At 37.9% G+C, this 71,650-nt stretch overlaps 5 protein-coding genes across 8 annotated transcripts; 4 read left to right on the forward strand and 1 right to left on the reverse strand.

The window, feature by feature from the left end:
* The first annotated feature begins 318 nt into the window (after positions 1 to 318).
* LOC120104709 (heparan-alpha-glucosaminide N-acetyltransferase-like) lies at positions 319 to 8,843 on the forward strand. The gene is made up of 13 exons (XM_039116313.1): positions 319 to 617; positions 700 to 837; positions 1,735 to 1,816; positions 2,040 to 2,116; positions 3,365 to 3,471; positions 4,724 to 4,856; positions 6,310 to 6,426; positions 6,550 to 6,641; positions 6,932 to 6,998; positions 7,188 to 7,266; positions 7,361 to 7,452; positions 8,023 to 8,166; positions 8,457 to 8,843. The coding sequence occupies exons 1-13, from the start codon at positions 405 to 407 to the stop codon at positions 8,595 to 8,597; spliced, it is 1,482 nt and encodes a 493-aa protein (XP_038972241.1). The 5' UTR covers positions 319 to 404; the 3' UTR covers positions 8,598 to 8,843.
* A 307-nt stretch (positions 8,844 to 9,150) lies between these two features.
* LOC120104710 (probable prefoldin subunit 2) lies at positions 9,151 to 18,087 on the forward strand. Of its 3 annotated transcripts, XM_039116316.1 has the most exons (3): positions 12,874 to 13,047; positions 13,167 to 13,238; positions 17,432 to 18,087. In XM_039116316.1, exon 3 carries the CDS (start codon positions 17,436 to 17,438, stop codon positions 17,874 to 17,876), a length of 441 nt encoding a protein of 146 aa, XP_038972244.1. In that variant the 5' UTR covers positions 12,874 to 13,047; positions 13,167 to 13,238; positions 17,432 to 17,435; the 3' UTR covers positions 17,877 to 18,087. The 3 variants fall into 3 exon arrangements, with proteins under 3 accessions (XP_038972243.1, XP_038972242.1, XP_038972244.1); XM_039116315.1 differs by lacking the exons at positions 12,874 to 13,047; positions 13,167 to 13,238 and adding an exon at positions 9,151 to 9,284 and having other exon boundaries at positions 17,432 to 18,085; XM_039116314.1 differs by lacking the exon at positions 13,167 to 13,238 and having other exon boundaries at positions 12,835 to 13,047.
* LOC120104711 lies at positions 9,292 to 12,023 on the forward strand. The gene has a single exon (XM_039116317.1). The coding sequence runs from the start codon at positions 10,245 to 10,247 to the stop codon at positions 10,602 to 10,604; it is 360 nt and encodes a 119-aa protein (XP_038972245.1). The 5' UTR covers positions 9,292 to 10,244; the 3' UTR covers positions 10,605 to 12,023.
* A 3,313-nt stretch (positions 18,088 to 21,400) lies between the features above and the next one.
* Positions 21,401 to 22,692, forward strand: LOC103712633. The gene has a single exon (XM_008799205.3). The coding sequence runs from the start codon at positions 21,906 to 21,908 to the stop codon at positions 22,470 to 22,472; it is 567 nt and encodes a 188-aa protein (XP_008797427.2). The 5' UTR covers positions 21,401 to 21,905; the 3' UTR covers positions 22,473 to 22,692.
* Positions 22,693 to 23,507: 815 nt separating this feature from the next.
* On the reverse strand, positions 23,508 to 36,634 carry LOC103712634 (CTP synthase). Of its 2 annotated transcripts, XM_008799207.4 has the most exons (23): positions 36,399 to 36,632; positions 34,841 to 34,920; positions 31,826 to 31,912; positions 31,697 to 31,747; positions 31,464 to 31,581; positions 31,304 to 31,360; positions 30,103 to 30,167; positions 29,777 to 29,860; positions 28,691 to 28,741; positions 28,547 to 28,609; positions 28,339 to 28,385; positions 28,163 to 28,232; positions 28,013 to 28,075; positions 26,735 to 26,824; positions 26,608 to 26,646; positions 26,320 to 26,469; positions 26,160 to 26,237; positions 25,992 to 26,077; positions 25,701 to 25,749; positions 24,744 to 24,824; positions 24,567 to 24,660; positions 23,910 to 24,012; positions 23,508 to 23,817 (listed from the first exon to the last, which is right to left on the reverse strand). In XM_008799207.4, the coding sequence occupies exons 1-22, from the start codon at positions 36,541 to 36,543 to the stop codon at positions 23,933 to 23,935; spliced, it is 1,728 nt and encodes a 575-aa protein (XP_008797429.1). In that variant the 5' UTR covers positions 36,544 to 36,632; the 3' UTR covers positions 23,508 to 23,817; positions 23,910 to 23,932. The 2 variants fall into 2 exon arrangements, with proteins under 2 accessions (XP_008797429.1, XP_026662548.1); XM_026806747.2 differs by having other exon boundaries at positions 28,013 to 28,232; positions 36,399 to 36,634.
* Positions 36,635 to 71,650: the final 35,016 nt, after the last annotated feature.

Consider the following 71,650-nt stretch of genomic DNA (forward strand, 5'->3'; position numbering starts at 1 on the left):
CTATTTACAAGTCTACCCATTAAGGATATTTTAATCATTTTAATTTGAAACCGTTAATTTTTTAACACCGTTAGATAGTATGGATACACATAAAAAACAAAAATAAAAAAAGGGTAGGATGACAAAACAAGTATTTTAAGAGGGCATACATATAAATATCAATTTTGGATGGGTATTCATGCAAAATTCGATATTTAGGAGAATATTCATGCAAAAAAAATCTAAAAAAAAAAAAAAAGATTAACGTACAGTGTGCATACGATGGCCGATGATCCAGCGGAAACACTGATCTCCACGAAAAGAGCCCAAACGCTCTGACCAGTCAACAGCTTGTAAACCGGAGTCAGCTCAGCCGAGGCGCAGACACCGGAGCGCTCCCCTCCCGTGGGTCATCCGAGACCTCAATGGACTCCGTTGTCACCGTCGCCGACGAGCGGGCTCCGCTCCTCCCCTCCTCCTCCGCCGCCGACGATGACGAGATCCGCCCCTGGCGGTCCGACCACCATTCGCCGCTGGCGGAGGCGGCGGCCGACGGCGCTCCACCGAAGCCCCTCAAAATCGCCGAACCGAGCCAACGCCTGGCGTCCCTCGACGTGTTCCGCGGCCTCACCGTCGCGGTAACCTATTCTTCTTGTGATTCCAAACCTCGAAATCCTAGAATTATCTTGGAAGTCTCTTCTGATTTGGCGCTAATTTTAGCTGATGATTCTCGTGGATGATGCTGGAGGGGCGTTCCCGTCGATAAATCACGCGCCTTGGTTTGGGGTTACCCTCGCGGACTTCGTGATGCCCTTCTTCCTCTTCATCGTTGGAGTATCGGTGGCGCTGGTCTTTAAGGTATTCTCCATGGATTCTTTGCCCTTTTATCACTTCGAAGTTGTAGTCAGCATGTTTTATTCTCTATTTGTTAGAAAAATCTTGATGCACTTTATTACTTTTTGGGTGTCCATTTAAGGTAAAATTCAGTTATTATTAAGGATTCTGCTCTTATCGACTTCAGTACTTCTAATATCTTATAGTTATTACTACCATAATAGTTCCACTACTTTAATAGTAATGAAGTAGAACTCATTTTCTTTCTACCTACTAATGAAGGTTCCATTTCTATTGATACCACCACTAATGTCTCATAATCATTGCTATGACAGTGCTGCTATATAGTGCCGTTGCTTGAGATCTGTTTGGTCCATTTTCGCAATGCATACATGTTTTAGGATAGCTCCTAGAGGTATAAACAAAGACTATAGAAGTCCATTTTAGTCAATTTCCTTGAGAAAAAATCTTTTTTTTGGTGGATTGGAGATGTATGGCTCTTCTCTATTTGTTTAAGGTCCCATGAGTTGGATTGTCTCATCTGTATAGATCACTTTCTCAGCTTAATCCGTTCTCAATCGTATGAAATTGAAATCTATATTGTAATAAACATATGCTCTCGTTTTTGCATCATGCAACTTCAGCAATTTGGAAAGTGCAATTTGACCAGGGCCCTGCTCAGGAACAAAGTGAGGGTTCTTGTCCAGGAGGAGAGGAGGTGCGAGGCCTAAAATTATTGTATTAGTATGGTTTCATAAAACATATAAAGAAAAGATAAACCATCTACTTTTTTTTCTCTGTTATTGCATCACCTTCTATTGATGTATATTTTCAGGATATATTTTTGTCTGTTATCGACCTGGTGTTTGGATGGTAATTGACTAGTTCAATCTGCTTAATGTGTTTTAAAATGCTATGCAGAAAACTTCAAACAAGGTGACAACTACAAAAAAGGCTATCATGAGGACATTGAAGCTCTTTCTTTTGGGGTTGCTGCTGCAAGGTTCACTGTGGCATCCTATCTGATTAATGCGGCACTAATCTCTACCTTTTGTTTTAATGCATTCAACAAGAATGGTCCAACACCACAAATGAAGAAGCATCTTCATAACTGCCCTGTTATTATTGTTCTGGATAACTAATTCTCTTTTGCCTGCATATACTTTGACTGTTAGCTTCTTGCCTGGGACTTCAACTGCTTGTTGACACTTATACGATGCTTTTAGGTGGATACTTTCATGGTCGTGATCATTTGACTTATGGGGTTGACATAGATCATATACGATGGCTAGGAATACTACAGGTATTGGTAAGATTAGCATTTAATTAGCTGTTGTTATTTATTGCTGTCATGTTTTTATTTTGCTGATTGAATTTTTTTAATCCATGCATTGGTTACATGCTGATTAGTGTGTTCTAATTTTAATTCAGTTCCTCGAGGTTGTTTGTCCAGACATTGGTCTTAATAAAAGCCTAGGAAATGAATTAGTTTTCTTGCTTGTTGTGCCATTGAGAATCCTCTGGGACAAATAAGTGGCCTTAATCCGTTTTCAGAATCGCTTTCTGCTGTTTACTGATTGGTTTGCAGACTATAAAATGACACACTAATCCCATTGCGTGCAAAGGTAGATAGAATAGCTTGCAAATGCATCCTGAGCTTGAAGGTGTGGAGAATATGTAGCATGTGCTTCTTTATGAACTTTGTGGAGTTTAATGCTTTTGTCACTTGAGTTGATTTCATCAGTCTTCTAGAAAAGTATTAAATAGTTAGCTTAGAAATTTCTGCATTCTTGTTGAAAATGGGAATGAAGGACATTCCTTTGACATAAACAAACAAAGCACTATCATGATTGCTTGCAGAAAACTGGCATCATGTGGAGTAAGTCTTTAAAGGCTCCTGTCATCATACTTAAGTATATGTCATACAGAAAAAATGATTTTAGTGACAGAGTTTATGGTGCCTTTTTAAGAACTCAATTGGATTTCATAAACTATTTCCTTCATGTAGCAGATTGTTTGGGAGACATCTCAGATCCGTGGAGATCAATCAATCATATCATCATTCTTTGCACTGAAATGATGCTAATAAATTTTCATGGACTTCATGATAGCCTTTGCTTTAGTTTCCTTTCTGATGCCTGATTCGTTTGTCATGTTGATTGTGTTCTCTAATGTAAATGCTGATATAGATAACCAGAGTTACTATGTTATCTTATAATGAACTAAAACATGGTCAAATAACTGATGGGATACCATAATTGGGGTTTATTTAGCAACAATAAGGGAAACCTTGTGGGTTTAATGAAATACTTATGATATGTCGTTTTTAGTCATTATAAATAAGTAGAGCTGCTTCAAATTCAAAGCTAGGTTTATCTTTAGTAATAGATTGCAGATACCTTTTAATGTTATTTGTAATGCTTTATGGAACAAGGTGACTTGATTTATAACTATAGTAACTAGCATTGCAAACTGACAAAAAATGATTTTTGTTTCTATTTCTGTTACTGGTATATTTCGTGTTATCTGATTGTGCTTTTACATATCTTAGAGGATATCCATTGGATATTTTTTAGCAGCAATGTCAGAGATCTGGCTCATCCGCAATATGTTGGTGGATTCTCTAGTGTCGTATGCGAAGAAATACTATTTGGAATGGTCAGTCAAATTTTTGGTAGCTTACTTCAATTTTTCATATTCCTATTGCATTTTAAAGTCCTAGTAACTCGCATATAAACTGATTGCGTGACTTAAATTTAAAATAAGCATTTGTGCTTTCTCTTTTTTCTCAATTCTACATCTTTTGCTGATTATTACTCCATGCAAGTGAATACCAGAAAGCAACCCTTTTATCGGCATGCGGAAATTGATTTTTTTTTTTTTATGTCTGTTTTATTATGTCATACTATATTTGTTCAACTGATATATTTGTTAATGGGCTTTAATTGTTTATGTCTTTTCTTTTTCTGAAAATTATTTATGTCTTGACATATTATCATGACTGTTGCCTGAACTAGTGTGGTTCTATGAGAGAATATGCTGTATCAAGCCTCTTATGCTTTTGTTTTCCTAAGGCATTGGAGTGGCTGTCTGGATTTATGTAGCACCTAGACGAGACCTCAAAGTAGCCCTAGCCTCCTAGGTGTAAGGCTTGGTTTTTTAAAGCAAATTTGTCAAAAATAGTTTAAAAAATGAGCACTAATGAAAGCACCTAAAGAAAATTTGATTTATATATAACAGAAGCACAAATACGGGCATATATGACAACACCGAAACATCTAAAGCATGTCTTTAGATGTTATGCATTAGGTTGATAGAATTGGTGCCAAAAGTTAGCAGGAAATGTCAAATACAGAGGAATTGTACGTTCAAAGTTATAGAAGTTAATGAAAAACTTTTAGTTTAAGGATATAGAAGATAAGTAAATAATAGGAACAAATGCAAACTATTGAGTGATGATCATTTGAAGCCAATGCGAAGTTCGAGTAATGAGATATTACAGACAAATTTAGCTAATAAATAGGACATACAACACATATGTGATGGCCTATCATTTTGTCTCATATTGTCAAATAGTATATTAAACCGTATGTTTGAATGTAATTTATACATGGCTTCACACAGGTATAATGATGAAGGAGCTTGGGATTTTTATGTGTTTTACATAATGCTCTGCAGTTTTTGTTTATATCCTGAAGGATGAGGATGCCTTGGTTACATGGATTTTTTTTTTTCATAAAATGAAAAGTGCTATATTCTATAGAAAAAAATAATTAATTCAAGGCACCTGTGCTTCTTTGAAACGTCAGAACTACTGATGTAATTGTTACAACTTCACTTTCATGGATGAATTTTTCTATTTTTTTGAGTTTCAGCTGAATAGAGGCTAATTTTTGTCCATTGTGTAAAGGATTGCTGCCGTCATACTTACTTCGGTCTATGTTGGTTTACTTTTCGGTCTCTATGTGCCCAACTGGGAGTTTGCAGCTCCAAGCAGTAATTCCACTTTACTAAGTCCAACTTATGGAGTTGAAATTGAAAGTGTAAGTTCAGAATATTCCGTTTGCAATTTATTTTTGATTCTGTATATGTCACTATTATTATAAATAATATTTGTCAAATGACAGGATTTTATGCTAATAAATTTATTGATTATAATATCTAGATATTCCATTAAATAAGAAATGCGTCTTAAGATCTGTATGGAGGAAAAGAAGAATTGACAAGTCAGCCAACATAAGCACAAGGATGCTTGCTTAGTCCAGGATTATATATAGTTCTTTGTCCAAGGCGAGACTTGCATCCCAGATCATTGTTGTTCAATACAGCCTTGTGATTTGTATTGACTAGCTCTAGTCTTAATAATCTCTCATTGATTGCATACTTCTACTCTCTCTCTCTCTTTCTGGTGTGAATGTTTTGGTAAATTATTCCCTGAAATAGTTGAATTATTTACAAACTATTCAATGATTTGAATATTTCATCAATTACTTATGAACTAGTAATTTTTTATACTTAAATGTAATCATAAATTACTTAAAATCTTTTACAATTGCTCATTTTTTTGCCCATTGGAGGGTTCAAGGTCTTATTTTGCTTGCATTTTAAGTGTTGATTTTAATGCAGATTTTCCTTGCCCATCTTGTTTGGAGAATCATTTAAATTTGCCGCCTTTTTTGTTTTTTAATTTTATACCTTCAGATGTCCATTTTCAGCCTTGTTATCCATCATTGTGATTTTCTGGTTATTGGACCATATTTTGCACTCCATAGTTGTTGTGCTGCTATCAAATATATATAGCTTACTAATCGTTTCCTAGTGTCAACTGAATCCTCTTGTTTGAAAACAATGAGCTTTCAATTTTGAGCAATTCTTCTTATCCTTAATCTCAGCCATCTTTATTGTTATTCCTCTTCAGAGGTTGTGTGCCTCCTCGAGCATCCTTGACCATTATTTGCATTGAACAACTTGGCTGCCTCATATCCAACCATTTGTGTACATCCTGCAGTGTTCCCTTTCTTGTATGTGGATTTATTGTATATTATGTATGGAAATAGACTCAGAGAACAATCTTTAATTTTTGGTGCATGTCATTTAGTACTACTGTCATGGCTTCTTGGTTGTTGTTTCTGTAGTCATGGTGTCATTTGGTACCACTGTCATGGCTTCTTGGTTGTTGGTTTTCTGGTCATGGTGGTTGCACATTTGTGACCTGCTTCTATATATTTTCCTACAAAGTGCTTTGTCATTATAGTGTTGGGCTTTGACTGTGCTGCTATGTTTGTCAAATTTTATCTTCCACATCTGTGGTTCCTGTGCTTCGAGTTCTTGGTTTTTCCTGTAAGCTGTCTCCTAGTCATACTGTGAATCAGAGGGGTATCATTTGTCCCATTATTTGAAACGTGGTACATTGCATTTTATTGTATATGGATAGTGTGTTTCCTTGATTGTTGACCCTCCCACCATCTTAATAGACATGTTTTTGGTAACTGGCAGGTGCAATGCGGAGTGAGGGGTAGTCTTGGTCCTCCTTGCAATGCTGTGGGCTCGATAGATCGACTTCTTCTTGGTGAAAAACACCTATATCAGAATCCAGTCTATAAAAGGACAAAGGTTCTTTAGTTGATTTTTCTTCAAGTAACAGAGATTGTTCAGAAGTCCTTATATCTTAGCATTATTCATCAGCAGTTATGTTTAAGTCCTTGTTGGAACTTTTCTATCATTTCATGTTGATAGGAGTGCAGTGCTAATTCTCCTGATTATGGGCCCCTTCCACCAAATTCACCTGGATGGTGCCTTGCTCCATTCGACCCTGAGGGTTTATTAAGGTCAGTAATTATGCATACATATTTCCATTTAATTTAGACAATATCAATGATATCATTTCAAGAAAGTATTTTCTGCATAGGTATTGTCGCATCAATCACATCTAGATTGAGTGTAGTTGTAGAAAATGTGAGAATTAGCTGATTTGATTTGTGGATGCCTTGCCTTTTTGATTTTTTTTATGATCTTCTTTTGAACATCTATAAATCTCTTGTTCTACCTTAACAGGAAAGTTGCATACTAATCATCCTTTTTTTTCTCAAATTTTGTTCTTTGGTTGAATCATGCTCAGTTCACTGATGGCTGCTGTAACATGTTTTGCTGGATTACATTTTGGGCACATAATCGTGCATTCTAAGGTACAATGTGCTAAGAGTGACAGATTTTCCTGAAGTTTTAAAGTGTCTTTTTATTATTTTGATATCTAGACACTATTTGATGTTGTTGGCATGAAAATTGTAGCAGCAGCAATGGAATTAGCAGCAACAGCAGTGCTAGTGATACTTTCACTGAACTCAGTTGCTCATTTTTGGGCTTTTCTGCTGCAGGGTCATGCTCAGAGAATCTTGTTCTGGTCCATGACTTCTTTGGTCCTTCTACTCTGTGGATTTATTGTGGAGTTAGTAGGTATTACAAAGAAATGCATAAATATCTAACATATATATCTTAGATTTTGTGAAGCAGCAGTTAAACCTAAGCGCCATGTCTTTGCTTCCTGCAGGTATGCCTTTTAGCAAGCCATTATACACATTGAGCTACATGTTTCTTACGACAGGACTGTCTGGCTTTCTACTAACTCTGATATACTACATAGTGAGTTCTATGTCGGTCAGATGATAAATTACCTAAACAATCTTATGTTTTGAATTCGTTAATAACAGATCATGTGTCCTGTTGTGTTACATTTTTAGCCCTTTTGGTTTTGGTTTGAAAATTGGTAGCTTTGTATACCGAGAAGTTGACTAGGATCCTCAATGTCTAATGGTAGTGAAATCAAGTTCTTTATTTTTCCCAAAAAAAAGGATACATATATGACTGAATGTATCTCAATGAGTTTCTTGCGCCCTTGCATTCTTTTTGCTTGTCTGCTGCTAAAAATATATTGTCAAGTAGGTCAATTAAGATGCTTATCTAATATGTCTGATGATAGTAAAGTCAAAGTTGTTAAGTTTTTGTAAGTGTATACATATTGGACTAAATGTGTCTGAAAGAGTTTCTTGTGACCATTTTGTATGCTTTTTGCTTGTTCTTCTGCTATATAAGAATATAATCTTATCATCTTTGTAATTTCTCAGTTTAATTGCATATGTGCAATTGATATTGTAATAAACACTTTATTAAACCTGGTTTACTTTCCAACACTAACAACCATGTTTCATGCAGATTGATGTCAAGCAGTTTAGAAGGCCATTTATGTTACTTCAGTGGATGGGCATGAATGCCCTAATTGTTTATGTTTTGGCTGCTTCTGAGCTGTTTCCGGCAGCTGTACAAGGATTCTATTGGCGATCACCTGAAAACAACCTGGTATATATCTCTTCATTTTATTTGGGTATTATCTGTGAAATGTGGATCTATAGTTCACCATAGGATACTTCACTGTTGAACAGAACAAAGGCTAGATCATGGTTGACCCTTGGCTTTTTATTATCACTATCACCATGGCAAAATGAATTCGGTCCCCAACTTCTTCAAAGAACACTTATATCCTTTTCAATTTGATTTGTCCTAATCTGTATATTCATTTTTTCCAACTAAATCACTTATGTTCAAAATATCTCAGATCATTCACTGCAATAAAAAAAATTCTCTTGCAGGTGGATTTGACCGAATCATTGCTTCAAGCCATATGTCATTCCAAAAGGTGGGGCACTCTGGCCTTTGTGCTTCTGGAGATTCTATTCTGGTGTCTCGTTGCTGGCTTCTTACATATGAAAGGCATTTATATAAAAATGTAGCTCACGAGGATCGTGTATATATTGCCCAAGCACATTTGTGATTAACATTCAGCCCCAACTGTTCCTCTACTGAAACATTGCTGTGAGATTGGAACCCTCCAACTGACCTCCTTTCGTTTTGGCATATCCTGGTCAATTGAAATAGATCATGAAAGTTGCCATGTGATTTTTTTCACAAAGTTCTGCACTCTGCATTCTTGTAGGCATCCATGGTATCTTAATGTATCCATGCATCTTAACAACTAATTGGGCAGATTTCACTGCATCACTGAATATCTTTGTGTTTGTCTATTCTTCTTATGCTTGATCTGTAGGAACTGAATACTTCTCTGTTCTCCTTGTTTTATACTCTCTCCACCGTTGGCTTCTATTATTGGAAAACCCAACCCTAATGACCGACTCCACATCATCAGGCTAAAGAGACACCAGGTGTTCCTTCCCTCCTGCCACATAAGCTGACCATTGAAACATTTCTTCTTTTTTTTTCTGAATCGAGGCCTTGCATGCCAACAAGAATCATCAGACAGCAACAGGTACATGGGATGCTGAAGGAGCTTAGAACAGCAAGGTATTGGCAGCAGATAATGCCACCTGTGAGCTCTGATGATTCATGATCTCTTGTTAGCACTGGATTGTGGATAGATATTCTTCGCCAATAATGTAAGCTACGCAGTTATGATGAGCAAGGTTAGTTTTGTGGAGTAAAATGAATTATGTTCAGTCATTTAAACATTTTTATCTGTGCTTCTTGGCTCCATCACTAGTTCTTCCTAGAGTTTAATTCATCCAGAGGTAGAAGAAACAAAACAAATGGTCCAATTTGCTGGCCAAGGCCAGCAGGATCACCAAGATAAAAACATGTTGGTCTTGAAACTGCATCACTAGCCTTCTATTGTGCTTTACTCATCAAAATTTTAATTTCTTTTGTGATGGAAAAAATAAAATAAAATCCTTTTGTGCTGGAATGTTTGTTTAAATAGGAAAAGAGAGAGAGAGAGAGAGAGAAAATAATACAATATAAGAGAAACATGAGATCATTCACATATGCCAGCCTTGATGCAATTTACCACAGATAATTCAGATCATCATGGTTGTTTAATTGCTAATTAGCTTTGTAAAAACATTGTATTAGAAAAGTTGATTTTATGCATTCTAAAATAAAGAAATAAAGGTAATGTTATATCAAAAGTGTTTATAAAATGTAGGGAGGCTTTTTTTTAATTATTATTCCTAAGCTCATTTTTCAAGTTTCATGACTTGTTAGTGTTTTTAAAATAAATTTGTTGAAAAACATTAACAAACGGTTTAGGATTGCTCTCATTAACCACAAAGTGGATTTGTTAGCCACAAAAAAAAAAAAAAAAAAAAAGTTATAAAGGTGGATCCAGAAAATTCTCGCTTGCAAGCTCAAAGCCCTCTTTTTTAGGCCATGTCTGATCTGTCTTCTTCTAGACAAGTTGGACGCACCCCAAAGTTCCAATATCAAGGCCATTCCCCGTTGTCCGTCCCAAAAATATCCATTCCAATCCCCTAAAAAGAAGCCGGTATTAAGCGCCAGCTCGAATCCCTAAAAAACGAAACCCTAACCCTAATCATAACCCTACAAATTTGAACGCCTTCGGGAATAGCAATCCCTTCGTCTTCCCAATGCACGGCTTCGATCGGAGCTACCCTGACGGGCTCCGCCCCTACGACGGCGGCGCGGCGGACGCCGGCGGCCGGGGGCTGGAGATCGTGAGCGGGAAGGCCTACAGCGCGGGCCAGACAAGCATCTGCCGCCTGCCTCCGCCGCCGGGGGCACGGTGGCGGGCGGTCGGAGGCGGGGGCACCCTCACGTCGTCGACGACGTCGCTGTCGTCGGGGCCGGCGCCGTGGTGGGCCGCCGACGCGGAGGCGAAGCGGCGACGGAGGGTGGCGCGGTACAAGATCTACGCGGTACAGGGCAAGGTCAAGGCCTCGATCCGCAAGACCTTCCGGTGGGTCAAGGCTCTCGTCCGGGGCTGGTGAGGAGGCGGAGGCCTTTATTACGATCGAAATGACCTCTCTAAGTCACCGGAGTTGATGCCAGAGATTGGGATGGATGGCGTGGGTGTAATGTGGGGTGCTCTTTGCGGTCGTCTTGGATTATTTTACAGTGATCGTCACATTCTTTAATTTATTTGTTCGATAAATATTTTAAAATGTCCATCTGCTTGGCGATTTTAATTCTTTTCCTTTTTTTTATTATTTTTTTATGGTTTTGTTTTAAGCAGGTATTTAATTTGTATAATTCTTTGAGAATTATACAAGAGACCTATCGAACATAAATTATCCATGTTCAAATAATCTTGATAATTGGTGGGAAAAAACGCAGACAATTTAGAAAATAAAGATGCTAGGGCTTTTATTGTTATTTTATGTTATCAATTCTTAGATTAGTTGTTCCTCAGACCATTATTTAAGTTATAGGTCATATTGATTTACATTGTAAGTCTATGTATATGTATATATTTAATAAAATCATATAAAGGTTAGTCTTGGGTGCATGGTTGTACCTGAGATTTTTCTTGTGCAGCTAGCTACTCTTTATTTGTCATTTTGTTGGAAGGAGGACATTTATGTAAAGTAAATACCTGTTTTCCTAGGTCCTAAGATACTAATAAATGATGCTGAAAATTGCAGCCGTTTACAGAACATAAATACCTTGAATGCTCACACTTAGGATGTAACTCTTTTGTTTTCCCCCTTCTAGTGCGCACATATGTGGATGCACACAAGATCATCAAGCCATAGAATATGATTAATAAGATTGTGAGTATTTTCTACCTGCTTAACCACATGTCTCAAAGCATAGGGTGAATTATAAAGGATAAAACTAAATGGCATTATATTTGACCTATGTAGGATGCCAAACATGTGTACATGTTCAAGTGAATGTGTATAACATGTTATTGCTTTTTTCTTTGGTTCTGGTTTACATATGAATATATTTAGTGGATTGTAGGTTGATAACTATCTATCGAAAACTCCTTCCATTAGACAAACACATCAAATTCCTATGTGATGAATGCCAAATAAATAACATGATCTGAAAACAATATCAGAACAGAACACCTATTTATGTTAAATGTGATAGATAGCTCACACTTAGGATCTATCAAAAACTCCTTTTATCTTACAAAATCGTCTGTTTCAAATGTGACGAATATCATGAATAATATGTTCGAGAGACTCAAACCAAAATATCGAATTGCGTTAAATGGATTGATAGGATGATATATCCATCGAATACTCCTTTCATCTTCAAATGTGATGAAAGCCAAATAATTAACTTAATTAAAAGATAATATCAAAGTAGAAATTTTAGCTCCATTTCTTTCATGGATTGATTGGATGCTAGGTATCGAACAAATACTCCTTTTTATCTCATAAAGCCCTATGATCCAGACGTGATGAGACCATAACTATAACAATTCATAAAAAATATTTCTCTTATTCTTTTGAATCAAATGATTTGGATCATGATAGCGAAAAATAAATGAAAAAAATTAAATATTTTGTTAGTTTTGCTTTTATTTTTAATCGCATTTTTTTTCTTTTTTGTTAGGGGACTATAATTTCTTTATAGGGAATAGGAACAACAGGCCAATCAAAAATGAAAATAGATTTATCAAGTTTCATAAATATAACTCAACTTATAATCAACTTGGAGAATCATAATAGTTATTGGGCAACTTAGGTAACTCAAGCCTAACTAGATCCAGTATGACTTAAATTTAAGTTGGTATCGCAACTCTTAATATTGAGAAGGTTTCTCCATGCAGTTGCTAGGAAATTTGCAACATAAAGAAAGCATCACTTTGTCACCCTCCCTCTCTCTCCAGCTTAGAATGCCAAGGCCCACTCCCACCCCCCTTCATCACTCGCCATGTTTTAATCTAATTGGAGGCATGATATCCCATGCAATTTATTATTATGAAGGAGATGTTTGGGGATGAAGTTTGTCATGAAACATCAAAGATTCAAAAAAAAAAAAATTATGGTATACTTAAGCATCACATAAGTTTGTAAATTGAATTTTAAGAAAATTATGATAGAGCTTTTATTTTGTAATTATATAATTATTTTAAATACTATCTTATTATTTTGCGTAATCAAATTGAGCTGAATTTGATCAAATACGAGCAAGTTGTGTGAGGTTGGATTTAGCAATTTTGGAGCCGGCTGGAAATTTACTAAAACCACCTCGTCTTATCCCGGGTTGCACGACTCTTGAAGCTTGCATATTTTAATACTTTTCCCATCCAAGGCAAGCCGAGCGGTCGGCTCTCTGCTCCCAAATCCCAACCTCCCCTTCTCCTCTTCCCTCCGCTCCGGCGCCGCCCGTTCACCGCCGCCTACCACCGTAGGACCGTCCCGGCGTCCGACCGCGCTGCCCGAACGCCGTCCGCGGTCTCTCCCTTGTTACAAGGTTGACCTTTCCCCCCTTCTTCTTCTTCTTCTTCTTCTTCTTCTTCTTCTTCTTCCTCCTTCTACTCCAACTTCGTTAATCTGTTCCAACTGGGCTTCTCATCCCCGCTTCTATCTCAGATCCCTAGGCTTGTAGTTTATTCTAGGGTTTCTTAACCATCCAAAAGCTACGCTTTTTGCCCCGGATTCCTGGTCAGTTTCGAATCTTACTCGAGATTTTTTTTCCCTAGGTTTTAAAAAAATGTTAATTCATTTATACAATTATCGATAGTTTGGAGAATATAATGTTTGTTTATCTGATTTAGATTTCTGATCTCTAAGCCATTTTAATTCAAATTTGGAACTTTCCATGTTTATTCTGTGAACCTGTTATAAGGATCTAGCGTTTGATTCAGTGATGTAGTGGGAGTAAAATTAGATTCTTGTGCTTGATTTTTCGGTTCGGTAATACCGATCTTGCCGCAGAAAAGGAATTATAGTATTAGGATGGTTGGTGATAGAGGGACCGGATGCCATGTTTGAGATAATTACACTATTCTTATCTTTGTTTATTTTAGTTTTCCTTCTCGACCTGTTATCTTTCACTTGAAAATTTCGATTTTCCATTGACATTTGAAGGACCTACTTCTGTGATTGAGTCATGAGACTTAGCATTCTGCTCAAAGAGTATATTGAGCTTCATGGGCAGATCAGCTTCCAACATATAGAATTTGGCATCCGGTTTACCTTACTGATATTGATACTCCCTTGAGTCACAAGCTTTAGGGATTGGTTTTGTCAAAAATGTTCAAATATAAGGTTGTTAGTTGATCTTTAGAACCTCAAGCTATCTGTGTTATTATTCCTTTTGTAGTTGGACGGATGCAGGTCAGTGATTTCAAGCCATTAACTGATATGGGTTAATCAGTGGCAACTTGTTAGCAAGTTGGATCAAGTGCAGTTGGGCTGCAAGCATGCCTGCTTAAAATGGGTTTTTGCATGATTTTGGATTGACTCATATTATATTGGTCGCAGAACTCGTTTCTGATGTAGTCTCCATATGAGGGTTGGGTTTAGTTGCGTTTAGTTGGGTTTCTCGGGTCAAGTTCGTTCTTATATAAACCCAAACCCAATTCATAAGGACACGTCTGGATTGGGTTGGTTAAATGTATCAATGTTTTGCATGCAAAGAAACAACCATAAATTGTAGGCATTATGAACAACTCACTTCTGTTGTAATTAGTTCGTAACATATGGAAGTTAAGCTAAAAAACATATCTAACTGATTAATTACATAAAATAGTTAGATATAGCACATTCAAATTCTGTTAACAGAAGTGAACACATATCAATGGCATGCAACACTTGCATCTTCTGTAATGCTTATCTAAACGTGTTCACATTGTCTCACTAAAATCAAAGCTAACATGCTGATTTTATCAAAAATTCAACATTACTAATTGCACTTAAGGCATTCTGTGGTGGTCTGGGAAAAAATGTACTTGTACTAGTTCAGGTTGGGGTAGTTTTGCATGGGGCCTAACATGGTAAATAACTGATTTAAGCTGCACCTTTTTTAATAACTGGGCCTAAAAATATTTCAAATGATTTCAGTCTGGACTGGGTCGTGTCAATTTTTGATCAAACTTGGAGCCAGAACAGGTTACTTTAATTCAATTGTGGTCTTATGTATCGTACTTTGGACCAAATGAACTTGACAATTGACAATCCATTTTGCGTAATGAACTTACACTGCAATTTGGCATAAAGTTTTGGTTCAGTCTCATCAAAGTGGCTTCACTTGCTTTGTAGATTATTGTTGATAGTTTTGCCATAGTTGCCAATTGCATGAATATATCTACTAAGACTGTTTATTGAACATCTTTGCTGAGGCAGATCCTCAAGGATGTAGAAAAGTTTGATCTTGTTTAGTGCTTGGAGTCGCTATAAGAGGGAAGATTTCTGTATCCACTTGAACGGTGCGAGCGGAAAGAGCGAGCCACAAAAGCAATCTCAGGCAGGAACCTCATCTTTCTCATAGTTGATGCTCCGCTTGGGGAGAAAGAAATGTTAGGCTGGTGGCTATTGCTGGCCCAGGCAAGAGTTGCACGTGGTTTATATTAATCCTCGGATTAAGTAGAGAACCTAGACAATGATTTGAAAGTAGAGAACCAAACTCCCTTTGCTGAATTTGGTTCTTAGTTACCTTTTCCACGTGTGATATGGGGGAGGGGTTGCCCCTAAAAGGTCCAAGGATATTGGCAGCAATTGTGCAAGTACAGCATTTTGATTCATTTTGCTGTCAAAAAAGATGAGAGGGGCAAATGGCTGCAGTATGTGCGGAGTTTGCATAGCTAAGGAAGAAGCCATCTGTCACATGCGTTTTTCTTTCCATGTGATGTTGTCTACATGGAATGGGTAGCGTGGCAGGGATCTTGTCATAGAAATATACCCTTTTGTTCAATCAATGTTCTTATTTGGAAGCCCAGTGGAGATGAATTGCTCTTGTATTATTCTAGTATCATTAATTTTGGCTTTGAAGCTATATGTTGCAAGCTTGGAAGTCATAGCCTAAAAGAACTTTGGAGTTAATTTGAGTGAAAATTTTCAATATATATTGACCGAGTCAGGAATTGTCTATGTGCTAGGCTAGTGCATTGACTGGCATCACTCTTTGTCTGTCAATTCGATTTTTCTTTTCCTTTTGCTGCTGTTGTTTTCATGCTCTTAAATTGTAATTTGGGAAGGTAGATGTGGTGCATAATTGGAGTCCACAAGGAATGAAGGAATCTCCTTTCTTTCTGTCATCAACAGTATTATATTTGTAGCTTAACAGATGTTGGCTGTTGTGGTTTTAAAAGATGTTTTATGCTTCAATTAGTTTCCCAACCATCTACCGCTGGTTGTCTTGATCCATCAACTTTTAGTGATGAAACTTTTGTCAGCTCTGATATTTATCTTTTGGTATTGAAGTTTCGAGCTGTAAATGTTTGTTTATGATCTTCGGGATCATCTTTTGCTCTTTGAAAACCCAATCTTTCCTGAATCTTCATTTTTTGTGATTGTTCAATCTTGAAAATACTTTATGATGAAAAATGTCCGTGCAGGGAAGTGTCATATCAAGGCTGGGAGCTAAATCCAGAAGAGCTTTGATTGGTACTCATGATTTTATACTATGGGTTTGGATGGTGATGGATGCCAAAGTAATTGGTAGAAATGCTATGTCAGTCTTAAGTATCTCATATCTTGCTAATGTCAGTCCATAGTAAACATGATGCATGTAAACATGTCTAATTTTTGTAAATATCATACATTATGCGTCCTTTAGAAGATGTGCGGTTAAGTTTAATAAGACATAGTTCAAAAGACATGGATGTTAACAAGTCAAAGCAATGAACTCTTTTGGAAAATATAATTACAAAAAGAAGGATTTTGTCAAATATTTCGGTTCTAGTAGGTATCAAGTGTATAGGCAACTTTATCAAAACATACCTTTTATTATGCAATATTATAGAACAAAGTGAGCCCATGGTCAGTACATTCTGCCTCGCATTAGAAAGTTCTATTATGGTGCACAGTGGTACTGTACAAGACAATGGGAATGAGTCGCAAGGAAAGTTGTATAGCAAGGAAGAGTTTAATGCATAGCTGATGCACCTATTCTGGAACTTACCATTTTCCCTTGATTCCTACATGTCATTTTACGTATTGGAAGCATGAATAAGTGATAATTATATGGTTCTTTAGCAAATAAAAATGGCGTGTGCTCGAAAAAATTGATTTTTATGTGTTACTAGGTGGCCTGCAAATTTGGGCCCACCTTGTGCTTCCTCCAATTCATTCTTGAGAATATAAAATTTGATCAGGAGCAAGGGTCAAAGGAGTAGTAGTGGGTTCCATGCTGGTTTGCAATCAGTATAGCATGGTTCTTGTGCATACCATACTGTACCAACACATGGTATAGTATTTGGTGTTGGCACAACAAAAGGGACAGCGACACCAACTATGTACAGTAAAATATTGAGGGGCATACTGAGTACTGATTCCCTCCCTATATGCTACCATATATCTGGCATGAACCGGTATGAATTGGTACTTCAACTCTTGGTTGGGGGTTGTATTTGGTTTTATAAGTCCGCCTTTGTTGAATCAATAGCACAGTGTGTTGGATCTCTGATCAATGCTTGAATAACATGTGATGGAAATGATTCTCCAATGGTATATGTCCATGTTGAACTGCAAGACCTGGAGGAAGTGCAGAGCAATTTAATTCATCCATTATTTGCTGTAAACAGAAATTCGAGAATGCTTGATGGTAGACAAAATGACAAAATGTTGACGATAGTTTGACAGATTTTTGCTGCTTTATATTTGCATTTATCTTATCGAATTCTTCGCATTTTCAGGAACATGGCGAGCAAAGCTAGTGGTGATATCAGGGAACCGGTGAATGAGCAAGCAATTGCAAATATGTATGCGACCATGCGCTCTGAGATGAGCCAGTTCTACTCAAAGATCACAGAATTAGAGATGGAAGTCAGCGAGCATTCCCTTGTAATTGGTGCAATACAGCCACTCGATCCCTCTAGGCGCTGCTATCGGATGGTTGGTGGTGTGCTGGTAGAGAGGACGATTAAGGAGGTCCTGCCTGCAGTGCAGCGCAACAAGGCAGGCCTTGAAGAGGTCATTGCTCGCCTTAACGAGGCATTGGAGAAGAAGAAAAAAGAGATCGCGGAGTTTGAGTTGAAGCATAAGATCAAGATCAGGAAAGCAGACACCGAGGCTAACGATGACGGTAACCGTAAAGAAGGTTCTGCTCAGGGTGTTCTTGTAGGTCCGGCAAATGAGTAGGGTGAGGGATGGTACATTAAGCTACAAAGAGTTAAACTTCTAGATGGAAATGTGGTTACGTTAACTGCGAGCATGGATGCTATTGTATTTTTGTGTTAGGATACATATTTGCGTTTGGTTTTGGACTGCCTCAAAAAATGACAAGCTTAAGTGGATAAATGCTGTGAATGCTTCAACTTCGACAAATCTTTAGTTCTCTGTTATCAGTTGACCTTTCTTCTTTGTATGTTTGAAAGCCCGTTGCACCGGGTGTGTATCATTGTATTGTGGGATATATTTCCTGCCGCTATATGCTATGGGTTTGGATGACAGGTCAAATGGGAAACTTAGGCGGATGGCTGAAATCTGGAAATCAAGAAATTACAAAATGTGCTGCAACTCTATTCAATTATTATTATTATTATTATTATTATTATTATTATGAGGGTATATATATGCAAATAGTAATTTTATAAGAATATTTATATAATTTTATATATTTTGGGGAGTATGTATGAAAAAATCCTAAAATAAATTAAAGTTATAATTTATTGAGTATAACAAGATAAATGGAGTTGGTCTCTGCTTGGACAGCAAAGATTATTTTATCTTACGCATTTGAAAACTCAAGTTTTGAACATCTTAGAATGAAAATGGTCTTGTAATTAGAAAATATAATATACAGGAGGATTGATGTCCTTTCTCCTCCAAATTTCTTAATTTTGCAACGTAGAGGCTCTGTTTATTTTCTATACAGTGGTTTGGAGGATTTTCTCATCCATATAAAGTTATCTACGGTATCTATAGTATTCATCTACATCAACAAGATTGAAATATTCATTTGTGTTTGAGCTGGTGAGAGTTTATACTATCAATGTGTGAATCAGTTTACATCGAATGCATACCAAAAGTTAATTCTTGGGCTCATTAATACTGAATTGGCTAATTAATACTAGATCATCCTTATATTTTGAACGCAACAATCTCTGCAAGCTCGACCAATTAATCTTCTCATGCTATGTGTTATAGAAGACCTTTTGTGTGCATCAAATGGGAAGAAGCTTATTGCTTCTGCTACAACACAAGCTCCCCTCTCTCTCGTCATTCTTGCTGTGGTATAACTGAAACAGTGTGTGACGTGGGTGGTGTTCTCTCACGTAGGATTCCAGCCGTCTATAATGGAAGAAAGCTATTCTGGCAAAGGAGCAACAAAAGCAAGGGCCAAGCTGCATGCAATGGTGATGAGGATTCACTTTTTTTGTTATTGTTAGGATCATGACTTACTTTGTTCTTTACGGAACTTTTGCTTGGCTTGCACTCCGGAGATGGGTGAGCTGGAAAAGCTTCATGGCTTCCACCCATGACACTTTTCTGCCGTGAATGAGACCAACTAGGATGATAGAAGTGAAGTGGCAAACAAGCTAACAGAAGGGGAAGGATGCATGACTGACGGAGAGGGTAAGTGGCCAACATTTGGCAACCAAATTAATGAGTGCAATCAAAATTCACCATCTCCGTATCAGACTTCGTATCGGTGCAACATTAGGAGTATTAGTATAGTACGGTATGAAATTTTTTTGGTATAGCGAGCATTGGTATGCCATCCGTACCGAACCAATATGATATGATATGTTTTGTACTATTTTGTTTATACCAATATGGCATACCATGAATACAATCGAAACCATCAATTGGGTTCGCTGTTTTGTGCCTTCTAGAGTGGGATCTACTCACTATGAGAGATTTCTCCTTGAACTAGCAATTGCATGTTCCATTAACACAAATGAGGCCATAACCCTGTGGTGGTAGTCCCTTTTAGGGGGGCGAGGAGGTGGTGTTTTGGAAACTTGTGCTGTTCCAACACAGGTTATTATAGGTGGCACAAGTTAGCCCACGAGCACGTATGAGCATGGACATTCGATTAGCTATGATTTAGTGCGATTCAAATGAAATCCAACAAGATTGAGTTTGTTTATAGTTGAATTTGATTCATAAAAAAGAAATTTGTTAAGAGTTGAATTTGACACCGGGAGCTAGCTTGGCATAATTTGAGTCATGCAAAGTTGGTAGAAACTCTGTAACTAATAAATACATCATGTCAGGGTTAGTTTGGATCAATCACATAGCGTAGACCGAAAGATATTCATTTAGACCTAATTTTCTATCTAAATCTATTCATATATAGTTAAAATTGGAATATCCGACTAATATTCATATATGTATTCGTATCTGTTAAAAAAAATAAATATAGATATGAATAAAAAACTACCCAATCAGTATTGAAATATCTATCTTTATTTATAACTCTATTTAATTTTATATAAACTTATAAATATTTTTAGAAAATACATGGTTACAACAACGTGCTGGTAACTCGATTTACATCTATAAGCATTTAAAATAAATATAAATATATTTTTTTATTTGACTGACTTATATATATATATATATATATATATATATATATATATATATATATATATATATATATATATATATTAGTATTCAGTCCGTATCTACCGCTATCGAGCCCAATAATAGAAATTCTCATCATGTATTTGATGTTTTCCGGATCTAGCCAAACAAATTGCAAAAAAATTTTACCCTTAGCTGGAAGATGGGATGATTTATATGGTATATATTTATCCACAAAATCCATATCCTTTGCCGTATAAGTGTCGCATTGTATTCCTTTCACATGATCGTGACAGAAGCAGTCTCGGGACCCACCACTGGAACCAGCCAAGCACAGCCATAAACAAGATGTGGGGCCCTCACTACTACTCGACAAACAGGTGTCCAGCTGTCGCCATCTAGAGAGAGACAGAGTCATACGGCCATCTCCACGCGGTTGTGGAGTCCAACCTTGCGCGTTCTCCATCCCATCAAACAACCAGCTTTGCTATAATTCCAGCAAGCTATTTACTGCTCCAAAAGACCTTATTAGGATCCTTCCTCTACACTTTCTAAGAGAGAGAGAGATTTCCACAGGGTACTCGTTTCGTAGTGTAAAAGCAAAATAAAAAAAAGAATCCTATGAGTTTTGAATGGAGTGTGACATTCTATGAGTTGCGGCTAGCCTCATTTCCCAAAATACCCAGCTTAGTCGATAAGTTGTACGTATGGTTAATTTTTAGAAAACTCAACATCCCTTCTTTTTTTTGATCAGACCATAACATACGATTTCTTGATCACTATTATTTTATTTTTAATGCTGAACATGCTTATATAGAATTTGCAGATACTTACGCTTGTATCAGACATATTGATATTAGTTCTTACACACAATTATAGTTTACTCGCATATGTACATGCTTATATCTACATGTACATAATTAGTTGTAGCTCTGTATGTATTAAAGATTAAGTGTGTACAGCCACTAGGAACCAAGAATTAAAAAAAAAATTGAAACTTTAGTCGGGACTAGAAGTTATAGTCTAATTAATGAAGAGACCGGCTATCAAGTTATTATTGGTTGAATTTTTTTTTGAATAATCGAGCATAGAATGGACGTAAAGGTACAAAAAAAATACAGAAATGATGCATAAAACAAGAAATAATTTTATTGTAGATGAAAAAGAGAGAGACAGGATATTATCAATAGAACTTGCGAATGAAGAGAAAGAGCAGTGATAAAAGCACCAATTAATAGTGATTGTTCTTTGTTTACGTTCTTGTTATTTTCTTGCATGTCGAAGGGCATTTTTCCAAAAAAAAAGCTTGCCCTCTCCTACTCAAAACCGTGTACGATCCTGGGATCCATTTCCACCTGCCAGACTCGTAATATTTTATCCCAAGTCCACCGTTTTTAATCGAGTCCTCTCAACGGAAACCAGCTCATCATCCCAAGCGAGCGCGTCTCAAGATTCTCCACATAAAAGCCAGACCCCCCACCCATCCACCCAAACCAAGTGCTCTCCCCCCACCACCTTCCTTCAAAGCCCAGCATTTCCAAACAAGTTCTCAGTTCTCTCTTTTTCTCATCAACATCGCTGCTCTTCTTACAACTACTTGCTGCTGGTGCTAAGAAGCAATTATCTTCATCTACCATGGCGAAGAAGAAAGCAACATTGACAAGCCGAGCATGGAACTTGCTTCGCATGGCCTTGTTGTGGGCAAGGAAAGGTGGTTCCTTGAAGCGGCGGCTAATGGCCGATCTCCACTTCATTGCGAGTCATCTCAAGAGACTTGGAGCCGGTGACCACCCCTATGGAGAGCTCCACCATGGCGAGCGAGAGCTGTCATTCGATGAGACCCCCAAATTCCGCTTCAAGATACACCGGCCTCGCTTCCCATGCATCCAGCCGCCCACCAAATTTGACGACAATGATGATGATGACAGCAGTGTCTTCTATAAGACAGGCAATCCGAAGAGCTGTAGCTACTTTCAGAATGAAATGGAAGAAGAGGACGTAACCGATCATGATGAAGGTGGTCACGATTATGATGATGATAGATCGAAACGTGGAGCAGTCCATGAAGATGATGAAGAAGAAGAAGAAGAGATTGACTCGAAGGCTGAGGACTTCATAGCGAAGTTCTACGAGCAGATGAAGCTGCAACGCCAAGTCTCGCTGCTGCAGTACAATGAGATGCTTGACAGAGGCATGAGTTGAAAGAAGCATAATACCACCAGAGGTTGGAATTTCTTCTCGTGTGGATGCTCTTTCAATCCTCTGTATCTATCTACTTCTCCATTCTTTATTTGCGGCAATGCTGTATATAATAATGGAGTTTTCCAATAAGTTGTGGCTCATTTAGTGCATAATCTGCTCCTTCTCTCTTAAAAATTTGTTTCCCTTGAGTTTGGACATAGAGAAAATAAAGTTTCAGGAACTAAAGTTGCATTATGAAAATACACTGCAAGAGATGTATAGAAACCTTCCTCAGATGCTGTCTCACAGCCCTTAAACCTTTTACCATACCTGGAATCCAGGCAAATAAGCACTCAGCTGATGCCCGGAAACAATACTATTGTGATACCACTGTAATTGAAATTTGACAGTTCTGTAACTCTGAAGTCAGCACCACTCTGCAATCAAAGTAGCCATCATCTTCATCAGAGACAGCTTCTTTAACTATGTAAATACAAGCGAAAAATCCATTATCATTAATCAATTCAATCTCTCAGCAGTCTAGACATCACTTTTGTGGACACAGCTTTCCATACAACCAATACTAATCAACGTTCGCTGCCATTCATTCTATACAGAATGACAACCCACATTACAATGTGATCTTCCCTTCAAAACCTCAATGGCCTAAAAATGCAACAAATATCTGAGGAGCTTTCAGCAGAGGTGGCTCCGAAGCAACCCCAATCTACCAGTGAGCAAAATTCTAGACCAAATTCCGACATAATGTTTTTGAGTAGCAGCAGAATTCATGCTGTCCATCATCATCCTCATGGCCGCTTCCAAAATGCGAGGCCTGAAGTGGCAAACTCAGGTGACCAACCTCCAGAGCTAGCACTTTTCAACTAACAAATTATTAGTTGATCAGAGGAGTCATTATCCTCAAAATTCTGTGTTTTGTCAACTCCTCCATACCGATAGCAACAATGGTTACTAGATATCTTTAAATAGAATGAAAATCAAAGCAATCACCTGGTAATCAAACATGCACAAGGAAAGATAAAAGGGACCAAAGGGTGGCAATGGAGCAATGATCTTTACCATACTATGGATCTCTAGAATTAGAGTTTATATAGAAAGCTGGAAAACTGACTTCCATAATTGTCCAACAAGGAGCATTCCAAAAACCAATAAATGGATAAAATTATATTTGAGAAGAACCGCAAATAAAAAATTGTTGCTCTGGAAAAAGTACACAATACTCTCCATATTGAATCTTGATGCAGCTCCAGCTTGACATCAGTAGCAACAAAAACGCAGCAATTTAGCCTTGGTACAAAACATGCATTGCCCCTAAGATTTTTTTATTTTATTTTGAAGATATTCCCTACAAGAATTGGAAGACCATAAATTTGAGTCATGATTCAGGATTACAGATATGGTTAATCATGAATAGACACTCATAAGCTGATGGTTTACCTCCTAAAGTGGGGGCACTAGAGTCACCGAGGGGCTTCTGCACTCGAATCAGAAATCCTCTTCAGATACGGCTGCAGTTGTCCGGTTGCTGCCAATATAAGACCTACAGCAGAAAAGAAGAGCTATCACCTCTTGGAAAATTAACTCACTGCTTTAAATATTAAAAAGGATGGTTAAACCTATGCATGTTCTGATTTAAATTTCATCGCAAAGAAATCATCAATGGTTGGGCAATCTATCGCAATAAATTATGGCATGAATATCATGTGCCCGTTATCTCAAGCTTAAGGAAACTGACAAGTCAGATTAACAGGACTCGGCTAATGAAAATGATAAATGGCCAATATATGTGTTTTTTTGTTACTCATGACTGAAATTACTCTGCAGATCTGGTCAGCAAAATTTGTTACTGCTGCACAAAAAGTCACTTTGACCCTTCAGACTCTATTTAATGAGATAAGTTGTCAAAATTACATGATTTCAACCTCAGAAATGTCACAGAATAGCAGTAATAGAGTTAATAAGCCTTTTCCTAGATTATTTTGTCCAACAAAAGATATTCATTTCATATTTAAAAAAAAAAAATTCTGTGCAAGGAATTATTTTTTTTAAAAAAAAAAGTGTGTGAGATATATCTTACTAAGTTGCAAAGGTTACCTAAAAACAGAGCTGAAGGTTTTCCAGGCCTTGATTTGAATTCCGGATGAAACTGCACACCAACGTAATAGGGATGATCTTGTAGTTCTACAATCTGCTCAATGATGACAAAAGGAATCATCATATATAGTTTGTCAAGGCATAAAATCAGCATAAGCTAAATTACGAGCTCAATACCTCCATTCTTCTTCCACTTTCATCACTTCCTACAAACTTTAGGCCCGCACTTTCCAAGTTTCCAATAAAATCAGGGTTCACCTATAGCATGGTAAATTCTAAGCATATTATTCAAGGCTTTGGATGTTAAATTGCGAATACTAACAATTATTGCCATATATATGAATTTACCTGCACAATTAACTTTTACACATATCTAAAAAGAGCATAGACTTTTAATTGAAATAGACGAAAATCCCATTAACCTTTAAATTCTTTGCAGGTCATACTCTTACATAGTGTCAGATGGCTGAATCAAGAGAAGTAACATGGGGATGATGGAAATTTAAATTAACAACTTTTTGACAAGAAGTTGATAGTATCACCAATATGATAAAAAGAAAATCATTTTATGGACACAAAATACTTGAGGAAACAGTTCCATGATGTTGTATTGTATGAAAAGTAGAGTACCATATGCAGGCCTTGTCTAGGCAATGGGAGACCAACATAAATCCACACGTTACATGAATTTTAAAGAGAGTTCTGGTGGTATCTTTTGACACCAAGACAACCTATGTTGTAGTTCAAGAACAAAGGTGTAAAAGCTCAGGCTCTCTGTTCATGTTAATTCCAGAATTATAAAGAAGTTATTGTGCACTTGTTCATTTTCTTATCCTACCATCATAAAAGAAAGGAGGGGAGCTTTTCTTTGTCATCCTATATCACTTTACCTCTAGAGTCCTTGGCCTTAATAATATATAACTAGAAAAAAGAGCTTCTTGATTGCAAATAACATTGGATATGTTATGTCAAAAAAAAAAAAAAAACTGCAAGGATAAAACAACAGAACTGTCTGCAAATGTTAGACAAGAAAAAATAACATGCCATATATGCATTCATCAAGATTAGAGGAAAAAAGATGAAAAAGAAAGAAAGTATGCCACGTGTCACAAAAATTTAGTATTTACAACTAACCTCGTATCTGTGACGGTGGCGTTCATCCACATAGGCAGAATTTCCGTATCTAGCATTTCACAGAAATTATTAAGATTAGATAAATGAAAATAACAGTGCAAACATGCTAAAGTAATTTAGATGACATAAAATGCTATGATATGATGGTTTTCCGATAATCATGTAAGTGCATGTTTTCAAATAACACGAACTTGCACATTATGGAGTGTGAATTCCATCCAATGTATTAGCTTACAGTTGTCAAAATCTAACCAAGAATAGATTCAGAAGAGCGAAAGGTTTATGTCATACAGCTTTGAGGTAATACAGTCAGGATTCTGGAAGAATGTTCTCCGTGACCCCAATCTCATTGTACTTCCCATGTGTGTTCTTGAACCCTGCATACATTTTGATGACATGATAAGGTCAAGTCTTTGTTTGTTTCAAAACATATGTAGCTTTGCTTGACTAGCCAAATACCTCAGGCATGAATATCACAACACGATGTGGTGTTTCAGGATCAAACTCTTCACTGTTTGCTTTTCCCAAACCTAAAACCTAACAAAATTTCACAAAAATAAGAGGGGAAAAGTAAAGAAGAGGAAAGAAGAGAAACAGAAGTTACAAATAAGATATATACATATCGAGAAATTTCAATCACAGAGATCTGCATCCCCAAGCAAATGCCAAGATATGGAACTCTGTTCTCTCTAGCATATTTTGCAGCCAATATCATTCCTGGCACCCCACGGTCGCCAAATCCACCAGGTACCAAAATGCATGAAGAACTCTGAAAAATTGGATCATGTAACTAATAGTTTTCTTGTATAGAAGATTATGCGTGTGTTATTATGTAAAATAGATGCTCTGAGACATTCTATAGAATTTCTGCAAACAAGAAGGTAATCGGCATCAATTGAATTCTTACCTTCAGAGCTTCCCATGCTACAGCATGCGCCTCCGGTGTCTGTATTTGAAGAAAAAGACCCAGCATATTACTTTAGAAAGGCAACAAGAGATATCCTTTATTTACAAATGGCTAGAGAAATTTATACCGTTTTTGCACTTTCATCTTCGAGGTCAGATGCTGCAATCCATTGTATTGATGGCTTCAGTGAGCAAGAAACACAGGCATGCAGAAGGGCCTGCAATGTGAGGTTCCATGAGAAGCATACAATTAGACATTACTCTTTAACATTATAGTGTCAAACAAATCATATAATCAAATCAATTTAAGTAGGCTTGGCTGAAATAATGGCCATATTATACAAAGCTATTGTTTCATGGAGGGTCATATCCAGAAAAAATTTGTGAATCTGACCGAGATGAACAAGAATGAAGATAAGCACAGCCATAGCTAGTTTTTCTGGTTTATAGAAAATGTTAAACAGGTTTTGCATGTGGTAGAACCAAAAAAAAACTTTAAAAAGGTATGAAACCAATGTAAGTTGAAGGATACACGAAACATGATCCTCATTTCCTTATAATTCCATCTTTTGATTTTAAATTTCTTTTCTAACATTGTCTTTTCCACTGGAAAACTATTCAACTTCTTGTTTCTGATAGATAGTCCACCTTGTCATATTAGAACTATTGCCAATACCATCAATACCATAGCATGCGAATCTGCTTCAAACAGAAAATAAATAGATAAATGAATAGAAGCAGAAATTTTAACGGGTGAGTTCTTGACAGTATGAAAAGCAGCATGAGTGAACCAGCTGCGTACGCATTCATCTGATTCTCAATTTTATAGCCACTTACTTTACTCCAGGAATGTGTGTTCCTAATTTTTAACCAACTTTGGGGAATCTCATAAACTAACAAGATTGAGCTTGTTGACAACTCTATTACTAAAAAGAAGACTCTTGAATTGTGATTGAAGGGTCTGAAAAGGTCGTACACGTATTGTATGAAATACCCGTTTTCAGCAAAAAAAAAAAAAAAAAAAAGGGTCTGAAAAGGTGGGAACAGAATAGATTTGATGAAACTAGTGAAATATAAGAAGCCACTCCTTTCTAGGACAGATGGGACTGGTCCTCTCGGTATGTTGTGATTTTGTGAAATTATAAATTGACTGCCTATATTGGTTGTGGCACTAGCAATGAAATTTGAGTTTGCAATTTTTGTTCACCCTTATATACACTACACATTTTACAATTCTTAGACTACCTGAATTTCTTTACTAGAATTGTAAGCCTGACAAAACTCTTCAGACATAAAAGTTGCAGTTTAGCATCCCAAAGCTGCAGGCTGCCAGAACAATAGGTGCTAACAGACCTTTCCACAGAAAAAATAAATCAAAACATGATTTTACGTAATTGAAATCACACCTTCACTACAGATAAATAAGAGTCTGTCAGGCCAGTATACTTTCCAACCATAGCTATTTTAACCTGCAGGAAAATGGTGCCTTCATCAGTCATACGACTAGAAAAGAAAAATATTGGCACATAGCATGATGGGTTGTTGATGATACTGACAGAGTTTGTGAGGTTATCATATGCCTCTGCCATTATTGTCCACCCTTTTAAATCTGGAGGAGTAGCAATACTGAAATAAAGCTTCAATAATTAATCCTATAATTTTATATGGTGCTTAAAGATATCACCCTCGTAGAAACTATGAGTAATCACTAAGACTAAAATGTGTCTCTTACCTGAGACAATCCAACTGCTTTAATATAGCTTCGTGTGCATTTTGGTTCTGAAGAAAGGCTATCAGTCAGAATGTTGAGCCAACAAGATATAAGCATTTTCAGGTCAACGACTTTATGTGATACATATCATTTTTTTTTATAATTATACATATCATTTTATTAAAAGCATAAATTATGTGAAGTTTGGAACACAGGATATTGATCTCACCCGAAGTAACAGTGGAACATGCCAAATGTTTGGAACATCATGGATGTTAAGAATATTAGCAACCTATTGAAGACAAGAATAATTCGAACAATGAGATCCCGAAGATTAAAGAGTTACGAACCACTTGATAGCAAAAAAACTTACCGGGACATGACAAAATTGTGACAGTTTCTCTTTCGTACTTTCTTGTAAAGGCTGAAAATTTAAAGAAAAGTATATCTTAAATTCTTCCAGGGTTAAATTAAAATTTATGAACAGGAAAAGATCAAGCATGGAAATAAGTGGCAACTTAAAGAAATTTCAAGATTTGTGGAATCTCAAGAGCTATAAGACTAAAAGCTGATGATTACCAAGCCTGGCATCATTGACTGCAAAAGATAACTGGCAAATAAGTTCGTGATCAAAAATCAAAAAGGCAGAATTGCAAGGGACCAATTCAACAGGATCTAGAAAACAAAATTCAATAGCTATGTAGCTGCTAAGCCCAAAATGTTACAAGTCGAGTCAGATAACAGGCAATCGCAAATAGAAGAATCTATATGCTGTAACAGTATGGAAATAACTTATGTAGAAAAGTAAGTCATAAATAAATTGCCCAACTATGAGCATCATAAGGAAAAAAGAAACACACTATGAAATCTTTCCAATGGAGTAATATATGATTTCATAATAAGAAGACCAAAATTACAAATCTGATAATGACATGCTTAAAAGAAATTTTAAACAATGGTAAAATCTCTGAAATCTGAATGCATCCCAAGGTAAAGCAAGTGCGAAAGTTAACTTTCTAAAATGAAATTAAACAAAAACATATAAAAAATTTGAAATGATGCTATCAAGAAAAAATATATTTTCTATTTTCTTTTTATAATAATGCTTCATTTCTTATAAGAAACCAAATAAATTAGAATTTATGTGAGACTATAACATAGAAGGCAACACTCTGAAATCAACAAAACATTTAACAGTCATCGAATTTATGAATGATCAAAATTCCTGTTCTGATAATGTTGTAGTATCAATTCAACCTATATCTCAAAGCTCAAGGTAAGAGTAGTGAAGTAGAAATCCTTTTTTGATCGGTGAAAGATACAACACCTACCACTACAAACATGCAACCCAGTTGAACCTATCTAAATAAGTCCATAGTGAAGACATGAAAACACATAAAAAAATTGTCATGCATGAGCTATGCATCATTCTCTTGTCGATCAAGCCCAAAGTGCTCACCTGAGCTGAGCGGCATGCCAATAAATCAGGAGTCAAACCTAATGCCCTTAATTCACGGACACTATGTTGTGTTGGCTTTGTTTTCTACAAAGTAAAAGCATTAACATTAGGCATTATGTTCACAGAAAGCAGCAAATAGTTTATATAATACAAACATCTAATTTGTGCTAGACTATAGTTTAGAATTCCATAATGTTCTATGAGGGGAAAAAATAATTAAGTGTACACATACTGTACTTTCCATCATCTTGTGAAAAATTGATTTTTTTCTTACTTCTAACTTTATAATTTATTTTGTGGAACAAAGTGCAGGAAGGAATATTTACTTGCTCACCAACTACGCCCAATACTGGTACAAGGCTCACATGAATGAGGCAGAAGTTCTCTTTACCTGATTAGGAACCAAAATCATTCATGAGACACACAGAAACAGCATTACAAGAGAAATATCATTCATGACTCATGAGGCACAAGTTCACTACATGATTCGATTTATACATTTAACTAACAACAGCACATGCAAACGAACAAAATATTATAACTATACAGAATGAGTGCAATAATAAACAGTTAATGGAAGCAAAACAGCCATTACAAGAGAAAACTATGCTGTAAAATCAAATGGTTGGTTTTATGATGCTCACAAAAAATTAGAAAACACCTCAGAAACACCTAAATCAGCAGGTATTGGACATATAAACCAACTAATAATCTCTTCAGCAACAACTAATCAGTCTTAACTATACAGATTTATGAATAGGATTATAATTTTATCTTAAGGGTGGCATAATCAGGAGCAAGGCTATATTCTTAAATATATAAATTTTGCAAAAATATTGGCCTTCATGGATTTCATGCAACATAAAACATAGTACTTGCAATAATCACAGGTGGTTAGCCCATTCCAGATTTTTATCCCAAAAATTTACTTAGAAAGAGATAGAGAGATGTAGATTATTCCTAAAAAGGAAGGGGAAAAAAGGAGGAGGAGGAGGAGGAGGAGATGCTGCAGTGAGGTTTCCTATCTTAGCTTCTTGAGAAACGCTAGAACAGATGTGTATAAATGCTTTAAGGGATTCAAAGAAGACAAGTGATAGTTGTCAGAGACTATGTTTATCAGGTGGTAGGCAAATCCTGCTGGATATGAACAAATCCTGAAAAAGGCCCACCAATTCAGATTCCCACGTATGTAGACTTTGGCATAAAATTAACTCAAATGTCAGATTTAGGAGGCATGTTGTATATTCTTATACTATAAGTAAAACCATATGCAAAACAAATGCCACCTAGAGCATGAAGTTGTCCATGCTTTGAGACATAGCATATGTGTATAGGCCAAGGACTGCAAAAGGCTATTATAGTTAAGGGTACTGCACATGTAATCATATTCATAACACGTCTGTCGATTGACTACACTCAACAGTAATGTAAAGCCAAAGGTGATAGTAGGCCTAGATGTCAAGTAACTACAAATAAAGAGTAAAAGGAAAAAGTGATGGTAGATCTAGGTAATTGTTGTAAACATACCAACAGAAAATGACAGCTGGCGCAAGGCTTCAATGAAAGGCATTGATTCAATATCACCTGGTACACCCATGAAATAGAGTTCCAACTGCATAAGAACATCTAAAGTGGCCCAAGCCTTTGCAGTAACACCTGTTAATGTAAATGTTCTGTTAGCTCATACCCACAGTCCCACCCAACTCTATTACACACACGTCAGCTGGGCCCCTTTTTCCATCGACCGGAGTAGATGATACTCTCTCAATCCGGTTCTTTATGGCATCTGTGATGTGAGGGACAACCTGGGATCCAGGATAATAAGCAAGCAACTCTTCAATTACTAAATAGCAATCAAAGTGATTTTGTTGACAAAATATATGATTATATTTAAACAAAAGTGGCCCACAAAGGTAGTACCTGGACAGTCTTTCCAAGATAATCACCCTTCCTTTCCTTGTCAATGACAGACTGAAACAGCATAGATTATGTCAGAAATTCTAAGAACACTTTGAGCGGGCAAAGTGTTTTTGCATAGAAGGAACTCACCCGATATATCTTCCCTGTAGTTATATTGTTGTCTCTAGTCAGGGTGACGTCCAAGAAGCGCTCATAGTTTCCCAAATCCAAATCAACCTATAAATGAAACACATTCACAATGATACATGATATAGAAGCAGTATAATAGGTAACAGAGATAAGTAGGTAAAAGACGAAAACAAACACAAACCAGAAACACAAAATCTCCTAAATCTCTAGTTACTCCAAATTCAAGAATTATGGTTGATAATCTTGTCTGTATTAGTCACTACTAGGACTAATGAAACATGAGATAAAGAATATGATCATTAAACCTGATCTAAAAAGAAAATTCAAATTTACCTGGTTCTGTGAAGTATAATGATCCATTAGTCAACAGGTTATGTCGCAGAATTCCATGTAGTTTTCTTTTTCAATTTCACAAGAAAGTTGAAGTCCAAATTCCAAATATATGAGGTTATACAGACGTACATATAAGGAGCCTTGTCTTTCAAGTAAAAAGCCCTTAAAGTCTGTTTGGAAAATTCTTCTACTCTTTGATGTAACATGAGCTCAGCTCAGGTCAAAATTTCCATATTGCAATTGAACATAACTCTTGTCAATTAACTACTTCAGGTTTGAACCCTAAATTAGTGGACAAAGGGTCCGGGGGTTGAAAATGCTACTTAAACATAAAATTCAACTTCTTCCATGGGAAAATCAGAGCAAAAGGCGATTTTAACAATATCTAAAAGAGTTTATGCGAAAAGGACCATGACAAGTAGAGCTCCAAAACAAAAAATTAGGGTCTTTTACCTCAAAGAGAAAGAAATCATATCAGAGCACTTGTGCACATGTCAGAAGAGACCAAAAAGTTGAGACAATAGCAACTAAAATAAACAAAAACCAAGTAGACCCTATCAAAATCCCAACCTGTAACAACTGCAACTAACGGCGAATAAGACTTTCTTTAGAACATAGACAACCTGCCTCAGTTTCTTCTGAGAAATCCATATGTATCTTCCCAACCATTACTTCTAGCGCGATGCTTTGGCTAAAAGACCAGTCCTAATACTTTCATTTGCCCACCATTCAAGGCTTCGGAGAAAATATATCCTCAAGTCCATTTCAAAATTTTGGGAATAATACTTTTCCCCTTGACCTTAAACTAAGAAGGGTGGGAAGCAAAACAAATATAGTGCATACAGTAAACTGCAGAAATTCTGGTAGTAAGAGAAATGCAGTAAAATATAGTCCTCTATGGGGGCGTTTGGTAACCCCAACAGGATCACCACGGTGATCTAAGATCCACGATGATCTAAGATCCCCGGTGATCCGAATACTGGGGTGACTTGATCTCCAGCGATCTAAGATCACTGTGTTTGGTAGGCTATGGTCCAGTGATTAAAAATCCATGGATATCCATGAGTAACTTGTTTGGTGTAGTACAGGGATCCAAGATCACCGACCACATAATACCACAAATACCCCTGATATATCTTACATAGATTTTTTATGTGTTTTTAATTCTTACGAATCAAAAATGTAAGTCAATATGCTAATTCCTATAATAGCTCCATAATTTTGTCGCATATTCTACTTTTAGGAGCCCTTAATAAGTTTCTTTTGCTTAATCCCCTATAAAAAAAAATTTTGATTCTTTGACGACCATTCATGCTAATAAAATTTACTATAGATCTTTAGCACTGTTTCCATCTATTTATGGTTGATAGCAATAGTGCTCTAACCTTAGATAGCAATAGTGCCTCATCAATTTAATATGATTCTTGAATGGAAGCACGGAAAAGTAATTACTCTAAAAGAAGGCCCATGAAACTGATTAAATAACTGAGATAATGCTTGGCAATACTGGTTGCCATGTCAAGCAAGAGGAGAATAGGAAAAGGTTATCCCACGGCACTTCATGGAATTTGTCCAGAAAGGGACAAATTCACTAGAGAAGGCAGGGGCATTATGAGAAATTCACTCCATCTAACTAATAAAAATCTTATCCCACCATCTCCCCTTCGAGTACCCAAGCAGCAACTGCAACATCACAGCACAGCAACCATTCAACCACAGAAGAAAACTCTCCACCTCCCTTCCATCAAGGGGGAAGACTTGTAGCCAGCTCCTGTTCCCTTTTTGCTTTCTCTCTTTCTTCTGTGGTTATCTTATCTTTGCCTCCTGAAAGCCTTCCTTTGAGCGAAGGCTTTCCTTTTTTATTAGCATTCGGACTCCTTTCTTGCGCTCGCTGGAAAGGAGAGCAGAGAGATGAGAGAGATCGGAGCGGAGATAGGGAAGAGGTAACGACTCGAGCATAAAAAAAGGTTGAGGGGTATTTTGGTCTATAATTTTCAACCTAGGATCATTGCCTTGGGGTGATCTTTGATTTTCGACTTCAAGGACGGGTATCCCATCACCAGGTTGGGCGGTGATTTGAATGGTGGAGGTGATTTAGGATCATCGCCACGTAGGATCACCGTGGTGCAACCAAACGCGGCGATCTCATCACCTCCACCCCCATCACCCTTGATCCTAAGCCAATCACCCCATACCAAACGCGCCCTATATACACAGCATGATAATAGCAATGTCTACAATTCCCATGGGTGTAGAGGAACAAACTTGTTACAATCGAAAACATTATTTGCATAACCAATGAACCTTATGTGACTTGCACAGCTCAAATTCATGCAAAGTTAAAAAGAAATGAATGAAAAAATATACCAACGATAATTCACCTGAAACAAGCACAAGGTACAGCATATAGAACTAAGAAATGGTAAATATAAAAAGAGATGTGACGAGTCTTGGTTTAAGCTCCTCCGGATTATTTATTACAGACTAATGACTAAATGCTATGCCAGAACTATATACATGAAACCAGGAGCAGGGAATATCAAATTATTGGTCCAAGCCTCCAATAGATTTAAGAAAGAAAGTAGACCATAAAAAACAAAATCGCGAACAACAATTATCCTATCAGATATGTGTAGGCAAATGCTAGAAAATTGAAGTAAAATTAAGGTAAAGAAAGAAAACCTCGCCGCCATCATCAAGAACAAAAACTTCCCCATGTTCAAATGGAGACATGGTCCCTGCATCCGTGTTCAAGTATGGATCTGCATCCAGCAGTAAGTAACATGTATTAGCAAACTAATAATATACCAAGAATCTGAAAGCACAACAGAAATGCGCCTAATAAAAATCCTTACAAGACATGATGTTGAAAAAATAAAGATTGGAGAATACTTCAGCAGTTAAACTCCAGCTAAAACCAATCAGAGACAGACCAAGATTGCAAGTGGTTGTGAGAGAATGAAAGAAGATACCAGTCAACAAGAACTCTTTGCAGATTAAAGATTTCAAGAAAATTCGAAAGGAAAACAGTCTACAAATATGTAAGCTTCCAGGGTTTGTTTTGAATAATGTTTTCCTGTGGGTGTAAAACACCAAATCAGAAAAGGGGTGTTGCTCGGAATCTTGTAAAAGCTTTAGAAGGTTCAAGATAAACATAAAGGACACTTCACATTCACATCAAAATCCCATGAATCCAAAGCTAAACTGGATTTGTTTCACAAAGAAAATAATTCAAGAACAATCTACAATTGAAATAAAGATAAAGACGGGTAACCAAGAAAAATATTTCACATTCCGAACCAAGCCAAATAAACGCAAAGCTAAAAAAAGAGAAAACAAAAGAAACAGCCAAAAGAAGCCCTTTAAAAGAGAATCTATGGAACACAGGTGACGAAAAAAAAACTACACTTTCCCTAAAAAGCCCCAACATGTTCAGCTTTGAAAAAAAGAATAGAAACAACAATGGATACTACCGAAAAGGTTTTTTTATTTTTAAAGAAGGATCATCAAAAAGAGTTAGAAATACCGGTGACTAGAGGAAATACTTCGCATTCTTAACAAAAACACAATCACTTTAAAGCTAAAGAAAACAATCACGATAAGCTCTTTTAATAAGAATTCATTCAAGAAAGAGCAGTGATTTAGATGATTGGAGTACATACATCTCAAAAATACCCAATAAAATCCAAAACGAAAGAAAGCTATCAACCACAAAGAAAAAACCACACGAAACCCCATTAAAGTAAAATCCATAAAAAGATAGGAAGGGAATACAGATGACTAAAGCTGATGAAAACTAAGAACCACACAGAAAACACTTCACATTTCCTATAAAACCAAACAATCTAAAGCTAATGAAAAATAATAACCACACAGAAAACCCTCAAAAGAAATTCTTCTTAATGAAAATCGAAACAAGACTATAATATACAATAACAAATACAAGAAGCACTTTTTAAAGAACAATCTATGAAATAAAGAAACGAAATGCGAATAAAACAAGGAGATAGTTCGCATACCCAACAAAACGAAACCAAATCCAAAGCTAAATAAAATTATTAAACACAAAAGAAAAACAAATGAAACCCTTTTTTTGAGTAGAATCAACGAAAATACTCCATATTCCCATTAAAAAAATCAAATCGATAGCTAAATAGAACTTAAAACTGCATGGAACCAATCAAAAAAGTTTCTTTTCGACAAAGAACCGATGAATGAGAGAAAAGAGGTGGAAAAGAACCGATTTTGATGGACGTGACGCGGAGGCCGCAGGCCTTGAGGACGACGCCGATGCTGCTGGCCGTGACGCCCTTCCCGAGGCCGCTGACCACGCCGCCGGTCACCAGGACGTACTTCATCTGCCGCCCCCCCGCTCCCCGCTCCATTTCGCGCCCTTATCCCTCACCGTCCGGTGAACCGACTCCGATTCCCCCCCCCTCTCTATCGCCCGCTTGCTCCCGAGCTCTCGAAGGAGGCGTAACTGCTAGCGAGAGAGCTAACGGGATGGAAATAAAAAATAAAAGGGTTTATGTTATGATGCTCCGCAGGAACATCACTGTCAGCGTATTCAAATCACTTACGTTCATTGCGTCCGATTTTATTTTTTTTCATATATATCCTTTTAAATGTATAAAATTATTAAATATTTTTATAAAACTATTATTTGTATGAATATTTTTAATTTTTTAAGCACCCTATCTCTAATATTGTTAAAAAAATAAATAGTTTAAAATTAAAATAATTAAAATATTCTTATGGATAGATATTAAAAAATATTAAAATACGCACGCAAATAGCAGCTTTACAAAATAAATTTTTCATATTTAGAAGCATAAATACTTAAATTTTTTATTAAAAAATCAAAACTTAGCTAGATAAATAGATTGCGTTAATGGGCGGTTACAAATGCGTCTATAGTTATCCGGGCTATTTCACCATCCTGAAATCATTCAATTCGGAATTTACCTAACAAACAAATAGAAATTAGGACAGTGCATCCTACCAACTCGATAGATAAATCGTACTTTTTCTAATTTTGGTTTACTAGTTGATTAAATTAGCTTTAACCTTCAGCACCCAACATCACAAGTAAGCATCCTCTCCCCTCCCTCTCTCTTTCTGTCCTACCCCACAGCCTAAGAATCCATTCGCCTTGAGACGATGAGGACTTTTAAGCCCTCTCTCTCTCTCTCTCTCTCTCTCTCTCTCTCTCTCTCTCTCTCTTTTTCTTCCTTTTTGACTTTTTTTCCATTTCGATACATCCTAAAATGGCACAACACAGCTTTGTATCATGTCAAATTGATGACCGGCTGGTACACCAGTCTGGCAAACCTTGGTTCTAATGCTTCCTCCAATTTTTAGTTACTTCGGATCAAAGTTACAATGCAAATGAAAATGTAGCATGCCAAGTTGCAATCATTATGTTTGATTTATTTGCAGCTGCAATCATTTTAAAAATATAGCATGAAGCAACCTTGTCATTGCACCAATAATAAGAGCTTCATGCACCAAGTTGCCTTTATTTTTCTAATTGTAACTACTATAACTGAAGTTACAATCTCGTTAAATAAGATGGGATAAATCAATCTTGGTTAGGTGTAGATTGATTGTCACCTTCTGATGATTTGCATCTCAAGTTACAGACAATTAGCCCTAACTTCCAAGCACAAATTGCATCGTCAATTATAACATTAACACTATCCATCTTCGTTCAATTACTTTGCAGCAAAGTTTGCTTCGTTCTTGAGCTAAGCATGAACTGTGCTCTGACCACTGAATTGAGCTCAAACAACTTACATCTGAGCTTAATGTAGCTTCTACTCACAAGGAGGATCCAATTGGTGGTGCAAGTGGGCAAGGCAACTAAAACCCTAACACATGCCAAAGTAGAGGTGGAAACAATCTGTGTATCCATGGAGCAGACATGTATTCCAAATTAACTCCGATCAAGTGAGGCATGCATCTCCAATTTGAAAAGCCGAAACCAAGTAATCCAACAAAATTTGGTGCAAAGATTCGATTTGAACCCCTTGTACTTCACTTAAAGCCCACTAAAAGAGACGACTTGATCCATTCACTCCTAGTGTTTGGTTCGATCATGATTTATTAAAGTCTTAGATATCAACCTAGTCTTGTCGGGCTCCAATTAGACCCAACCCAACCAAATTGCAACCTTGGAACGGAGTCTATGAGTGGCTTACATTACCTACTTACCTCCTCGGAGCACCAGAAAGTGAACTTCAGCTATGTACATGTGGAACCCAAGACAAGTGGAGGAAGAATAAAGCCTACCACAACAAGTGGTTAAGAAAAAAGATGTGATACATAAATAAACAGGCAAGACATTCATGATCTTAAAGAGAACCGGACAGTATAAGAATATGATTTATTCACTACAAAAGCATTTACAAACTCAGGACAAGGCCTACGTGCGACGTTTAGATGAAAGCAAAAATAATCAAGAATTTTTCTTTATAAATGTCCAATAGGAAGGTGACAATGAGCATCCGGTGAGTTGAGAATTTGGCAAACTGAATCAAAGTTGTTCGATAGCATTGGTTGATAATTGTGAAATGATCGTTTCATTTGCATGTCAATGGTTCAAGGTCAATTTGCTAATTTCACCGTAGCAAAGCACATTTCCTTGGCTACGAAAAAAGTGAAAAATAAACCACATAAACTGTAACAACCCAGGATCTCACCCAAAATGGCTAGCCGGAAGGTATTATTTGGGTTCCTTGATCCTGTATAAGTACCTAAGATTTACCCAACAAATAACCGATGTGGGACTAAATACACGCACGCACGGGTTCTCACATACTTCCCCCATTCAAGCCCTGACGTCCTCGTCAGGCTAAGGGTTCAAATTTTATTCAAATCTAATCACAAATACTACGATTAGCCCATGGTCAGCCCCAATGTATCCGTGCTGCAGTGTCCCCTAGTCCATATAAGTTATAGGTCGGATCCGCTCTGATACTATTTGTAACAACCCAGAATCTCACCCAAAATAGCTAGTCGGAAGGTATTATTTGGGTTCCTTGATCCTGTATAAGTACCCAAGATCTACCCAACGAATAACCGATGTGGAACTAAACACACGCCCGCACGGATCCTCACATAAACTATGGTAAAGATTTACTAAAAAGAATTCAGGCCGGTCCATTCTAAAGCTATTTCTGAATATTTATAAATATAAACCTAACCCAGTCTGTAATCGTATAATTTTGCTGATTATATTGGTACAATCACGAATTTCATAAACTTTTCGGTTTAGTTATCTAAATAAGCTCTAACTAGTTGCCTCAATAACGACAATTGTGATTAAGTTCTAAACCATTATCACAAAATTGGCCTCCTTAGCCTTATTCACCACCTGCGCAGCCCACGTTTGAAACATTGTAAACGAATTTTCAAGCAAACTTGGCACCTTTTATGAGTTCCCGAATGCAATAAGCTGTACTAGATTCCCGAAATTCTGCAAATATTCTATTGGCTTCGTTGGGGATGGCATGGGAGAAAAATAAAAATTCCTTCAACCCACTAAATTTAAATTTAAAAAGAAACAAAAGTGGGTTCTACATTTTTTATTGATTAATCTTAATACTACATTACAAAGTGTCTATTTATACCAATAACATCTAACCTTGCACAATTTGAATTAATTTTTTTTTCTATTTAAAAGATATGATATTTTTTTTGATATAGATATAACTGGTAAAAATAATCATTTTATAGGAGGTAGATCTTCACTTATGCATCATCTTTGTTTTTAGTAATTTGCCTAAATATTTCCTAAGTGGGAGATATGCTCGATGAAAATCTCTTCTAAAAATAAAGATCTTCGTTTTGATTAGCCCATTCTGGGAGCCAAATAATGAAATTTGCTCTTAATTACTTGATATACTGCACCTCTGAAGGGTGAACTATATTATAAAGCTCAAAGAGTTACTGATTTCAAAATTAAAAAAAAAAACCACCTTAATCGAGTACCGTACATGCAAATTAGAATTTCTGAAAGTTTGGCGCATGATTCAACTTCTCGATGTAAGCTTGAGGCATTAACAATACAGTACTTAACACAGAGAACTTTACGAACTAACAGTATACTAGACATGCATGCAAATCCGATGCTAATTTTGACCATTTCGTGTCTTCAGGCAGAGCAAAGCTTCACCAGGGTTTTTGAGAAATCAAGCCTAGAATTTATACATAGTAAATATGTTTACTTTTCTCAGCATGGTTGGGCCGAAACTAGTAAGCTTAACATATAGACGGTGGCTGCCATTAGAGCTTCACCTAGGACTCATTTGGTACGCGAGAATTAATAAGCAACTTCTGTTCTTTTCATTGTTCAAAATGTTCTCTTATTTATTGCTTATATGGAGATTTGAATCTAATGGTATTCAATGATTTGGGAATTGATTGAGGTGTTTTAATGTCGAAAGCTAAATTGGACTTTGTTTGAGGGGAAGAAGGATTTCTTTGTGCCGTTTCATCATACGCCTCGCTGGATTTTAGCCGTTTGTCGGATGGCATTTCGTTTTACGTAAATAAAAGAACTTATTTTTGATATCCATTTTTTTGTTTCCAAAATTAGTCGCTCTGACTATGGATTTGTATATAATCTATCTGTTCATTTAGCCGTGTTCAGTTCATCTAATATTTGAGAGGTGCTGATGGCATGGTAAATTAGTTTTTCTTCCAATTTTCTTTGTGAATGCAGATGCTTTCTTGTAATTACTAGTGCAGGGTGGATGCTGTTGATCTTAGAGTGAGAAAATGGGAGCAGAAAAGGGAGGTTTAAGTGGTTTCTTTAATCTGTTTGACCGATGTTGAAATCACCACTTGTCCTAAAAGCTTAAGTTGATAGAATGAGATAGATTTATTTATATATTTTATATTTTTTTACATATGAGTCAGACTTCTCTTTAATAAGTGAGCCCAATATGTGAACTTCTTAATAATGAAGTTAAAGAGTGCGGAGACAGAGTTTGGATTCCATTCTCGCACTTCAGTACCAATTTAAACAAGCCTTCTTTATTGTGATTTTTGGGAGTAAGACTTTGATTTTGGAATTACGGACTGGGATTTAATCTATTGAAACTCAGCAAACAACTTCAAATCAGACTTCCTTTATTAACACTGCTGCAGGGATTTCCTTGATGAAGTAATGGTTCCAGGAGACCAGGCCAAATTAATTTTAACATAAAATGCAAAGTCTTGCATGTGTGTCATAAAGAAAAATTCAAGTTTAATCATTCAAATTTTTATATGGCAAAAAAATTTTAAAAGGTTGATTTTCCCTGATTATGGTGTTGTCCTCTATCAACATCAACCTTGAATTAAGGGTTCCAAACTGTTAAAAATTATATAGATGAATCCTGTTTATTCCTTCTGTAAGCAAGTTGCTTGAAATGCAGACACAAGTGATAGATTGGTTCGGCCTTGAGCTAAGGCAACACAATCAATAACAAATATCTTGACGACTGTGGATTATGATCACTTGGAAGAGGGCAGGTTTTTCTAGGTATTATGATCATAGAGGTCTTGGATGGATAGCAAGTCCAAGATCGCCGAACAAGACCCCATTCACCACACCTAAAATTTCATGACAACAATTCTAGCAACAAGGTGGCTTTTCTATGAATATGTATGCAGTAGGCAACCTTATCTGAGAAGTCGAACAAGATATCTTAAAGAGAATGTGAAGTAGGCATTATATACACAGATGAAATGTTATCAAAATCAAAATTGGCTAGCTTTAATTCTGTAGATAATACAATTTAGATAAATTTGTACCTTTTATTAAGAAGTCAAATTATTATGCTAAGATTATGATAATCCTTCTGTCAGGGTGGCTGAATCCAAGTTGCTGGAAGATGATTAGTATCAAATGCGAGGCATAAGATTTGGGAACCAAAAGTTCAATTCATTAAACTGCAGCAAAGACGGCTTCTTGTTTAGCAGTGACTAATCCTAGATCCGCCAAGTGTATCGATACTAACCAGTGGATGCATGCTTAACTCTTCACTGCCTATGTTTTCAGTCCTTTAGATCATACTGGTGCAAAAAGCTAAGAACAGTTCCATTTTCTTCAGCCTGTCAGCAGGACAACACCATATATTTTTTTTAATCATACTAATCCGTTTGATTATAACTAAACTGAATTTGGTGTTATGTTACTGTCTACTTCTCTCCCACATAGTTCATTCATACTAGCTAGCACAAAGTTCTGTGTACCCATTTGAAATGCTTCATGTTCAGGCAAGCATTTTCTGTTTCCGCAATCAATCTAATTATATTATCGTTCTATACTTTTCCGGCCTCAGGTACCCTTTTTCTCCCCTCTCAAATTTATACTAGTGGTCGTTTACAACTTGAAATTTCTGGATTCTTGTAACCTTATTAATCAAAATGTTTGAGGATGATATGGTGCATCTAGTAGGGAACTACTTCTGCAGTTTGATTCTCAATTCCCAGAGATCTTTTGGGTTTAACCATTCTTTCCTCTAAAATGCCATCTCTGTCAAATACTTCACTCGATTGCTTGCTTAGGACAATTGTTATTGCTGAAGATCATTTCTTGCCTTTATTACTGGGTTGGCTTGGCTGGTTTCAACTTCTGATGTCACCATTTTCGTTATCAGGAGGCAGAAAGGATGGAATGTAGCAGCACCAGTGTCCGATTTCTTCGCATCCCCATGTTGGTTGCAGCATAGATCATCAGCAACGCTATGGAATACATCGCCCCCGTCTGTTCTATGACGTTTTGATTGAATGCATCCAAGGATGCCTTAGAGAGTATACCAAAATAAGAAGGTTCTTACAATTAGAGCATACTTGAATTTGAGCCCTAGTCTGATCCTATCCAACTGGCTGTAGAAAGGTCGCAAAAAGAAAAAAAAAAAATGAGTTAGAAGGATGGAAGGAGATAGGCAAGACGTGCCTTTCTCTCCCTGCAATCTGCCCATATCATTTATGGAACAGATGGCAGGGATGGATGGGTCAGAAACTATTTGGTAAGCTTCTGCCCTCTTTTTCTCTCTCTTTTTTTTTTTTTTTTTTTTTGCTTAAAAAAAAAGGGAAGGGGGAAGGAATCCCACCAAGAGAATGTTCGATGCGGACAGAAATGACCATGTGTTAGGCACTCCGACCGGTTTTACTCATATCCTCCCCACCCGTGAGTCCGGCTCGATTACCCCTCTGGGCTCCGACACGAATACCACGTGTGAGTATGTCACACCTGACACTACCGAGGCTACCAACAGAACGATACATAGGCGCTTCCAGACCCTGTGTCCGAGCAGAAAGCATCCGATCTCCATAATTTAATCGACGCCCATGTGTTTGAAACTCGGAACTGCTTGGTCAGAAGTAAGGCCACTTGGTTGCATTTCTGTCCTTTTCTCCATCCAATCCTAAAAGATGAGACAAAGGTCAAAATTAGAAAATTAATTAGAGATGGCGTAGTCACTTTAGCACAACTGTGATGTTGGAAAGTGCATTGTATGCTGCAATTTTTTCCACCTATTTATGCATCCCAAGTTAGGAATTGTTACCACATCTCTTTGGTGGCTCGGTATACCTTGCCGTTCATTTTACCCTTCTACATCCCACGAGATGACCGAATGTTGGACAAGAAAAGAAAGGACTGATTGTTGGACGAGAAAAGAAAGGAGTGGAAAAGGAAAGAATTTGCTCTCCTGTTGGACAAGGCACATCGTTAGGTGGCTGCCACGTGGGGAAGATGTCTTGAGAGTGTGAAGGAAGGAATTTTTTTGAAAAAATATTTTTGTTTAATTTTTTAAAAGATTATCAGAACGAATTGGATTTTTTTTTTTTTTTCGGGGTTGGGGGGGGGGGGGGGGGGGGGGGGGCGAAGAATTTTTTTGAATAGAATTGTCTGAAAGAATCGTATAATAGGATAGAGTACCAGAAGGGACGATGCATCTCCAGAGATCTGCAGAATTTTTTTTTAGGGAAGGAACTCTGTTGCAGAATTCAAATCAGAGGTGGATGGGTTTTTTTTTTTTTTTTTTTTTGAAAGCCTGTCTAATGTGGCTTTTTTTTTTTGGAATAAGAGGATTTGGTTGGGAAGAGCTTATTTTGAAAAAAACTGCTTTTATAAATCTGTTGGGAGATTCAAAAAAAAAGAAGAAGAAAAATTTATGAAATCCTCCCTACACTCGGATCTATTAATAGAATTTTTTTTTAAAATGGCAAAAAAAAAAAAACAGATCCGATTGTGGATCTATCCAAGAGAGTAACATGCTCATTTTAGACACGAAGCGAACACCCTAATTGAATTGATGTGGCTAGGCACGGAGCTGCGGCAGCTTGCTCGGAATCTCACCTTACTTACGTCTTGCTGACGGACCATTTTTCACACTTTTTCGATAGCATCATCTAGGGATTTGCTGCCGGTTGTGGCTAGGCGTGCAAATAGGTCGGGTCGGATCATGAGTAACCTCGACACAATCTAGTTTCTTATTCGGATTCTAATTTTGGATCCAGATCCGACCTAATAGAAGATCGGATCGGGTCCATCGCTACAATTTTTGACCCAACGGCTCATTCAGGTCGGGTCATGTCTATGTATAACCGGACCCAACCCAAAAAATTTGAGTCCGGTTTAGATTTAGATCGGGTCCAGTTCGGGTCAACCCATCCATAGTTTCAGAACTTGTGTTTGCACCCTCGCGGGTTGCAGCCCGCAGGTCTAAATAATTTTACAGATTTGGATCGGGTCGGGGCATAAGATTGAAAATACAAAATTACCCAAATTTCAAATGGGTTGGGTCAAGTCGAATCAGGTATGAATTTAGTAAATCCAGACCCGACCTGAAAAATGGGACGGATCCAATTTTAGGATCCGACCCGGCCCCATGAGTCCTTCAAAACGGGTCGAGTCGGGTCTAAGCAGGTCGGGTCAGGTTGGATCACGGGTCAACCCGATCCATTTGCAGCTTTAGTTGTGGTAGCCTTCCACATCCCGGGAGGTGCCGGTGGACTATGATGGTGGGATCCTTGACCTGCTTGTTTTTGACAAGTTGGAAACCAGTGGAATCCTGATTGCATAGGAGGGAGAGGAAAGGGAATCAGAGGATGAGGAGGAAAATGTTATTTGATTGCTTGAATGAATTCTTTGAATTTGAAATGTAGTCGTTATTTCCATGCGGGATATCAGATGTGGGCTAAAGTAATGGCAATTGTCATGAAGGATTGGACAGAGTCACAGAAGAACTGTACAAGGAGATATCAGGATGGAGGAGCATGGTTGACTGCATGTTAATAGAGACATGAGTAGTCACTTGGGAAGCTGGGTTGACTTTGACACGGAAGCATCTAAAGGAGTAGAGATTGAGAGGGGAATATTTAATTCCTTGGTTGATGATGTTGTTGCTGTTCTTATGATTGAAGTTCCATTGTAGCACGCCTATTTTTCCATGCAACTGTAAGTTATCCACTTCAGATTTTTTCTTCTTCTAATTGAAATGTTGTGCCCATATTTTTTAGCTATTGTAATTACTTTTGTTCTAATCCAATCTCTCTTGCCTTGTGACAAACATCAAACTGCTCTATATATTGTGATAAGACACAAAAGCTTCTCGTCAAGAGTATGTCCAGAGGGACAAAAAAGGAGTACACTTTTATTGCGATCTCACAGTAATGAACAATGAGAAAGTTGCATAGTCTATCTTACAAGATGAAAGATTTTGTCCAAAATGCAGGCAATGACTTAATTTGTTCTGAACAGGTCATATTAGTTCATCTTTCAGAAGTCTCTCTTTTTCGTTCATTTGTGAATCTCCAAAGGAAGAAATTGTCAGCTTAATCCATGTGTTTGCGGTTCTCCAAATTCCTTTACTCTTCCACTTTTTCTTGGTATTGTCTCTAACAGTGTTAGGGCACTCTATTTGCTTCCATTAAATAGAGTCAACTGTGGAAAGTTTGATGTGAAATTCTTCTCTATAAGTAGGTTTATGACCACTTATGGTACAAGAAGGCAAGCATGTTCTTTTATTTTCTATAAGAACTGACAAAGAGACAAGTTTTCTATTCATGATTTTGTGCTAGAATTGAAGTTTTCAACAGAATTAAATGCAGGAATGACAATGGATTCGGTTGGAATTCATTAAATCTGAGCTGGATCTTTTCCTGATCTAATCCACCGGGCAGTCCAGACTTGGCACTCAACATTTCGGCATCATTGAATATTTTTGTTGACTATTGCATTAACCTTATATGAACTATATTCTTGACCCTGTTCATATTGCCACCCACCCACAAGAAATTACATTAAATTGGCCAGTGTTTATTCTTAACTTTGTAGGGACCTCATTTGTCATATAATAGTACAAAAATGGAGGATTTCAATTGTCTGTATACTTTTCTGCTCTTTTTCTCCTCCTTTTTTTTTTTTGGATAGGAGACCCACAGCTGATTATGGGGTACACAAAGTGTTAGTCCTGCCCTAGGTGGGATCCTAATTCTCTGGTACTATGGTGAGAGTTTTCACCTGCAAGCTAGCTGGCACCTTTAGCCATCTTCAATTATTTCAATGCTTACATGGCATATGTTTCCAAGTAAGATGCTGACAGTTCGGTAGGTTTGCGAATCCTGCATTGAGAGGTACATTCCACTGAGATAATGATTGAATCTATCTCAGCTTTGATTGTTCTAAAAAATCTCATGGTAAGAATATTTGAGCTACATCCATTTAACAAGTTCTTCCTCTTGAATTTGTAATGCGATGTACTTGGCAATTGCTAGTTTGGATAACTCCAATGAGCAACACTATGCAAATATGAAACTGGAAATGCCTTTGGACATGGAATTCTGGACCTGTTTTAACAAATGGCAACTTAGAATGTATGTTTTTGTATGTCCAGTAAAAATGTAATTGTCTCGCGCCGATGAATGATGATCTTTGATGTCTGTAGTCATGCTCTGTTTTGGCATGTTCCATGCACAAGTTGAGAACCAAGAATGGCTTTCACAGTCATGTGGAAACCATCCTACTATCAAATCTTTGATAAGAAGAAAAGCATCATGTCTCTACATAAATATAATAAATTCTGTTATGCTCAAAGAATCACAAACTGGATCCCCCTCCTAAACTGTTTTCTTTTCCTTTCAATCTTTTTTATTTGCCTGATGACTCTGAAAAATCAAACTACAAAGAGAGGGTTTGCGTGAAAGACTCTCTGATTTAAACTGTGAAAAGGTGGTGCGAATTCTTATGAACTAGTTTTCTGTACATGCACTTCAGATCATAATTTCAGCAAGATGAAGAACCAGAAGAATTGCTGTTATCCTAATTTAATCAAGAGGTATTGTTTCTTTCAACATCAAAGGAGCTAGATTTGTGAGATTTATCACAAATAAATCTCACATTGAGATGGCCTTTCTTCTTCCCTTGCATGTAAGCAAGGTATGCCGTCTTGGTACCGAGCTCTGTTTTGATGTTATTGTATCGGTATATGCCTGATACACCTTCCATACCGTATATCAGTACCGAACTAGTATGGTAGGTACGTTTCATACCGTCTAGTTCAGTACAATATGACGTACTATGCATGTGAGATTATGGCTGCAGCCATAACTGAAATTTGGCTGGGTCTGAAGCCAGATATATATTTATGGTCTCGAATTTTGCTGGACGGAATCTTGAATTCCTTAATGATACATGTCTTATCTTTGTTTCAATCTTTTTTCGTGTGATCATTGGTGATTGTTGACCCCCTAATGGATTTTGATGAATACAAAACACTAGAGTATAATTCCATTTATCTTAACAATTTATTTGAGAATTTCAGGTGATTAATTAACAATATTGTTAAGAAATGTCTAGGCAAGTTTCCATAATTTTTAAGGATTTATTGAAGAATTTTTGAGTTGAAGAAAATAGATCAGGGACAGCCGAGACGTCTTCGGGTTGTCTCAGAGACGTCTCTGGCACAAACAGGAAGAACTGGCACGTCTGGAGACGTCCCCGGCACCTGGCGGGGCGTCTCGCAGGGTCGGAGTCGACTCTCTCAGAGGCGGAGTCGACTCTCTCAGAGGCGGCAGAAAGGCCGATTTCAAGGGATGCGCGCGAGTCGTCTCCACAGGACGCCGAGTCGTCCCCGCGAGTAAAAAGCAGACTTCTGGAGTCATCCCCGAGGTAGCGGAGTCGACTCTCTCAGGGTATTCCAGAGGATATCTTTTTCGGTGATAAGGCAGCGGAGACGTCCCCTGAAAAAGCGGAGTCGACTCTCTCAGAGAATTCCAGAGGACTTGTTTTTCGAAGATAAAACAGCGGAGTCGTCCCCGAGGCAGCGGAGTCGTCCCCATGCAAAAAGTGCAAACATCCCGAGACGTCCCCGTAAAGCGCCGAGTCGACCCCAAACAACGTCAAAAGTAAAATCTTACAGCCGAGACGTCTCGCGTTGAAGCGGAGACGTCTCCGGAGCGCCTGGGATGCGACTGACACCTTTTTGCAGGTTTGTTTGAATTTCAAACATTTCTTTTTTTGTGTCTAACGGCTATATTTGCTTTTTGGGCTATAAAAGGGAGCTCTTAAGTGCCTTCCAACAACTTCTCACCAACCCAACACAAGATCATTCAAGAGAGAAGTAAGAGAAAAAGGTTCAAGGGAGTTAGTGCATTCAAGTGAAGAAATCAAGTGCTTTCAAGCTTCCCAACTGATTTCGAGCTCAACTACTCTCTCCCGATCGGCATTCAAAGCTCACATTCAAGACAACGCGATCCACATCGGAAGAACCACCATTTCCCACGCTTCCAACGGCTAAAAGGGTTCTTCCGGGTTTTGTTATTTCTCACTGTTTTATCCGCTTATTTAGAGCTTTCAAATCTTTTGTAAAACCTTTGGTTATTGTGCTTGTTCCAGTCAAGGGACTTGGAACAAAGGAAAGGCGTCCCAAGCCTAGGTGAAATTGGGGGTTGTAGGGTTCGTTGTTAGCCCGGTGTAAAACAACGAGTTGGGTAGTGTACTCGCAAAACTACCGGACTGTAATCTTGGATTATAGTGAAAATTCCCAAAGGTGCCTTAGGGAGTGGATGTAGGAGCAGTGGAAGCTCCGAACCACTATAAAACCTTGTGTTTGCGATTGTCTGTTTTCATACCTCTATTTTTACTTTAGCTCATACATTTGTGTGTTTTATTTTTAATTGGACAAAAAGTTTTAAAACACCCAATTCACCCCCCTCTTGGGTGACCATCTCTGGGCAACAAGTGGTATCAGAGCTGGTGCTCTGTGTATTTCTTGAAGACCTAACCGTCTTGGCCAAAGATCTAGATGGCAACACCCTTCAACAATGTTCCTGCTGAGGGGCAGGCAACCAATAGACCTCCACTCTTCAATGGGACAAATTATACCTATTGGAAGACTAGAATGAAGATCTTTATTCAAGCACAAGATTATGCCTTGTGGAGGGTCATAATCAAGGGACCACACGAACCATCTCACATGGTTAATGGCATACAAATTCCCAAACCTGAGGAGGATTGGGATGAGAATGATAGCAGGATGGTTCAACTCAATGCTAGAGCCATGAACTCATTATTTTGTGCTCTAGATGTGAATGAATTTAATAGAGTCTCCACATGTAGTTCCGCTAAGGAAATATGGGATAGGCTTGAAGTTACCCACAAGGGTACAAATCAAGTCAAAGAATCTAAAGTGAACATTCTAGTTCACAAGTATGAGTTATTTAAGATAGAACCCAACGAAACCATCTCATGCATGTTCACACGCTTCACCGATATAATAAATGGTCTAAAGAATTTGGGCAAATCCTACACTAACCCAGAACTTGTGAGTAAAATTCTCAGGTCCTTGCCAAAGGCATGGGAAGCGAAGGTCACGGCGATCGTAGAAGCTAAAGACCTCAACACATTGGGACTTGAACAACTATTGGGCTCATTGATGACGCATGAGCTCACAATGAAGCAACATGAAGAAGAGTTGCCAAAGAAGAAGACAATCGCACTCAAGGCTACTTCGAGTGTGTGTGAAGAAGAAAGTAGTGAGAGTGAAGAAGAAAGCGAAGATAAGGACTTGGGTTTAATAGTAAGGAAATTTAAGAAATTCATGAGAAGAAAGAAACCCTTCCCAAGAAAGAAGTTTGGAGGGAGAAATGATTGGGAAAAGGAAAAAGAAAAGGAAAGAGATCCAATCATTTGTTATGATTGCAAGAGACCGGAACACATCCGTTCCGAATGCCCTTAACAGAAGAAGCATTTTGGAAAGAAGAAGAAGAAGGCATTGAAAGCAACATGGGATGATAGTGACACATCATCCTCCGAGGAAGAGAAGGAAGAGACCGCCAACTTGTGCTTCATGGCATTCGAAGACGATGAGGTAAGTCATAGCTCAACTACAAATTTTACTTTAGAAGAATTATATGAAGCTTTTCAAGAACTCATGAGTGATTGTAGTATGTTAGGAGCAAAGAATAAAGAATTAAAAGCCTCCAATCAAAAACTAAAGGATGATATTGAAAACCTATTGATTGAGAAGGAGAGCTTCAAAAATGTTAATACCATTGACCTAGAAAATAAAAATTCAAAACTTAGCATTGAAAATGAAACGGCAAAAACACAAATTAAGGAATTAAATCTAAAAGTTAAATTCCTACTCAATGGTAATACCTTACTTGCGCAAAATGTTGAACTCCTTAAAAAGGATAAGGAAGAATTAGTTAAAGAAAATGTGGATCTCAAGAATGAGGTACATAAGTACAAACCAATTGTTGAAAAATTTACACATAGCTCTGAAAAGTTAAATCTTATTCTATCCAATCAAAGAGCTATTTTTAATAAAGCCGGTCTAGGATATAAAATTAGCAAACAACAAAAGTATCTAAAGAATTTCTTTGTGAAAGCAAAAGATGTCAAATCTGAAAAACCTACATGCTTTCATTGTGGAAAAAGTGGACATAAAGCCTACTCTTGCATTCAAAGAAAGATTCAAACTAACAAGAGTACATTTGTAAGAGGTAAAAACATAACTAAAGTGTGGGTGCCTAAGGGAACCAACTATACTAACCAAGAAGGACCCAAGAAGACTTGGGTACCTAAGAGCATCACTTGATTATTTTGCAGGTATGCCTTGCAGCCGGAAATAGAAAGAGAATGTGGTATCTTGATAGTGGTTGCTCAAGGCATATGACTGGTGACAAAAGTCTCTTCGTCACCTTGAAATCAAAAGAAGGAGGAGTAGTCACATTTGGAGATAATGCTAAAGGTCAAATCATTGGTGTTGGTAAAATCTCCATATCACCCTCCTCTTTTATTGACAATGTATTGTTAGTTAATGGACTAAAACATAATTTATTAAGTATAAGTCAATTTTGTGACAAGGGCTTTAAAGTGTCATTTGAATCATCACTATGCATAATTAGTAGTCCAATTGACAATGAGATCATACTCACAGGACATAGGCATGGAAATGTTTACATGGTAGATCTTGATGATCTCACCATGAAGGATGGCCAATGTCTTGTAGCCATGGATCCCAAAGTCAATGAGACTAGTTGGTTATGGCATCGTAGGTTAGGGCATGCTAACATGGATTTAATCTCTAAATTAATTACAAAAGATCTAGTCAAAGGACTACCAAAAATAGACTTTGAAAAGAATAAAATTTGTGCTGCATGTCAATTAGGGAAACAAACAAGAAGTTCTTTCAAGTCTAAGAACATAGTCTCAACATCAAAACCCTTAGAACTAATTCACATGGATTTGTTTGGACCCACTAGAACTGCTAGTCTAGGGGGTAAAAAATTTGGTCTTGTAATTATTGATGATTTTTCACGTTTTACATGGATTTCATTTCTTGCACATAAAGATGAGTCCTTTCCCGCTTTTATCAAGTTTCATAATAGGATTTCGAATGAACTCAATCTTAAACTAAAAACAATTAGGAGTGATCATGGTACCGAGTTTGAAAATCAACACTTTGAAAAATTTTGTGACGAAAATGGTATCAATCACAATTTCTCGGCCCCTAGGACACCCCAACAAAATGGGGTGGTAGAAAGGAAGAATCGCACACTAGCAGATATGGCTCGTACCATGTTGTGCGAATCGGATCTACCAAAATATTTTTGGGCTGAAGCGATAAATACTGCATGTCACATCTTAAACCGTGCATTAGTTAGATCTATTTTAAAGAAAATACCTTATGAGTTGCTGAATAATAAGAAGCCAAATATATGTTACTTTCATGTTTTCGGTTGTCGGTGTTTTATTTTAAACAATGGAAAGGACAATCTAAGTAAATTTAGTGCTAAATCAGATGAGGGGATCTTCTTAGGTTATTCCTCATCTAGTAGAGCATACAGAGTCTTCAACAAGAGAACTCTCGTTGTTGAAGAATCCATTCATGTTGTTTTTGATGAAGCTAATGGAGATTCTTCTAGAAAAGAAGAAGATAGTGATGCAGGTATACTTGAAGACAGAATGAAGGAGTTCTCCATACAAGACAAACCACTTGAAGATGAAGTCAAGGAAGATACAATTCAGCAAGATGAAGAAGATCAACCTCAAGTAAGAAAACAAGATCTTCCGAAGGAATGGAGGTATGCACATGGTCATCCAAGGGATTTAATCCTTGGTGATCCCTCACAAGGGGTAAGGACAAGATCCTCTCTAAGAAATACTAGTAATTATCTTGCTTTCGTTTCACAAATAGAGCCTAAGTCACTAGAGGAAGCCGAAAAGGATGAAAATTGGATAAACGCTATGCAAGAGGAATTAAATCAATTTGAAAGAAATCAAGTTTGGACTCTAATGAAAAGACTCCCTAATGTTTCAATCATAGGCACCAAGTGGGTGTATAGAAATAAACTAGATGAAGATGGAATAGTTATAAGAAACAAAGCTAGACTAGTTGCCAAAGGCTATAATCAGGAGGAAGGAATAGATTTTGATGAAACTTTTGCTCCTGTTGCTAGGTTAGAGGCTATTAGGCTACTTTTGGCATATGCTTGCTTCATGAATTTTAAACTCTATCAAATGGATGTAAAAAGTGCATTTTTAAATGGTTATATAATGGAGGAAGTTTATGTAGGACAACCTCCAGGTTTTGAAAACCACTTACATCCAGATTATGTTTATAAATTACATAAAGCATTGTATGGACTGAAGCAAGCCCCTAGGGCATGGTATGAAAGATTAAGTAATTTTCTAATTGAAAATAAATTTAAGAGAGAAAATGTAGACAAAACCCTCTTCATTAAAAGAAAAGGAAATGACTTATTGCTTGTACAAATTTATGTGGATGATATAATTTTTGGTGCTACTAATGATAGTCTTTGTCAAGAGTTTGCCAAGCTTATGCAGGGAGAATTTGAAATGAGCATGATGGGTGAGCTCAACTTCTTCCTTGGGCTACAAATAAAACAATCAGAGGAAGGCATCTTCATCAATCAGTCCAAATATATCAAGAAAATGTTGAAAAAATTCAAGATGAAGGATGCAAAGGAAATCAGCACACCCATGGGCTCAAGTTGCAAGCTTGACAAAGATGAAAAAGGTAAAAGTATAGACTGCAAATTGTACAGAGGTATGATAGGCTCTTTACTTTACCTTACTGCTAGTAGACCAGACATATTATTCAGTGTTTGTATGTGTGCTAGATACCAAGCATGTCCTAAAGAATCACACTTGCAAGCTGTTAAAAGAATTTTTAGATATCTAGTAGGGACATCTAATGTAGGCTTATGGTACTCTAAACAATCTGACATAAATTTAATTGCTTATTCCGATGCTGATTTTGCCGGATGCAAACTCGACAGAAAAAGCACAAGTGGCACATGTCAATTCTTGGGTGCTAATTTGGTTTCTTGGTTTAGCAAGAAACAAAATTCAGTTGCCTTATCCACAGCTGAGGCTGAGTACATTGCAGCTGGAAGCTGTTGTGCCCAAGTTTTTTGGATTAAGCAACAACTTGAAGACTTCGGTATCAAAATGGACAATATACCAATTAGATGTGATAATACAAGTGCAATTAATTTAACAAAAAATCCTGTCCAACACTCAAAATCAAAACATATAGAGATTAGGCATCACTTTATAAGGGATCATGTGCTGAAAAATGATGTGATGATTGAGTATGTATGTACTGAAATTCAATTGGCCGATATCTTTACAAAGCCCCTTTGTAAAGATAGGTTCAACCTCTTAAGGAATGCTTTGAGCTTGTATGATCCCAGCAAATAAATTGAACTTGTATTGCAATGCTTTGCTACTCAAACTTGTAATCCACCTCAAAGTCACAAATAGCAAACCTAGTATTTATTAAGTAAAAGCATGAATCTATCTAAGTTAAATGACGAACTGTTTGACTTTCCGGAGGATGGTTACCCTCCCTTGGACTTTTCATGGAGATATTTTCAGAGCCTATTTCATAGGTATTCGAAATTTGGTCAAACATTCCTCATTTCAATATTAATAATTCAAAAATCATTATCAAACTTTTATAGGGTGTATTATTAAAGGGGAGGATCACAAACAAACTCACTCTATATTCACCAAAAGAAATCATGTTGATTAGTGTGGTTAAATAAAATAAATTGGGAAAAGATAGAATTCAGTCTGAAATTTTTCAGTGCCGGAGACGTCTCTGGCAAATCGCAGAGACGTCCCCCCGGCGAGACGTCTCGCGTTAGTCGCGGAGACGTCTCGGGGACCGAACGAGGGTTTTTAAAATAGGTCGAAACAGCACGAGCCGACCCGAGCTATCTCTTTCGTCCCCAACAAAATACAAAACCCTAGCCTCCATTTTTCTCTCCACCTCAAACCGAACCAAAACTCCCCATTTCCCTAGGATTTTCGAGCCATGGCACCTAAAAGAGCTAGGAGAACAAGTGGGAGGTGTCCTAGGGTAGCGACCGACGCCGAGGAACGGAGGGAAGAACCTTCCGCACCGTCTCCTCCGGTTGCTCCGCCAACCTCGACCATTTCCTGTGCGAATCGCACAGTAACCACGGGTAGGTTTATAGATTTCCACTTTTTAGAGAGTGAGGGGTTCTCTATTGGAGAGAGACTCCGTGCCCAAGGTTGGAAATATCTTTGTACTCTCAACACATCAACCTACCCCGGTCTAGTTAGAGAGATGTTTAGTAATATGGCCTTAGGGGACTCGGGGTACACTGCCTATGTCCGAGGGACATTGATAGAGATCAATGAGGATACCCTATCTAGTGTATTACAAATCCCTAAAGACGGTGAGGCTCCGACCTCACACCCTCAAAGGGAAACTGCCCTAAACTTAGTTTTAGGACGAGAGGACTGCGGCCCTCTTGATGTGGTTAACTCACAAGACCTAAATGCCGAGATGAGACTACTTTTAAGTATTGTCAACCGGGTCTTGTTTCCAAAAAACCGGTCGCTTCGATTTTGTTTCGGAGCGAGATTTAGTCATCATGCACCACATCCTACTAGGGATTCTCCTAAACCTCCATAGACTTATGCTGAACTACATTTCTATATGTCATAGGTATTCTAGGTTTAGCATACCCTATGGGATGATCTTTACCCTAGTATTCAAACATTTCAAGGTTCAAATTCCAGAAAATGAGCCTGCAAAACCCTTGAGAAACACCGACTACTATAATGAAAGCACAATGCGTAGAATGGAGTTTCACAAGGTAGATGGGTCTTGGGTCAAGGTACCAAAAAGAAAATCTCAAACCTTAGAGCCCGAGATCCCACATCAGGAGCCTGACCACCACTCTCCTCCACATAGCCACATGGCCTTCCCTGATGTACCCTCCAGCTCAGCTGGACCTTCCACATCCATGCCTCCTCCTCCTCCAGTCAGTGGATCCTTCTCCTTGTCAGATGAACAGATGCACACTCTAGCATCTGTGATATGCCAGCAGATGAGAGAGGAGATGAGATCGATGATCACTGCTGAGTTGGCCCCCATTCGTACCTCACATGAAGGGCTTCTACAAGAATTGAAGGAGATCAAAACCCAGGTAGAAGCTACAGCATCAGAGTTGGTTCATGTGGGGTACCATCCAAACTATACGATCAATTGAGCTACAGGAGAAATTGAAGATCATATCAGATGGTCTTCAAGAGTTGTCGAGCCCTGGAGGCAATTTGGGCACCGTGGTTGCCCAACTTAGAGGAAGAATTGAAAGGGCAAGCATTGAATTTGAAGCACTAGTGGCAGCCTTCCATCAGTCTCAGGGAGATCAGTTCAAAAAACTGCTGGACTCAATAAATGCATTTATAGAGGCAGCTGCTAGGGCTATTGAACAACGTCGCCGATGAGGGACATTTTGTAAAAATCTAGGGTTCATCTGTTTTTGTAAAACCCTAGGCTCATTTTGACACTTCTTTTGTATTAGGAATCAATACTTGTAATGATTTCCTCTTTTTTAACCTTGTAATGCCTTCAAATGATTGCAATGACATATGAATGATATACAATTTCTTTTGAAATCTTGTGTTTGTTTCAAATCCTGTGGAATCAAACTTTGTGTATGTGATTCTGTGTTGTGCCATAAAAATCTCATAACATACCTTAAATGTTCAAATTTGACACAATTTATCAATGCATATAAAACAAGGGGAGCACATCTTGTGATAACTATTTTAAACAAAAAGAGGAGTCTGAAATGAATTCCAAAACAAAGGGGGAGTGAAATGAATGCTGAATTCGTTAATAAAAATAACTTGAATATCCTTGAGTGGTTCATGGTAATATGCTGAATTCTACTAGGAATTGAGTTTTAAGTACCTAAGGATAATTTGTCCCCTTCATTGTTGATGACAAAAAGGGGGAGTAGAACCAATATGGATATTGGATATATTGGAATGCAAAATTTATGGAGTGTATTGAGTAGATATATATATGGAGTATATGGATGTATTGAGTAGATATATATATGGAGTATATGGAGTAGAACCTAAATATGGAATGCAAAATTTAAAGAATATTGGCTTTAAGATAATTGCCCTTCTGGAAAAGAAAGGGGGAGTCAAAAAAAACTTAGCCTTCAATTGTCTTTAGCATCAATATTTCATTAATTTAAATTTTAACTTGATTCAAATTCAGTTGATATGCTAAAATTGCTTAAGAGCTATTAAGATCAATCTTATGCATAAGGATAGAACTGAAAGTTGACTATTTTGAATTATGCACACTGTATCTAGCTCAAATCAAAACATTATATTTGTACATCTGATCAAATACTGTGTATATGTTTAAATTTCGAATTTTGCATATACTCAGTGTTTTGTCATCATCAAAAAGGGGGAGATTGTTGACCCCCTAATGGATTTTGATGAATACAAAACACTAGAGTATAATTTCATTTATCTTAACAATTTATTTGAGAATTTCAGGTGATTAATTAACAATATTGTTAACAAATGTCTAGGCAAGTTTCCATAATTTTTAAGGATTTATTGAAGAATTTTTGAGTTGAAGAAAATAGATCAGGGACAGCCGAGACGTCTCCGGGTTGTCTCAGAGACGTCTCTGGCACAAACAGAAAGAACTGGCACGTCTGGAGACGTCCCCGGCACCTGGCGCGGCGTCTCGCAGGGTCGGAGTCGACTCTCTCAGAGGCGGAGTCGACTCTCTCAGAGGCGGCAGAAAGGCCGATTTCAAAGGATGCGCGCGAGTCGTCTCCACAGGACGCCGAGTCGTCCCCGCAAGTAAAAAGCAGACTTCTGGAGTCATCCCCGAGGTAGCGGAGTTGACTCTCTCAGGGTATTCCAGAGGATATCTTTTTCGGTGATAAGGCAGCGGAGACGTCCCCTGAAAAAGCGGAATCGACTCTCTCAGAGAATTCCAGAGGACTTGTTTTTCGAAGATAAAACAGCGGAGTCGTCCCCGAGGCAGCGGAGTCGTCCCCATGCAAAAAGTGCAAACATCCCGAGACGTCCCCATAAAGCGCCGAGTCGACCCCAAACAACGTCAAAAGTAAAATCTTACAGCCGAGACGTCTCGCGTTGAAGCGGAGACGTCTCCGGAGCGCCTGAGATGCGACTGACACCTTTTTGCAGGTTTGTTTGAATTTCAAACGTTTCTTTTTTTGTGTCTAACGGCTATATTTGCTTTTTGGGCTATAAAAGGGAGCTCTTAAGTGCCTTCCAACAACTTCTCACCAACCCAACACAAGATCATTCAAGAGAGAAGTAAGAGAAAAAGGTTCAAGGGAGTTAGTGCATTCAAGTGAAGAAATCAAGTGCTTTCAAGCTTCCCAACTGATTTCGAGCTCAACTACTCTCTCCCGATCGGCATTCAAAGCTCACATTCAAGACAACGCGATCCACATCGGAAGAACCACTATTTCCCACGCTTCCAACGGCTAAAAGGGTTCTTCCGGGTTTTGTTATTTCTCACTGTTTTATCTGCTTATTTAGAGCTTTCAAATCTTTTGTAAAACCTTTGGTTATTGTGCTTGTTCCAGTCAAGGGACTTGGAACAAGGGAAAGGCGTCCCAAGCCTAGGTGAAATTGGGGTTGTAGGGTTCGTTGTTAGCCCGGTGTAAAACAACGAGTTGGGTAGTGCACTCGCAAAACTACCGGACTGTAATCTTGGATTATAGTGGAAATTCCCAAAGGTGCCTTGGGGAGTGGATGTATGTTGACCCCCTAATGGATTTTGATGAATACAAAACACTAGAGTATAATTCCATTTATCTTAACAATTTAATTGAGAAATTCATGTGTTTTATTAAGAATAGTGTTAAGAAATGTCTAGGCAAGTTTCCATAATTTTTATGAATTTATTGAAGAATTTTTTGAGATGAAAGAAAAAGTTCAGGGACAGCCGAGACGTCTCTGGCACAAACAGGAAGAACTGGCACGTCTGGAGACATCCCCGGCACCTGCCGAGTCGTCCCCGCGATAGCGGAGTCGACTCTCTCAGTAGCGGAGTCGACTCTCTCAGTGGCGGCAGAAAGGCAGTTTTCAAGAGACATGCGCGAGACGTCCCCACCATACGCGGAGTCGTCCCCGCAAGTAAAAAGCAGATCTCCGGAGTCGTCCCCTAGATAGCGGAGACGGCTCTCTCAGGATTTTCCAGAGAATGATTTTTTCGGTGATAAGGCAGCGGAGACGTCCCCTGAAAGAGCGGAGTCGACTCTCTCAGGGAATTCCAGAAGACATGTTTTTCTGAGATAAAGAAGCGGAGTCGTCCCCGAGGGAGCGGAGTCGTCCCCATTCAAAAGTGCAAACAAGCCGAGACATCCCCGTAAAGTGCAGAGACGACCCTCTCAGCAAATCAGAAAGGCAAGGATTCAAACGGTACAATTCCAGAGTCGTCCCCGTAAAGAGCCGAGTCGTCCCCAGACAACGTAAAAAGTAAAATCTTGTAGGCGAGACGTCTCTCGTTGAAGCGGAGACGTCCCCGGAACGCCTGGGACGCGACTGACAACTTTTCAGATTTGGTTTGAATTTCAAATCTCCTTCACTTTATCTCTAACGGCTATATTTGCTTTTTGGGCTATAAAAGAGACCTCTTAAGTGCTTCTAAACAACTCTTCACCAACCCAAAAGCAAAATCATTCAAGAGAGAAGAAAGAAAAAGAGGTTCAAGGGAGTTAGTGCATTCAAGTGAAGAAATCAAGTGCTTTCAAGCTTTCCAAGTGATTTCAAGCTCAACTACTCTCTTCCGCTCGTGCATTCAAAGCTCACACTCAAACCTACGCGATCCACATCGGAAGAATCACCATTTTCCACGCTTCCAACGGCAAAAGGATTCTTCCGGGTTCTATTGTTTATCATTGTCATATTTGTTTATTTAGAGCTTTCCAATTGTTTGTAAAACTCTTTTAACATTGTGCTTGTTCCAGTCAAGGGACTTGGAACAAGGGAAAGGCGTCCCAAGCCTAGGTTAAATTGGGGGTTTTAGGGTTTGTGTGAGCCCGGTGTAAAATAACGAGTTAGGTAGTGAACTCGCAAAACTACCGTACTGTAATCGTGGATTATAATGAAAATTCCCAAAGGTGCTTTGGGGAGTGGATGTAGGAGCAGTGGAGGCTCCGAACCACTATAAAAAGCCTGTGTTTGCGATTGGTTGTCTTCATAGCTTTATTCTTGCTTTAGCTCTTATATTTGTGTGTTTTACTTTTAAATAGTCAAAAAGTTTTTAAAACACCCAATTCACCCCCCTCTTGGGTGACCATCTCTGGGCAACAAGTGGTATCAGAGCGGAGTGCTCTGTGTATTTCTTGAAAGACCTAACCATCTTAGCCAAAGATCTAGATGGCAACACCCTTTAACAATGTTCCTGCCGAGGGGCAAGCAACCAATAGACCTCCACTCTTCAATGGGACAAATTATACCTATTGGAAGACTTAGAATGAGAATCTTCATTCAAGCACAAGACTATGCCTTGTGGAGGGTTATAGTCAAGGGACCACAAGAACCATCACACATGGTTAATGGCATTCGAGTTCCCAAACCTGAAGAGGATTGGGATGAGAATGAGATAGGATGGCTCAACTCAATTCTAGAGCCATGAACTCATTATTTTGTTCTTTAGATGCAAATGAGTTTAATAGAGTCTCCACATGTAGTTCCGCTAAGGAAATATGGGATAGGCTTGAAGTTACCCACGAGGGTACAAATCAAGTCAAGGAGTCCAAAGTGAACATTCTAGTTCACAAATATGAGTTGTTTAAGATGGAACCCAATGAAACCATCACATGCATGTTTACACGCTTTACCGATATAATTAATGGTCTAAAAGGTTTGGGTAAATCTTATACTAACCCGGAACTTGTGAGTAAAATTCTCAGGTCTTTGCCAAAGCATGGGAAGCAAAGGTCACGGCGATCGTAGAAGCCAAAGACCTCAACACCTTGGGGCTAGAACAACTTTTGGGCTCATTAATGACGCATGAGCTCACGATGAAGCAACATGAAGATGATTTGCCAAGAAGAAGACAATTGCACTCAAGGGCTACTTCGAGTGTGTGTGAAGAAGAAGTAGTGAGAGTAAGGAAGAAAGTGAGGAGGAGGACCTGGGTTTGATAGTTAGGAAGTTTAAAAAATTCATGAAGAAAAAGAAACCCCTTCCCTAGGAAAAAGTTTGGGAGGGAGAAATGATTGGAAAAAGGAAAAAGAAAAAGAAAGAGACCCAATCATATGCTATGATTGCAAGAGACCGGGGACACATTCGTTCCGAATGCCCTCAACAAAAGAAGTACTTTGGAAAGAAGAAGAAGAAGGCATTGAAGGTAACATGGGATGATAGTGACCACATCATCCTTCGAGGAAGAGAAGGAAGAGACCGCCAATTTATGCTTCATGGCGTTCGAAGACGACGAGGTATGTCAAAACCCAACTATAAATTTTACTTTAGAAGAATTGTATGAAGCTTTTCAAGAACTTATGGGTGATTGTAGTATGTTAGGAGCAAAGAATAAAGAATTAAAAGTCTCCAATCAAAAACTGAAGAAGATATTGAGAAACCTATTAATTGAAAAAAGAGAGCATTAAAAATATTAACACTATTGACCTAGAAATCAAAAATTCAAAACTTAGCATTGAAAATGAAAAGGCAAAAACACTAATTAAGGAATAAATCTAAAAATAAAATCCCTACTCAATAATAATACCTCACTTGCACAAAATGTTGAATCTCTAAAACAGGATAAGGAAGAACTAGTTAAAGAAAATTTGAATCTTAAGAACGAGGGTACATAAGTACAAACCAATTGTTGAAAAATTTACACAAAGCTCTGAAAAACTAAATCTTATTCTTTCAAATCAAAGAGTTGTTTTCAATAAAGCCGGATTAGGATATAAAACTAACAAACAACAAAAGTATCTAAAGAATTTCCTCATAAAAGCACAAGAAATACACAGAGCAACCAATAGACCTCCACCCTTTAACAAAATACCCTTGGCTCAGATACCCACAAACTGTTGTCGAAAGAATTTATTTTATTGTTTTATAAAATCTAATTACAAATGCATAAGTGCCAATAATTTCAAAAGCACACAAAGTTTTAATTACTAAGTCAACCCAAATCCTAGGTCAGTATGCAACTTAAGTTGAAATCATTAAGTTTCCGTTAGAGAGTTGTAAGATTTATTTATACTTGGGTGCTTGGTGATATCTGGACCGTACACAAGCTAAGGCTTTAGATCCTCCAAAATACTGCTAAAGCTAGTAGTTTCCAAGAATTGATCAGATAAGACCTAATCACTGATTCAAAAATCCTATCTTATTTCGAGAATTGTGGATGTTTACTTCAATACCTCATGGGCTTTATCTGTAATATTCCAGTTTACTCGAATTTTTACAACGACGGCTTTCACACTATCGTCTTTTTCAAGATCAATATTATTTTCTCTTTCGTTGTTTTTTTTGTATTTATAAATAATTATGCACTTTTACTCTTGTAATGATTCCTCCGTATAGCGAGCATTTAGTCAACACTCCCACACCAGATGGCATAAGGTGTTAGGCATCAAGACTCCCCTACGGACCTATGCTCGGGTTCCTCATACAAGCCCGCTGACTTTTGACAATAGGTAGCCCTTTCCGATGTACCTAACTAAATTCACTTTTTTTTAAATAAATATGGGATAATAGTGAATTAGATAGGAATGATTCATCAAGACTCAAGGTTGCTACTAGACTTAATAACATAATGTTGAACCTAACCCTTAGAAGTGCACGTCATGTGTCTTGTGAAATTCCAAAGTAAAAATTATCTTACAACTCACTAAAAGAACTTTTAATAAAAAGAACTCAAATTGACTTACTCCTGACTAGTTATTGGGCTTTTTTAGAGTTTATATACTTTGTATGTTTATCATTTCAGCACTAAAGCATAGAAATTAGTTTTTTTTTAAAAATATTCGAAAAATTTATTCACAAATCAAAAATTTGAAAAATTTCTTCAAAAATTCCAATCCTATACCCCCCAACCTAGATTAGACATTGTCCTCAATATTTTTTTAATATTTTTTTTTATTATTTTTTTTGTTATTATTTTTTTATTTAATTTTTTTGAATATTATTTTTATTTTTATTTTTTTATATTTTATTTTTTTTATATGATGCAGATAGAGGATAGAAGCATTTTACTGTAATTGCATCAGTAATATGAGGGATCCTGTTAAGAAATAAAAAAAAAATGCGACAAGAAAATATATAAAAATAACCTACAAGAATTGGGTTGCCTTCCAACAAGTGCTAAGTTTAACGTCTTCAGCCAGATGCAGCGCATCCTTATCAAATCATACCGGGTTCATGCCGAGTTCTCCAAGGAAGAAAATTTGTGGAAAACTGATTGTCGGGCAAGAAGTTGACTGCTTCTATGGCCTTGTCTATATCAAAGTCAAAATGGGCCAAGCATGTTTTCAGAGGATCATCTGCCAAAATATAGGGAAGTGCTTCTTCTACAAGATCATCCATTTTGTCTATTAGGAGCCCTCAACTTTTCTTGCGGGTTGGTCGGTCGTATTGAACACATTTAATTTTACCTTCATGTTTCCAAATGATATGTTCATTACCCCCATCCTACAATTGATGCACGCATGGCTGTTGCTAAAAAAGGGCGCCCAAAGATCACGGGATTTGTTTCTTAGGATTAGACTCATGTTCCATATCAAGGACGATGAAATCTACTGAAAAATAGAATTTGTCTATCTTGACAAAAACATCTTCAATTATCCCACGTGGTGTTTTTACAGATCGATCAGCCAATTGAAGGAATACCGAGGTTGGTTTTAACTCACCTAACCCAAGTTTCTCATAAACTGAGTAAGGTAAAAGGTTGACACTTGCTCCTAGATCTAAGAGTGCTCGATCAATGAAATTATTTTCTAAGACACAGGAGATGGTGGGAGCACCAGGATCTTTGAATTTCGGAGGGGTGTTGTGTTGGAGAATAGAACTCACTTGCTCAGTTAGGAAGACCTTTTTAGGCACATGTGTCCTAGATTTTCGTTTTTGGGTACAAAGATCTTTGAGAAATTTGGCATAGGAGGGAACTTGTCTAATAGCATCAAGAAGCGGGAGGTTGATTTTGACTTGTTTGAAACCTCCATCATCTCCTCTAGTGAAGTTCCCTTTTTGCCAAAGGGAGAGGGTAAATTAAGAGCTTCAGGAAAGGGAGCCTTTGGGATGTGAGTTTTGGCAGAAGGTGGACTAGCTGAAGAAGAAGAAGAAGGTTTTAGATTTTCATTTGACTTATTTCTATCCTCTTCTTCACCTTCTTATTGCTATCCTCCCCAATCTTATTGTCTACTACACGTCCACTCCTTAGGATAGTCAATGCATTGGCTTGTTCATGATGAATTGTATTTAGTTGATTTTCTTGAGCTATGTATTGTCCCCTAGGATTACTCACTGGTTGGCTTGGAAGCTTTCCTTCCTCTCGCTTGTTCGGTGCATTAGCTAGTTGCCCCATTTGGGATTCTAGCTTGGCGATAGATTGCGTGTGAGAGTGCACCAATTGTGTAATGGTTTCCAAACCTTGAAGGGAGGTCAACACTTTCTCCTCAAAGGCTGTGTTTCTATAGGGTGGAGGAGGAGTGTGTTGTAAATTGAGTCGAAGGACGGTAGGGATAAATATTTTATGGAGTTTGAAAATTCTGAAGATTTTGAAAATTGTGGAAGTAAGGTTGGGCAGTATTCGATGCTTGCTGCTTCCAAGAAAAGTTTGGATGATTCCGCCATCCCGGGTTATATGTAGTAGAATATGGATCATTACCGGGTCGGGATTGCGTTTGGGCAGCATTTACTTGTTCTTGCACAAATTCAGGAAATTGTGCTGCGAAGGGCACTCAAAACAGTATGAGACGGACTAGAACAGAGAGCACACACTTGTGCTTGGGGAAAGTTTGGAAGCTGTTCTTTAGACATTAGCTGGTCCAACTTGCGGGATAGTGCATCTACTTTGTCAGATAGACCTATGGACTGGCTAACTTCATATATGGTTCCTTTTCTTTGAGAACTCGGGGGTGCTTGACGAGCAGAGGAGGCATGGTGGAGAGAATTTTCATTAAGATTTTCAAACATCTGCCAGGCCTCATGCTCACTCTTAAGCATGAAAGTTCCCTCACACGAAGCATCAACCATCTGACGGTTTCGTTTAGATAACCCGTCATAAAGCATTGCACTAATTGCCACTTGGGTATTTGATGATGCGGGCATTTTCGGATTAGGGTCCCGAAATCTCTCCCAGGTTTCATGAAATTCTTCTCCCTTCAGTTTGGGAGAAGGTTGTGATGGCACGTCTAAACTGGTTCGTTCTTCCTATAGAAAAGTATTTTTTAAGGAATTCTTGTTGCATTTGATCCCAGGAACGAATCGAATCGGCTTCTAAAGAATTCAGCCATTGCTTGGCTCTATCTTTAAGGGAGAAGGGGAATAATCTAAATTTTAGAGCATCATCAGTGAAGTTCTGAATCTTGACAGTGGTGCAGATTTCAAGGAATTCATCTAAGTGTTTATATGGGGTCTTCGTTGGTGAGCCCATAAAAAGATGGGAGCATTTGGATCACACTAGACTTTATTTCATATTGTACAGCTACTTCAGGTAATCGAATGCAAGATGGAGAAGTGTAAATGGTGGGAGTAAAGTACTCCTTCAAGAGTTTGGGTTGTTTTTCAGCCATCTCGACAAGTGGAGCAGATTCTATGGTTCTATAGGTGCGGATTTCAGCTCGAAGGGTCCTAATAGAACGCTCTATCTCAGAATCAAAAGGTACTAATTCAGGAGATCTGGAACGACGCCCTAGCATACACTAATACTCTTCTAATCAGTCAAGTGCGGTCAAGCATGTATTAAAAGTAAAACACATCAATTCCTTATGTTTACCCTAAAATCACTAGACAGCTCCTAACTGGTTTAAAGAGGGCACCTAAGCCTCCAATCTGATCTAATGAACTAAGTTGACCAGGTAAGCTTCCAGGTAAGTGGGGGTCACGATGCGTTGCAAAGGTCCCACTTAAAAATCATTTGCCTCGAACAGATGAACTGTCTCCCTTGGGATAAAGTTTGCCTAGACATCAACTGAGCCACAGAGCGAAATTGGTGCATCTTTCGGTGATCTTCGTCCTATTTTAATTGCATTTTTTTATTAAATTCCTTAGTTTGATCGTCCCAAATTTCTTCTTCGATTCCTGATCAAATAATACCAAAAGAAAAATCAAAATTAGTAAGAGAGAGAAAGGAGATACGGAAAGTAACAAAAATAGAAAATATTTTTATTTTATTTTAGATATATATATTATTATTATTATATATATTTTTTTGAAAAAAAAATTTATGAAAAGAAAAACAACTATGCTAGCAATCCCCGGCAACGGTGCCAAAAATTGATAGTCAATTTTAAAGACCATGCAATAGCACGTGTCTGGTAGGATAGTGATTACGGGTATCGATCCACAGGGATTGAGGTACAGTTATTTTTTAAAAAATAAAAATATTTAAAAGGAAGAGTTTGTGAAAAAAATCAAACTAAGGAATTTAATAAAAAAATGCAATTAAAATGATATCAGTTTGGGGGAACCTAGGGCAAGGAATTCACCATTAACATCGGAACAAGGGTTATTTGTATTTAATTTATTCTTGGATTAACATGCAAATTGGCTACAAGCCTAATAAGCATTCGAATAAAATTTCACAAAAGTAATTTAGGCATAATCCATCTTTAGTTAGCATGAAATGTCTATCCTAATCTAAGGTGGCAGCACATCGCATCTTCCTTAAGCATGAACTATCTTATTTTTACTTCAATGATCATGAAGAACAGTTGTATAAACTTCATATTTAAAATCACAGAAATTAAATATGCGATGAAATAAAATATTCATTAAAATAAAATAAGGTTTATATAACTCCAAGAATATAAAATTAAAATATAAAACCCTTGGCCCTTTGTTAGGGCTGCATCCAGCCTTAGTGAGGAGATCAGCCTTCCATGGAGTCGTGGGCGACAGCAGCAGCGATGTAGAAGGCCTTCATCACAACTGGGTTCTCCCTCTTTTCTCCCATCGGCTTCCTCTCCCTCTTGAACTTCATTATTTTTTTCTTTGGGAAATCATTCCCAAAATACCCAAAGTCTCCTCTCCCTCTTATTTTTGTGGGAACTTGGTCTGGGAACCCAAGCTTCTCCAGCCAAGAGATGCTCCACCAGGAAGGGAAGTCCTCCTCCTTTTATAAGCTCGGCATCCTCTCTCTCTCTTCCTCTGTGCTGATTCGAATGGGATGATGAACTCGTGGAGGCTTTATCTCTTCCGCGGATGATGATAAACTTTGTTCATAGGGGATCCGGAGGTTGATTTGAGCTGCACTTATCCGTGGGTGATGGAAGGAATCGGCGCTTCTTCACTGCGAAGAGGATCTTGGATGCGTGCGGAGGATTGAACTCGGTCATATCCCGGAATGAACGCAACTGCAGCTGGATTGGAGCTTATCCCGTGGGTGGTTGAAGGTTATCGCGAACGGGAGGAAGAGCTCACGGGATGAAGATGAACATGAGATGCTCATCCGGCTGGGATGCGGCTGGGAGTTGCTTTGGGATAGGGATGGTTAAGAACGGTTTGAATGTGAAACAGGGGAGAGAACTCATCCATGGATGGAGTTGAACCTGGAATGGATGTGCACGACTGAGAGGATGATGATGCTGGGTTTGTGGATAAAGATCACAACAGCAAGATCTAGGAATAAAGTTGATGAAGTTGGTGTTCACGGCTGAGAGGAACATTGCTATTGCTGATGTTTCGAAATAGGGGAGGATGCGGTTGAATCTTGGGATCAGTGGATATGGCTGTTGCGAATGGATGTAGCTGGGATCAAACGTGGATGTTTGGGATGAACTTGGATGAAGATGGATCACAACAAAATGTAAGCTAGATTCATGGGATGCTGGAAAGAAATCTGGGAGTTCGGAAGGCTCATCCTCGCTGTGATCTAGCGGAAGAAGTTGGGATCTGGTTCTATGCCGTGAAGCTTGGGACCAATCCGAACGGGATGATGTTCCCGGTTGGGAGAAACTCGTGGATAAGAGCTGGACGCAGGGGAATATGCGTGAGCTTCGTCCGTGGAGCAGGATGGCCGAGAGTTGATCCGGAAGGGGCCTTGAATCACGGATGGTTGTTTCCTTTGTTTCGGAACAGGGGAAGAGGATGCAAGGGATTCGCTAGGAGGAATAGAGGTGAAGATACGGGAGGATGAGGATGAATACGGTTGCTGGGTTCATGCGGACGGAAGGGAAGATGAGCTGGGACATTTGTGGGAAGAGGGAACGGTTGGAAGATGATGATCCATGGGAGATTGGCTCTGTTTTGAATCTAAAATAGGGGAGGAAAGGATGAGAGCTGGAGTTGGTTGGGAGATGGGATAAAGATGCTTTGGATATAGCTGGGAGTGGTTCCGAAATAGGGGAAGAGATGGCTTTGTTCGTGGACATGGAAGGAATCCGAAGGAGGTTGGCTTGATTCGATGGGATCTGGGATGCAGGGGATGCGGATTTGAACGGGATGAAGCTGGGAGATACGTGGGGTGCTGGATCGCGTTCACGGATTGGGGAAGGGTGATATGAAGTTGGGATTAGAGTTGGGCAATGGGCCCGGGGATTGGGGAAGGGTGATATGAAGTTGGGATTAGAGTTGGGCAATGGGCCGTGCCGGGCCGGCCCGGCCCAGGCCCATCGGGCCTAAGGACTAAACGGGCCGTGCCTGACACGGCCCGCTTATGAAGCTGGCCGTGCCTGGCACGGCCCGTCCAGCACGGAACACCAGCCCGGCCCGGCCCCAGGCCCCTCTATTGGTGGGCCGGGCCGGGCACGGCACGCCACGGGCGATAACGGGCCGTGCCAGGCACGGCCCGCAACGGCTTCAAACGGGCCGTGCCTGGCACGGCCCGTAACGGCTCCAGACGGGCCGTGCCAGACACGGCCCGTCTGGAGAGGGGGGAGGAAAATAGCCGTTTTCAACGGCTATTTTCGTGAAAATAACCCTTTTACCCCTCCCAACAGTCCAATAACAGCTGAATTGAGGGGTATTTTGGGAAAAAAATTTTGGGCTTCTATAAATAGCCCATTCCTCCCTCATTCTCACCACACCAAACCTCTCATTCTTTCCTTCTCTACTGCTATTATTTCTCTCTTCTAAAGTGCTCTTTTAGCAATTTAATTTTTAGTTTGTTCAAGTGCTACACAAGAGGAGGTTCCTGTTGAGAAGAGAAGGTCGCTTCTGTTGAGAGCACAAGAGGAAGCTCGGAATCTCGGCTCTGCCTCTGCCCTCCGACCCTCTACTCAATTCCTCCTTGCGGTTAGTTTTTATTTTTTGAATTAATCATAGATATGTCATCTTTTGAGGAAAGTCAGTTTGGCATTCCTCCTGTTTCTGAGGGAGAAGAAACTAATCCCCAACCCTATGTTCCTAGTTCCTCTAGAACTGGTGAACCGAGTGAAGGTCAAACCTCTTCTCGTAAGAGGACTAGTGCTGTATGGAATGAATTTGATAGAGTTATGGTTGAGGGAGTCTGGAAAGCTAAATGTAAAAAATGTGCCAAACTTTATAGTTGTAGTAGTAGTGGGGGAACAGGGCATTTAAAAAGACATCAAGAGAGTCATAGGATGCATGATTCTCATGCTCAAACTCAAAGTACCCTTAATATACAAGGGGGATTACTTGTAGGTAATTTTGCATATAATCATGAAAATCAAAGAAAAGCACTTGTAAAATGGATAGTTAAGAATGAATTACCTTTTAGTTTATGTGAATCTTTTAATTTTGAAGAATATGTTCAATTAAACCTACAACCTGCTTACAAAAGAACTAGTAGGCGTACATTTAGAAGAGTAGCTATGACCAACTTTTTAGCAATGAAACAAAATTTAATTGAAACACTTTCTACTTTAAATGTAAAAATTTCATTAACTTCTGATATTTGGTCGGCATCTGTAGGTAGTAATTGTTTTATTGCCATTACTGCTCATTATATTGATAATGATTGGCAATTAAATAAACGTATTCTTGCTTTTCGTACTTTTGATTTTCCACATTCTGGCCAACAAATTTCAAATATAATTTATCAAACTGCATGTTCATATAATATTAATGATAAAATTATGTCTATTACTTTTGATAATGCATCTAATAATAATTCTGCTGTTGCATTATTAAAAGACTCATTGCATCCCATATTAGATGGAAATTTACTGCATATTAGATGTGCATGTCATATCTTAAATCTTTCTGTTCAAGCTGGCATGGGCATGATTCAAGATGTGATTTCAAAAATTAGAAATGCAGTTTCTTTTATTCATGCTTCAAGATCAAGACTTCAAGAATTTAAGGAATTATGCGTAAATCATGGTAAACGTTTTAAAAAATTTAAACTTGATGTAATTACTCGTTGGAACTCCACATATAGCATGATACATGATGCATACCCATATAAGAACTTATTAAGTGCATATATTAATGATCGTGGATTAGGCTTTACATTGTCTGAAACTGATTGGAATAAAGGAAAAATTTTGGAAGATTTTTTGCTTAGTTTTTATAATGCTACCAATATTCTTTCTGGTATTTATTACCCTACTTCATGTTCATTTTTACAACAAGCATATATAATTAGTCAAAAATTTGCAGAACATAGATATGATGATGTTTTAATGCCTATTATTGACCTAATGGAATCTAAATGGAATGAGTATTGGGACAAGATATGTCCTATGCATAACTTAGCTGCTGTATTTGATCCTAGAGTTAAATTAAATGGCGTGCTAATTTTACTTGATGCATACTCTGAAAATATGAATCAAGATTCTGAATCTGCTAAAAATGAGGTAAAACAACTTCTTTATGATATTTATGCTATATATGATGAAAAAATTCGTGGATCTAGAACACAAATACAAACCTCTATTTCTCCTTCTAGTAGTTATCGTTCGTCATCTATTTTTCATTCATTGCACAGAGAAGACACACACATGCTTCAAGTTCCTCTTCATCTTCTTCATCTTTAAGTAGTGAACTAGAATTTTATTTACGAAATGATCTTCAGTCTGCATATGATGAAAATCAAATAGAGAATCTAGATGTATTATCTTGGTGGAAGAGTGTTAGAAATCAATATCCTGTTATGTCTGCAATTGCACGCGATATTTTAGCTGTGCCGATGTCCACGGTAGCATCGGAATCCGCTTTTAGTGCAGGTCGGCGTGTTCTTGACGAAAAGAGAAGTAGGATGACGGTCGAAACGGTGGAGATGCTTCTCTGCTTCAAGGATTGGCTGGATGTTGAGGCAAGACTTCAAGATAAAGGTGGACATAATACAACATCCTCTGATGATGATGATATAAACACTACTGAAGACTGAAGACTGAAGACTGAAGAGTGAAGACTGAAGAGTGAATACTGATTCACTGAATCACTGATGATTAGTAAGATTTCTTAATTTTTTATAATTGTACATTTTTATTGTATTCTGGAGGTCAGACCAAGGTCCAAACCTCGGCCCTTTCTTATTGTAT

Source organism: Phoenix dactylifera, unplaced genomic scaffold (genome assembly GCF_009389715.1).
Source record: "Phoenix dactylifera cultivar Barhee BC4 unplaced genomic scaffold, palm_55x_up_171113_PBpolish2nd_filt_p 000077F, whole genome shotgun sequence".
NCBI lineage: Eukaryota > Viridiplantae > Streptophyta > Magnoliopsida > Arecales > Arecaceae > Phoenix > Phoenix dactylifera.

Excerpts from the sequence above, each read along its gene's own strand:
- LOC120104709 (XM_039116313.1), top strand. The coding sequence starts at position 405 with ATGGACTCCGTTGTCACCGTCGCCGACGAGCGGGCTCCGCTCCTCCCC. Across the intron at positions 838-1,734 it reads CGGTGGCGCTGGTCTTTAAG|AAAACTTCAAACAAGGTGAC; the intron begins GTATTCTCCATG and ends AATGCTATGCAG. Across the intron at positions 8,167-8,456 it reads GATCACCTGAAAACAACCTG|GTGGATTTGACCGAATCATT; the intron begins GTATATATCTCT and ends ATTCTCTTGCAG.
- LOC120104711 (XM_039116317.1), top strand. The coding sequence starts at position 10,245 with ATGCACGGCTTCGATCGGAGCTACCCTGACGGGCTCCGCCCCTACGAC.
- LOC120104710 (XM_039116315.1), top strand. The coding sequence starts at position 17,436 with ATGGCGAGCAAAGCTAGTGGTGATATCAGGGAACCGGTGAATGAGCAA.
- LOC103712633 (XM_008799205.3), top strand. The coding sequence starts at position 21,906 with ATGGCGAAGAAGAAAGCAACATTGACAAGCCGAGCATGGAACTTGCTT.
- LOC103712634 (XM_026806747.2), bottom strand. The coding sequence starts at position 36,543 with ATGGAGCGGGGAGCGGGGGGGCGGCAGATGAAGTACGTCCTGGTGACC. Across the intron at positions 26,647-26,734 it reads AAGATGAAAGTGCAAAAACG|ACACCGGAGGCGCATGCTGT; the intron begins GTATAAATTTCT and ends CTTCAAATACAG. Across the intron at positions 24,013-24,566 it reads ACCTTCAGCTCTGTTTTTAG|GTCTTATATTGGCAGCAACC; the intron begins GTAACCTTTGCA and ends TTTCTGCTGTAG.